The sequence below is a fragment of the Lepidochelys kempii genome, chromosome 6 (assembly GCF_965140265.1).
Source record: "Lepidochelys kempii isolate rLepKem1 chromosome 6, rLepKem1.hap2, whole genome shotgun sequence".
In the NCBI taxonomy this organism is placed as follows: Eukaryota; Metazoa; Chordata; order Testudines; family Cheloniidae; genus Lepidochelys; species Lepidochelys kempii.
This window is the reverse complement of record NC_133261.1, coordinates 13,640,411-13,701,358: the sequence shown is the minus strand read 5'-3', so window position 1 is coordinate 13,701,358 and position 60,948 is coordinate 13,640,411. Positions and strand designations below refer to the sequence as shown.

Genomic DNA, 60,948 nt, shown 5'->3' with positions numbered 1-60,948 from the left:
TTCCTTAGAAGTTTTTAAGATCAGGCTTGACAAAGCCCTGGCTGGGATGATTTAGTTGGGGATTGGTCCTGCTCTGGGCAGGGGGTTGGACTAGATGACCTCTAGAGGTCCCTTCCAACTCTGATATTCTATGATTCTATGAGTGGATAGAGGAGAGAGACTGGGAGAGAGCAGAGGGAGAAGGATGTGTGGAAGAACAGAGTGGAGATTTCCAAATGGGACAGAAGAGAAGAAAGTGAGGCAGGGAGAACAGAGGAAAAGACTAGGTTGGCTGGAGCATATATTGGGAGCACGCAGATCTCACCAGTGGGGGTCACCCTTGGGAAACACCAGCATCACATTTGTGCAGGGCGTGTCTCACCCTTTCCTTTATGTCTCCCACAGGTCTCTGGTGCAGTTGGAGCCCTTCCCCCTCCCAGTTTCTCATTGGCCAGCGACCAGCCTTTAGCTGCTGTGATGAGTCCAGTTGCGCTAACACAACCTACAACTCAACCTTTAACTCCCTGGGTGCCACCCACAGGTGCCCCCTCCCCTGGCCGGCCTATGTGTTTGTGCTGCATGTGCACATTCATATGTGTGTATAGTTGTGCCTGTGGTTGTGTGTACAGATGGTTGTGCATGAAGAGTGGGTGTACATATAGTTGTGCACAGTGGGTGGTTGTACATGGTGTAAACATGCATATGTGGCTGTGTGTGTGAGGTTGTGCATGTGCGGCTGTGCCTGGTGTGGTTATGATAGCATGTATGTAGCTGTGCAAGGTGTGTGTCTGTCCCTGTGTGGTTGTGCATGGGGTGATTATGGTTGTGTGTGACACTGCATGGTGTGTGATTGCATGTGTGGTTGTGCATGGTGTATGTTTGTCCCTGTGTCATTGTGTGACGTGGATCCACAAGATCAGTGCTACACCCCCAGCTTTGGAACAGTCTCTTGGAGGAATCCTTCAGTGTGCCAGACCCCCGAAGGGTCTCACCTTCCTTCAGGGCAGGCCGTCGGGCCTCACTGCCTCCTGTGACTGACCCTCCTGCCTCACCCCATGAGCTCAATTCAGTGGGCCCAGCTGGGACAGACTCCCGGCACAGCCTTATCTGCTCTTAATGCCCCTCAATAAGTATTTGCAGTGAGGCTCAGTGTTGTCCAAACAGCCAGGTTCAGTAGTCAGCTGTTGCAGAGCACAGGAGGACCGTAGGTGAGCACAGAGAAACAAAGGTTAAAGCATGGCCCAAGTCCATCCTGCTCAGCCCAGAGCCCAGCCAAACTGTGGTGAACCCCTTGTTCAGGCTCTGTTTCAGTCTGACCTCCGTGGCCAGTTCCCAGGTGAGAGCCCCGACCCCTTCCCACAGCCAACTCCTAACCCCACCTGCCGCCTTCCTGATCTTTTGTTCTCCAGCTGCGGGGTTTGCTCAGCCTCCAAGCTGAGAGGTGGGGAAATCCATCCCCCTCTGGGTCACAGGCTGCTAGGCATTCACGTCCTGGTGTGTGGATTTGTTGTCTTAGGGGGCCAACCTCAGCCAGTCCTTCCTTTTTAATGATCCGCTCAGGCAGCCACATAACATTCACACCGAGGTCTCCCAGCCTGCCCAGAAAGCAAACTGTCCTTTTTCCCCACTGTGGTAACAATACAACATAAAAGGGGGGGTTTGTGACATTCTATACCTAGGGGGAGCCTGCTGTAACCCCCATATTCCTCATTTTCATATAATCATGATCTTATGTATAAAGCATGCCTTGGAAGGTATCAGGGGAACAGTTATGATCTGCTGAAAGTCATTTCTCTGTCCATATATGTGTATAATTAATGCATATGAAGTTATGAGAATTATGTTGTATGGGGGTCACTAAAGCATGCTGTAACTTGGGGGAATCAGCCAGATATTAGCTCCCCAGAGGCAATGGCAAGGAAACCAATGCCCAGGCGGGATGTCAAACAACCCATCAACAGCCATTGTCAGCAAGGGGGCTACAATGCAGTGACTCACCTGCATTAGGCCACACCAGAAGAACTGCTCAACCAAGTAATACTCACCTGACTCTGAAGGGGGTGGCAAAGCCAAGAGGGAGGAAAGAACATGACAAAAGGAAGAGATGTTTGCGATTCTCTTCCTCTATCTTCCACCTAGATCTACAGCAGGGATCTCAAACTCAAATCACCACGAGGGCCACATGAGGACTAGTACACTGGCCCAAGGGCCACATCACTGACACCTTTTCATACAAAGATACAAAAGCCCCCCCTTCCTGCCCCTGGCTCCGCCCCCACTCCACCGCTTTAATGAGGCCCTGCCCCACCTCTTCCCACCCCTTCCCCAAAGTCCCCACCCCAACTCCGCCCCCTCCCTGCCCCTATTCCGACCCCTTCCCCAAATCCCTGCCATGGCCCCATCTCTTCTCTGCCTCCTCCCCTGAGCATGCTGCATCCCCGCTCCTCCCCCCTCCCTCCTGGAAAGTCCTATGCACCACCAAACACCTGTTTGGCGGCGGGAACCGCTGGGAGGTAGGTGGAGGAGTGGGGACGCAGTGCGCTCAGGGAGGCGGGGAGCTATGGCGGGCCGCAGGAAATAACTCTGCGGGCCACAAGCAGCCCGCGGGCCACGCGTTTGAGACCCCCTGATCTACAGACACCACCACCAAGCAACTGAAGCGCTGACCAAAGGGGAGAGCCTGGCTGAAGAGCAACCAGCCAGTCTGTGGTGAGACGCATCTAAGTTTGTAAGGACATTGAAAGTGTTAAGATCAGCTTAGAACGCATTTTGCTTTTATGTCATTTGACCAAATCTCACTTGTTATGTTTTGATTTATAATCACTTAAAATCTATCTTTATAGTTAATAAATTTGTTTGTTTATTCTACCTGAAGAACTGTGTTTGGTTTGAAGCATGTCAGAGACTCCCCTTGAGATAACAAGCCTGGTACATATCAATTTCTTTGTTAAACTGACAAACTCATATAAGCTTGCAGCGTCCAGCGGGAATTACTGGACACTGCAAAACTGAAGTTCCTAGAGTTGTGTCTGGAACCGGAGATACTGGCTAGTGTCATTCAGTTGTAAGTAGCTGGGAGCAGCTTACATGACAGAGGCTGTGCATGAACAGCCCAGGAGTGGGGGTTCTCACAGCAGAGCAGGGTAAGGCTGGCTCCCAGAGACAAGGATTGGGGTGACCTAGCAGATCACCAGTCCAGATAACACCAGAGGGGAATGTCACAATGCTAAAGGGGGCCGGTTCCCCAGTTCCATGACCAGAGACACTCAAGGGTATTAACTGCTAGGAAACAGGCAGCTGTCCTTCCCAGGACAGCCTGTGGATCTCCCCGCCACTGGATGTCTGTGGGTTAAACGCTGTGGTGGGGTTTGTGGAGGGGCTGGGGAACGCTGGGAGCAGAAAACTCCTGGCCTGTAGCCTCAGCTGATGGCTGGGTTCAAGTGGGAATGGCCCATGGGTGGCATAAAATAGCTGGCAAGGTGCTCAGCTCCCAGATGGCAGTCTCACCTGCAGGCATCAGCGTGATCCTGCAACAGTTCATGGCTCAGAGAGCACCTCAGGGGCCATGCTGGGAGACCGCTCCTCCCCAAAGCCCACTGCACTAGAGCCAGTTAGTTCTTCTTCCCCCTCTCAGGGTCTGTATGAAGTCACCCTGGGGCACAGCATCCCCAATGCACCAGGGAGACTCAGAGACTGTCCCCATTACTGGGGCTGGCTCCCACAGCCGCCCACTCCTGTTGGGGCCTGGCCCTCTGTCCCCTGTTCCCTACCCCCTCCACACACACACAGCCCCCCACCCTCCAAAGTAGACTTGTTTCCCTTGGGCTCCCCTCCCCACCACTGCAGCTTCAAAGCCCCGCCCTCCTCCCTCCTGGGTCTAATGCCAATGGCCTGAAGCCAAAGCAAAAGAGGCTGGAACTAAGGGGCTCGTTTTAGGCCATTAACCCTTGGGGCCCACTGTGGGACGGGGCAGATTCTCCATCACTCTGAGCTCTCTCTTTCTCTCTCTCCGAACGCTCCACTCGGGCTCCACCACGCAGGCCGCTCTGGCCTGGGCTAGCCAGGTCACACTCGCTGATCACACTGCTGGCCTGGGAATCTAGGAACTCTGCCCCTCCACCCATCCAGCTTCATGCTGCTCCCCTGCCCCCAAACTGCCAGCCGTTGGCATCATTCCTGCCGTGCCTCCTTCTCTGTCCCTCCCCACAGCTGTTGCCCTCCTAGGCCGGCTCCTATACGTCCCGGGATAGAATAACCACAGCCACATGGCTGCCAGTATTGTTAAACCAGCACTACCCTCAGAACAGAGAGGTGCCTTACACCTGTACAACTTAGCACCCTTCCTCTATAGCAGAGGTCCCTAAACTGTGTGGTGTGCCCCCTAGACATTGGGGGGGGGCACAGTGGGCTAGGCCAGCCCCCATCGGGGACAGCGAGGGAAGGTCACTCAGCCCTGCCCTCAGCTCTGCTCCAGCCCCGCCCCATCCCAGCTGCATGCCTGACCCCATCACCAGCGCAGCTCCGTACCTGGCTGGGGCCCAGCTGCTGCCCCGACTCCAGCCTCAGCCCCTAGCCACAGCTCCAGCCCTCTTATCCCGTCCATGCCCCACCCCCTCTGTCCGTGCACCCCCTGCTCCTGGCTGTGGCTCCAGGGGTGCACGGACAGAGGGAAGGGGAACATGACCCTCAAAAATTTGGAGACCACTGCTCTCCAGGAATCCTATCCCAGTCTAAGCATCTTTCCACCACTGTAACTGCGTCCACCCATCAGGGCTTTGCACCACTTGAAGCCTGGTCTACACTCAACGCTTGCACTGGCAAAGCTATGTCAGCAGGGGGGTGGGGCAAAATTTTACTGCCATCGATAAGCCTTGGTGTAGACACACACAGACTGGGGAAAACATCCTTTTGCCAGTACAGATTGAGGATGCAACCCTGTGTCATAGAGTACCTTGAGATCCGCTGATGGCAAGTGCTACAGACGAGTTAGATGTTAGGATTATGTTACACCAGCAAAAGAACGCTTTTGCTGGGAGAAGCTGGGTCTCAGCCAAAGCTCCACCGGTTTATCTATCCCAGCAAACCTTTTCTAGTGAAACAGGGATTCACTCTACGGGGAGAGCTGAAGGGGCAAACGGGGTGTGTGCAAACAAGACTGTTTCTGCTACCACTATGAATGCTCGGTTTGTCTGGCTGTCCTCCCACCTCAGGTGTGTCTGTCTATCTGCAGACTGTGATCAAAGTAGGGCAGGGACTATCCCTTCCTGAAGGTCTGCGAAGCCCCCAGAACACAGGGGTGTTTCCACAATCTAGCAGCCAAAGATCTAACAAGATGCAGTGACTGAAAGTTGAAGCTAGATAAATTCAGACTGGAAACAAATTACAAAATGTGAACGGTGAGGTAACCCCGGAAACAATCTACCAAGGGCTGCAGCAGATTCTCCATCACTGACAATTCTTCTGTCAAGATGGGATGTTTTTCTAACAGATCTGCTAGTTCAACCAGGAGCTAATTCAAGGAAGTCCTCAGGTCTGTGTTACGCAGGAGATCAGACTAGATAAGCACAGCGGTCCCTTCTGACTTTATAATCTATGACTCCTCATTATTACAGCCCATTCCTCTAGCATTTTCCCCACCAGAGAGGCCACCACCCAGCCAAGATGAACAAAACCTCAAATCAGTTAAAAATAACTCCCAGCTGGTGCCTTTTAATCCAATTCTGATCTCTAAGTAGCTGGGATGGGAGAATTCAGCCTCTGGCAAAACAGAGCTGCCATGTAATTAACCTGCAGTCAGAACTCTGAATGAGACAAAGGCAGGGAAACAACCCAATTAAAATCCTGGGTTGTTAAACATGTAGCACAGCCGGGAGCTGTTAGACCAACATGGTTATTAAGGGCAATGTGCTCTGCAGGGAGCAGCACGCCCCCTGGTGGGCACACAATGCATCATCAGTCCACTGTGCTTGCCAGGATGAGTTGACTGAAATAAGAGACAAACGCTTCACACATGCATGCATGGATCTGCAGCCACCTCCGGGGTGGGCGGTGATTAAAGGAGAAGAGTGACATCCCTCTACTAGGAGTTTGGGACAGGAAGTGAAAGGTTAACTGCAGGGGAGGGGAGGTTATCCAAACTTGATCAGGACCCTGCCATTCACACACCGATCCCAGTGACAGTACCAAGGATATTTAGTGTGCACAGCAGAAGAGGAGCTGAGCTTTACAGCGCACCAGGAAGATAGGCCCCTGCCCCAGCAGCACAGCGCCCCCTAGAGCTACACTGGGGTGCTAGCAGAGGAAAAAACAGCCAGATGTCAACCTGGCCTCCTGCAGAACTGCTCCCCATGCAGGAACTGACCTCCATTAACCCTTTTCTCCCATGAAGTAGTAAAAGGACAGAACAGGGCTCTTAGCCCCCGCCCCCGGACTGGCCTACTAAATGGGAGGATCAGCTGGACAGGGCAGAACTGGGATCCTATCCACTCAGGGATGGAGCAAGGTGGGGGTGGGAGGGGGAAGCGGAACATCCCATTGGTGTATCCCAGCCCCTGCTCTTTGAAATGTCCTTGCAGGAAAAGACCTAGCTTATACACAACTGCAGAGGTTTTATTGATGGGGGGACACAGGGTTGAGTCCAGGATACAATGCTGGGGCCACTGGGCCAATCATGCATGCTGTCCATGTTCAAGAGGAAGCCCCTACACTGGCCCTGCCCCCTGCTGCATCCTCTTCATCAGCTCCTCATCCTGCATGGAAAGCTCTGTCAGTTTCTTGCCCATGCGCTCGTGGATGTCCAAGTACTTGGAGACACAGCGGTCCAGGCACACAGACTCCCCCTTGGAGAGCTCTGCCTCCTTGTAGTGGGGAGGGACGCACTTCCGGTGACAGGCGTTGGTCATTCTGGGCCACAGAAGGGGAGAGCATGAGAATCCACAGGCGCCCCTGTGACCCCAGTCCTGCCTCCTCCCCACAGACCCCCTACTATCCCAGCCCTGAGATCCCTCCACACCCTGCCCACAGTTCTGCCGGTGCCCCTGAATCCCAATCCACAACCCCTGCTATTGCAGTTCTGGACTCTGCCAATTCCTCTCAATCCCAACCCATGGACCTTTGATGTTCCAGTCCTCAGCTCCAGCACACCCACAGCCCACCAGTTACCCTTCATTGTGACCCACATCCCATCTTGATTTAAAACTCATCACTGATGGAGAATACACCATGACGCTTGGTAAATTGTTCCAATGGTTAATTAATTTCACCATTAGAATCTGATGCCTTATTTCCAGTCTAAATTTATCTAGCTTCAACTTCCAGCCATTGAATCATATTAGACCTTTCTCTGCTAGACTGAACACCCCATTATTAAATATCTGTTTCCCATGTAGGTACTTACCAACTGACCAAGTCATCACCTAACCTGCTCTTGGTTATGCCAAATAGATAGACTCCAGAAGCTCAATCACTAGGCAAAAAGAAAAGGAGTACTTGTGGCACCTTAGAGACTAACCAATTTATTTGAGCATAAGCTTTCGTGAGCTACAGCTCACTTCATCGGATGCATACTGTGGAAACTGTAATGTCTGTAATTGCGTGACCAGAGAGATTGAAGTGATTGAACATTGAAGTGTTCAATCTCTTCAATCTCTCTGGTCACGCAATTACAGACATGAAGGTCGCTATCTTAAAACAAAAAAACTTCAAATCCAGACTCCAGCGAGAAACTGCTGAATTGGAATTCATTTGCAAATTGGATACTATTAATTTAGGCTTAAATAGAGACTGGGAGTGGCTAAGTCATTATGCAAGGTAGCCTATTTCCCCTTGTTTTTTCCTCCCCCCGACGTTCTGGTTAAACTTGGATTTATGCTGGAAATGGCCCGCCTTGATTATCATACACATTGTAGGGAGAGTGGTCACTTTGGATAAGCTATTACCGGCAGGAGAGTGAGTTTGTGTGTGTGTGTTTGGGGGGGGGGGGTGAGAAAACCTGGATTTGTGCTGGAAATGGCCCACCTTGATTTTCATACACATTGTAAGGAGAGTGATCACTTTGGATAGGCTATTACCAGCAGGAGAATGGGGTGGGAGGAGGTATTGTTTCATGGTCTCTGTGTATATAATGTCTTCTGCAGTTTCCACAGTATGCATCCGATGAAGTGAGCTGTAGCTCACGAAAGCTTATGCTCAAATAAATTGGTTAGTCTCTAAGGTGCCACAAGTCCTCCTTTTCTTTTTGCGAATACAGACTAACACGGCTGTTACTCTGAAACCTATCACTTGGCAGCATATTTTCTAATCCTTTAATCATTCTTGTGGCTCTTCCTTGGACTGTCTCTAATTCTGATGAAGACAATGATCCCTGCTGGCTTTCAAACCTAGGACACCCCAGCAAGCTGCACTCGGGCGGGGGGGGGGGGGGAGATGGGATGCAACCCTGCCCTTGACAAGGAGCTGCCGCGATGGGGTCATTACCTGTTGTACATGTCAGCCATCATCTCCACCTCCAGCTCAGCTGCCAGCTGCTGGGCCCTGAGCGGATCCATTGTGCCCCAAGTGACCAAGTCCCCAGCGTTGGGCTGGGAGGCAGCGACTTGCTCCTGGAAACACACAGAGCCTGTCAGAGCTGCCACTCCCGCCCCCTAGTGCAGCCCCCCCATGCCCCAGGGTCGCAACACCCCCTGCCAGGGCACCCTTGGCCCCCCACCACTACACAGTGCACTTCCCCCACCCCCCCAGGGCGGCACCCAGCCCCCCAGCACCACCCTGCGCAGTCCCCTCCATACCCCAGGGCGGCAGCACCCCCCGGGCAGTCCCCCCAGGGCGGCCACCCCGACACGCTCCCAGGGGAACACACCGCCCAGCCGGGCCAAGCGACCCCAGCCAGCGCACTGGGGGGCTCGCGGGGAGGGCACGCCCCACACCGCAGAGCTGCCCCCGGCGGGGACCCCTCACCCTCCGCGCCCCTCGGGGGATCACTGAGCCCCGGGGTCAGAGGTCAGGCCCAGGCCGGCCGCTTTCTCCCGGACGTAACGTGACTTTCCCCCGCCAACCGGAAACACGCGAGGAACAGGCGCTTCCGGCATAATGGGCCCCTCTCCCCTCCAAGGTACAATAGAGTCAGGTTTGGGGGAGAGAGCGGTCCACTTCCGGTATGTGGCGGACTCAGCTACCACAGAGTTACCTGCAAGAGAGCAGGAGGAAATAGGCAGGAGACTGGGGGGGCCAGTTCCAAACCATAGAGATGAGAAGGGACTGGAGCTAGAGCGGAAAGGCGCTGACTCCAGAGGAAGGCGGGGAACCCAATTAGAGCACAGAGCTGGGGAAGGACCTAGGCTAGAATATACCGGATGGGAAACGAAATGATGGACGCAGCCATGTTACCATAGAGATCTAGCTGTTGCTAGACAGGCTAGGAGGTCTAATGACCTTAGAGTAGACGGAGGGTCAGTGTCCCACCACGGGGGGAGGAGGGGGTGTAGGGGCTCAGACCCAGAGGGTGCAGGGGAGGGAGAGAGGCCCCTGGGTCACCTGCCTCAGGTTGGGATCCCGCAGGGCTTCGGGGACAGCAGGGATGAGAGCAGCTGGGAGAGTGTGGGGTTGGGGTGATCGCAGTGGGGCCTGTCAGGTAACAAGGGCTGTGGGAGACACGGGGTGGGGTCTGTCAGGCGGTGGGGTGACAAGGGCTGTGGAGGTTCCAGGGGTGGGGGCTGATCACAGTGGGGGCCAGCAGACAGTGGGGCTGTGCTGTTATTTGCAGTATGCCCCCAGAGTCCCCTGTACCTGGAGCAGGAACAGGACAGGAGCAGAGTTGCCAGAACCCAGGCACAGCCTGGCTCCGTCAACCACTCTCTCCATTTGACCCCAGGCAGCACCTCCCGCCATAAGCCCTTGGGAGAAGTAGCAGCACTGCAGTGTGGGACCTGGGACTGACCCCACAGCCAGTGGGGCTGGAGCGGGCCCTGCCCGATCGCTCCCCAAACACATCACAAAAACGTGCCCTACCCTGGCTGCCAGTCTTACCACCTGCCCGCCACTTACGAACGCCCTGGGCTCAGTGTCCCTGTGGCAGTGCCTGTCTCTGCTGCTGCCGATTTTACATGGAAAGGGGCGTCTGCCTCTGAGCCAGTGACGGTCTGAGCCTCCTGCTAAACAGAGTCAGGCAGCTCGTCCTAGGCAGGGTGTGTGCCCAGTTTGTCACACCCCACCACCATATTATACATGGGGAAATTGAGGCACAAAACGAGGCAGGGACTTGCCCAAGCTCAGAATCAGGACAGAACCCAGCTCTCCTGACTCCCAGTTCCTGGCTCTACCCACTAGAGCACGTAGCTTTTGCCTTTAGAAGGGAGGCAGCAGCACAGTTGAGCCTGAGATGCCAGGGGAGGCAAGGAACAGCTGCAGGGGAGCCACCCAGGGCCTGGATTAGGTGAGACCTACCCTGTCTTTTCCTTCTGCCCCATAGATGGTGCCCATGTGACTGCCTAGCTGGCTGGGTTGGCATGCCAGGCCCCAGAGGTGCCCTGGGGACTGAGACAGGTTGTATTACATGGAGTGGCCTAGATGCTCCACAGAGACATTCATGAGGATTGGGAGGTGGGGCAGTCTCCTTCCTGATTGGCTGCCTGTGCAGTGGGGAGTGACCCCCAAATCCCTGATGCTCCAGCAGCCAAGTGCCTGCATCTCACAGGCTCAGGAGGGGGACCCTGCCCAGTGTTTGAGCGCCCCCAGCAGTGCAGAGAGGAGGAGATGCCCTGTGGGCCCCCTTGCACTCCCCCATGGCTCTGTTAGCTCCAGCCCTGGGGTGCGAAGCTGAATGGCTGGTGCCCCCTGGAGCAGGGGCAGTACCCTGGGTTGGAGGAGGGAGAGGCTCCAGGAGCTGTCAGGGTGGGATCCCCTGTGGCTGTTTGTCCTTTTGATTCACTCCCCATTTGAGACCTCTCAGCACAAGAGTCCCCTGCCAGGGTTAGTGGCTGCACTTTCTGCCTGGTGAGGTCCCCCCTTAGCCCCTCAGGCTCATCCCAAGGGGTCTCACCAATGTGACCCTGGGAGAGTGGACCCCCCCCGCCCCGGAGGACCAGGGGAGCTGGCATTTTGGAGGAGTATAAATGAAAGTAACATCTGTTCCTCTCCTGGTAAAAATAGGCTGTGCTGCCCTGGGAGAGGGGCTGTGCCAAGGGCGGTGACACAAAGAGCGGGACAGACGGGGACTGAGCCCAGAACCAGCCTGCCCCAAGGAGCAGCCAGCAGGTGGGTGCAGCCCTAGCCAGCACCCCTATGCCAGGGAGGGCCCAGAGCGGGGGAGGGGGGGGACTGGGGCATTGAATGAACCCCTCTGGTAGGGGGAGCTGGGTCGGGCTGGAGACACCACCTACCCTGGCTTATGGTACTCAGGGTGCAGAGAGGGTCCACTGCCCATTGCCCCAGCTCAGGATCCCCCAGAATCACCCCAACCCCCTTTCCTCTCTCAGGCACTGGGGGAGCCCCTGGAATCACCCCAACCCCCTTTCCTCTCTCAGGCACTGGGAGAGACCATCTGAATTAAAGGCAGCTCATGGGAGCCCAGGTCTGGAATAACAGGGGCTGCAGGTTGGGATTGAGGGGCACTGGCAGAGCAGGGGGGAGCCCTGGGCTGGACTAGCAGGGGGAAAGGGGGTGGGACTGAGGGGCACTGGAAGAACTGGGGGGAAACTGGGGCTGGGTAGCAGACAGAGGTGGGTCAGGATAGAGGGGCACCGGAAGAACTGGGGGAACTGGGTAGCAGGGAGCATCTGGGTGGGATTGGGGGGCACTGGCAGAACGGGAGGAGCCCAGGGTGAGGTAGCAGGGGGCAATGGGGCTGGATAGAGAGGCCCTGGCAGAGCTGGGGTGGAAGCCCGTGGCTGCAGGCAGTTTACCATGAGGAGGGTGGCAGAGCCGTGATTGGCAAATCCCCCATTCTCTGGGTCTGGCAGAGCGGTAAATGTCAGGGGTATATTTAGCTGCTGAGGAGGGGGGTCACCTGCCCCATCTCCAAGGTGCCCTCCCCCCACTGCAGGTTTGGGGCCTGAGTCAGAGGCCTGTTCCAGCCCCTGGAGATTGTTTAGGAGGGGATGGGGGGTGGGGCATCTTGCTTTAAAGGGCCAGCATTCAGCCTGGCCTCCTATTCCACTTGAAAGGGTTGACAGCGCAGCCAGCCCAAAAGGGCTCTCTCCTTGGCTGCCTCCCCAGCTCTCTCAGGTTTAGGTAGGTCCTACAGTATTACTGCATAGTCATACCTCGCTGGTGTTCATTGCATGAACCAGGGGCTCCCGGCACCCCTCCATACCCTTCCACAAGGTCCCTGGGTGCAACCCTCCATTGGAGGGACACCCTGCAGCTCCCCCACACTGTGGGCTGTGTGCGCCCCCATTTCCTCTCCTCCCAGGTTTCCCCAATCTCTCCCCAACACCAGGGTGTCTGTGTACCCCACATTCTCCCTCCCCCGCTCAGTCTCTCCCCCAGGCTGCATTCCTTCCCCCCACCCCCGAGAAAAAGAACTGCATTGGAGCTGATGTAAGCTCCCTATTGCAGGCCCCACAATGCCATGGTATGGCCTGCAGAGGGTGAGCCGATGCCTCCTGCCCTCTCCCCCACCCCCAAACTTGGCAATGATGGGGCTCAGGGGTGGGGGTAGACAGAGCGCGGGGGGGGATCTGGTAGGCTGGTTCCTAGGCAGACCAGTCGGGGGGGGTCTCTCGCAGCCCCTATCCAGGTCTCTGCTGCCCCCATCTGACCCACATGCCTCTTGTCTCCTTCCAGAGATGGAGGCACAGGAAGGCACCCCTCGCCCCAAGCCAACAGCAGAGGTCCCCGGGGCCACGGCTAAGGAGACTGAAGGGGTGGCTGGGACTGGAGCCAAGGAGGTGGCTCGGGGTGGTGATGGGCTGGGGGAGAAGGGGAGAGCTGGTGATGCTGGGAGCGATGCTAAGGAGGGCGGTGAGGCCAGGGGAGCAGGGGATTCTGGGAGAGATGCTAAGGAGGGCGGTGAGACAGGGGGAGCAGGGGATTCTGGAAGAGATGCTAAGGAGGGAAATGAGGCCGGGGGAGCAGGGGATGCTGGGAGTGATGCCAAGGGGGATGGTGAGGCCGGGGCAGCAGGGGATTCTGGGAGTGATGCTAAGGGGGGCGGTGAGGCCGGGAGATCGGGGGATGCTGGGAGTGATGCTAAGGAGGGCGGTGAGGCTGGGAGAGTGGGGGATGCTGGGAGCGATGCTAAGGAGGGCGGTGAGGCTGGGGGAGCAGGGGATTCTGGGAGCGATGCTAAGGGGGGTGGTGAGACAGGGGGAGCAGGGGATTCTGGGAGAGATGCTAAGGAGGGAAATGAGGCCGGGGGAGCAGGGGATGCTGGGAGTGATGCCAAGGGGGATGGTGAGGCCGGGGGAGCAGGGGATGCTGGGAGTGATGCCAAGGGGGATGGTGAGGCCGGGGCAGCAGGGGATTCTGGGAGTGATGCTAAGGGGGGCGGTGAGGCCGGGGGATCGGGGGATGCTGGGAGTGATGCTAAGGAGGGCGGTGAGGCTGGGAGAGCGGGGGATGCTGGGAGCGATGCTAAGGAGGGCGGTGAGGCTGGGGGAGCAGAGGATTCTGGGAGCGATGCTAAGGGGGGTGGTGAGACAGGGGGAGCAGGGGATTCTGGGAGTGATGCTAAGGGGGGCGGTGAGACAGGGGGAGCAGAAGATTCTGGGAGCGATGCTAAGGAGGGTAGTGAGGCAGGGGGAGCAGAGGATTCTGGGGCTGGAGCACAGGAGAGGAAAGACAGAGGGCAGGGGGCTGGGGCAGAGGAAAGGGAGGCAGTAGGTGGGTCTAGGCCTGAGCCGCAGGATGGGGCTGGAGGGGCCGAGCCAGAGACGCAAGGGACTGAAGCCGAGGAGGCCAGCAGTGCCGTGGCCAGAGAGGTGAGTGTCCCCCTGGGTCAGATGGGGTAATGGGAGGGAGGAGGGAAACCCCCACACACACACCTCCCCACAGGGCCAGCTTGCCCAGAAGGTGCTGCGGGTGCCCATGTTCCCTCCCTGATGCTGTGGGGGCACAAGCATGCCCAGGCCATTGCAGGGAGCGGCCCAGGGCTCGGGATGGGCTGTGGGACTCAGCCCCAGTGGTAACCCCCAGGGGAGGTGGGTTCAAATCTCACCTGGGGGGGAGGGGGGGCAGGGAGGCCATGCGGGGGAGGACAGGAGCTGGGGCCAGCAGCAGGGGTCTGGGATTTGGGAGGCAGGGGCCTGTTAAAGGGCTTTGTTCCCTCCCAGGGGCATGGTGGGAGCACCTCAGAGGAGCCGCTGTCCCCAGAGATGGGGGGCGAGGAGGAGGCGTGGGGTGAGCCTGCACCCAGCTCCCCCGACGAGGGGCTGGCCAGCCCCACAGGGGACGCTGCCTTTGGGAAGGAGACTGGGGCCCCCCAGCCGGGTAAGGCCAATTGAATCGGGGAATGAGGGTGGGGGAAGAATACAGGGAGGGGACACCCCCTCACCATAGCCCCGCACAGCCCCCAGTCCCTCCTCCCACTCACACAGGGTCACCCCCCCCAGCACAGCCCCCCAATCTCAGATACCCAGTTGAGCTTGTGGTGACTGTTTTTAACATCAAAACTTCGTAAATTCCTTTCAGGAGGCACCTCCCAAGGCCGAGAAGCCACTCCAGGTGGCAGCACCAGGTGAGAACACCCACAGGGGTCCCCAATACCAGGATAAGGGACTCCTACCCCCAGCACAGTGCCCCCTAGTACCAGGCAGGGAGGTGGAGGCATACAGCCAAGGATGAGGAGAGCCTGCCTCCCCCCTCCCCCGCCCACCACAACATACCACCCCCTCTCTTCCTGGCCCGTTCTCTGATCCGCTTCCCACCTCTTCGCAGCACTGGAGGGACAGCCCACCAGGACAGTGCGCAGAGCCCTGCACCTGAAGGAGCTGCGCCCCCCAAGGAGAAGCCAAAGAGACCAGCGCTGGATCGGAGGGAGCTGACCCGACCCCGCCTGGCACCCAGGGCCCAGTCCCGCAAGGCCCTTGTGGAGAAATTTGGGGGGTGCGCAATCCCATATTAACCTCCCCCAGGGGCTACGAATGAGCTGGCCTACACACGAGAGGGCGGAGCTTGGAGGAAAGGCCCTGGTCGGTCAACCAATGGAGAGTGCCCAGTGCCATTAAAGAGAAACACGCCAAGAGAGGGTGTAGGGAGGGGCACCTAGTCACTTGTGGAACTCACAGCCACTGGACATTAGGGGCAAAGTGCTCGGGGCAGCTCTTGTGGCACCAAGGGTACCATGGGGGTTAACCCCTTCAGCTCCTGACCCACGCAGGCTCAGGGGCTGGTGGGACAGGGAGGAACGGCCGAGGGATGCGGGAGGGAGGGGACCTGGCCAGTCACTGCCCTAGCTCTGGGGCTCTGCAGCAGAATGCGCATTGTCCCTTCTCTCTGTGACACTGGCCCCTCCATCCCCCCTGCAGGGCAGCCAGCGGCCCTGCCCCCAACATCAAGAAGACTGGAGGTGCCAATGCCATCAAGAACATGCTGCTGGAGTGGTGTCGTGCCAAGACGCGTGGCTATGAGGTGAGAGGCTGGCAAGGGTGAGGTAGGTGCCTTCATGGGCGTGACTAGACCTGGCCCCGGCGGGAAAGATGGCAAGGGAAGGCAGCTGGGATAGCCCCTGGGAAGCATTGGGGTAGGTGGCTGGCCCAAGGGGTACAGCATGGGGGGTTCTACCATCCCCAGGTAAGCAGCTCTGCCCCAAGGCCCTGGGTCACCAGTGCTGACTACAACACGGAGAGGAGGAAAAGCAGGAGACCGCCTGCTGCACCAGGCAGGCCTCTGCCACGCTGGACACAGCGCTGCCACCCATCCACTGTGGAGATGGCCAGAGAACATAGCTGCCAGCTTTCTGCCCCAGCCTCTCTTCCTAGTGCATGGGAGGGGTGGGCAGCCCACAGGATCGGGCACCCCCAGACCCTGCAGTGTCCGCAAAGAGACGAGGTGGGAAGCCCACCCAGTGCTAGTGGGGCTGACTGGCTCTCCCTCTCTGTGTCCCTACTCTACTGCCCGGCTGCCAGCATGTGGACATCCAGAACTTCTCCTCCAGCTGGAGTAGTGGCTTGGCCTTCTGTGCCCTCATCCACAAGTTCTTCCCTGATGCCTTCGACTACACGGCCCTCGACCCAGCCAACCGCAGGGAGAACTTTGCCCTGGCTTTTGCCACTGCTGAGTGAGTGCACCCTACACCTCACCCCCCCCCCCCCATGGCCAGGGTAGCCAGCCCCACCCAGGGAAGGGCCCCTGCCACCCATCTGACATGGGGCTTGGAGGCAGAGTAGGAATCTGCAGTTGCCCAGTAGGGGTGCTGTGACACCAGAGATGGGGAGGAGCCTGCACTGCCCAGCCCCACCCTCCCCAGCAGCGGGCGTTGGGTGTAGCACCCCACCCTATGTCAGCTGGTGTAGGAGGCCCTGCCGGGTACTGCATCCAATAATTGAGGCTGTTAGCTAATTAGCGGTACTCCCTCTGCAGCTTGGCCACCCTGTGGCTCCTGGTAGCTCTGCCCTCTCCCCTAACCAACTCCCTGAGGCCAGAGCACAATGACCCTGACAGTGTGGGCCCAGCCAAATGCAATCAGGGCAGGGCATGACCCTGCTGGGACGGGGCTGGAAGCAGCTCCAGGGATGCACCCTCCAGCCTGGACTGGACACTGAGCCCTTCCCTAGGGCACCAGCTCCGCGGTCCCTTCCCATCCCCTGTCACAACAGGCACATCCCGGGCCACTTCCCCTTTGCCCACTGGCATCAAACACTGCCTGGTTTGCAGAGGGGCCATGGCTCAGGGTATGGGGTCTTTGGCCAGAGAGGTCAGTGGGACAGCCATGCTCAGGGGACACACAGAGCAAACCAAGGGCGCCGAGCCGAGTGGCCGAGGGCAGCACTGCTGTGCTGACCCCTTGCCTCTTGCCCCACAGGCAGCATGCTGACTGCGCCCCACTGCTGGAGGTGGAGGACATGGTGCGCATGAGCTTCCCGGATTCCAAGTGTGTCTACACCTACATCCAGGAGTTGTACCGCAGCCTTGTGGACAAGGGGCTGGTGAAGACCAAGAAATAGGTGGAGGGGGAAAGCAGCCGGCTGGGGAAGCAAAGATAGCGCCCGGTGGCATAGGTGAGGAGGGGCTACCCAGACATCCAGCCTGGCACAGGGGGGCATGGGTGAGGAACTGCAGGGGGTGCTACCCTCCCTCTCACTGCCCACATGGGAGCGAGGGGCTCCCCGGTGCCTGGACATCACCTCCCCTCAGAGGGGCAAATCAGGCTAGGTATGGGGGGGTGGGGTGCTGTGCCAACCCCAGCAGTCCAACCCCACCAGGACACCACTATGGGGTGTATGTGTTCTTCCTGCAGGCCCATGCAGGATGGGGCACCTCTCCCAGCCCATGGAGTCCTTGGCTGAGGATGCCCCAGCTGGTGGGAGAGAGAGTGAGCTTCCAACAGGTGCCACCAACGCCTCACTGGGGTGTGTGGTAGCTGGCAGGGACCCCTCCAAGGCAGAGTTCCTGAAACAAGGCCCCCGTCAGGCATTCTCCTCGGGCATTTGACCCCCACAATACCTGCTCCCACTCTCCCAACAGGTCTGTCCTGGAGCTCTCCTCAAATGTGGCATCTCTTCCACTGGTAACCCTCCACAGCCATCTCCTGCCTGCCCCCTTCCCAGTGCTGCAGGAGCCCCCGGCTCAAGCGTGCACGAGAGACCCTGGCAGATCCAGTAAAGCAGAACTGCTCCAAGCTCAGGCAGACCCGGGCAGTTTCTTGTGGTTCGCTCGGGTAGGTCAAGGGCTCCATCAGCGTGGGCCACATTCCTTGGCCAGGGCACGACAGCTGTGGCTGGGGCTGCAGCCCAGTCAGGAGCGATGCTCATCAGCAACAGGAAGTCACCTCTGCCCCCTGCCAACGCCAGATGAGCACATTTCACCAATAGGGCTGGGGCCAGCGCCCCTCATGGATCCCAGCTGGCAGCAGGTGTCTGGAATGTGTCTTTGGCTGACTGCAGTAGGGCTAGTTCTCCTGGCACTCCCAGGGTCCATTAGAACCAAGCGCCCCACAGGAGCTGCCTGGCTCCAAGTGACAGTGAACCAGGGCTGCCTTCCTGCTGGTGCCAGTGTGACACCCAGCTGGGTACCAATGATCTTCCAAGCTCTGAAGGGCCTTGTCCAAGTGCAGGCTTCTACTCTGGGCCTTGGCTCAGCTCTGCCAAATCGCACAGCAGATGCTCAGCAGAGGGCCTGGAAGTCTCATGCTTGTGCACAGACCCCTGCTCCCTTCCAGCCCATAACTACAGGCCCCATAGCTCTGTGCTGCCCTCTGGTGACAGAGTCTTGTTAGTGCTAGGTTGTGGATGGTCCAGACTGATGACAGCACCAACAGCAGCCACTTCTCCCAGCTCCAGGGCACGAGGCAGCAGCTGCTCAAGGGACATCAGAGATGGCCCTGGCCTCTGGAGGTGCAGGTCAGGGTGCTGAGGTGACCTGCATTTAGGACAATGTGGAGGAGTGGACCGTACCAAGGGAGGAGAGAGAGGGGTAGGGTGTGATCACCCGCCTGTGGGATTTTTAATGGGCACAAGCAGCCAAAGACCTCAGTTTTATGTCCCCTGGGGATGCAACCCCCCCCCATGCGCTGTCCGGAGCGGCCCTATAGGATCACACACATGGCATTGGCAGCTCTCAGCTGGGCAACTTCATGGTCTGAACCTCAAGCCAGCTCATGGTAACTGGGGAGGGACGGGCTGGGGAAAGCTGACTAGGAACAGCACCCAGCTCCATGGGAACATGCTGGCCCAGGGAGCTGGGACAGGACTCAAAGCCCTTCCCCTCCAGTGCGAAGCGGAGATCAGAATGATTCATCCTCAGGGCATCTGCTCCAATCCCACCTCAAAGGGGGAGGGTGGAAGTGGCTGGGGCAGGAACAGCAGGAAAGAGGAAGAGTCTAGAGATAGTCCAAGGTCCCCAGAGATTGGCCCCACACCAGGTTGGGGCAGGAAAGGCAGCTGCCTGGGAAATCATCCAAGGGGGGGATCTGCACATGGGAGTGGAGGGATCACGGTCCATTTTTATTGACCAGAAAAAGGAAGTTATTTCACACACACAACCCCCCACCAACAAAGGGTCTATTTTAAAAAAAACATTTCTCATCACACTATTCCAACCCAGAATCACCCTCCAGCCTGACACCCGCCCCCCACGCAGCCCCAGTTACCTGCCCAGCTGCAGGGCTCCTGGGGGGAATTCCTTCCCCCCCCATCGCTCCCTGTCTGCATAGGCTGGGTGCAGGGAAGGCATTTGGGGCCGCTCTCCCCACCCCCCCCCCTCCCCTCCAGTCTTTGCAGCTGAGGTTTTAAAGTGCCAGGCGACAAACCAAAATAAGATCAACAAAGGAAGTGGGGTTCGTGGCATAAAGCTCAGTGCCCAGGGAGCAGCCTTTGGCCCGGCCACTCCTGGCAGGCCTGGGGGCCACCCAGTGAAGACAGGGTGAGCAAAGGAGTCAATCAATGAAGGGAAGGGGAAAGCCCACGCACCCAACTTCAAAACCCCCTGGGGCTTCAGTGCCCCCTCACAGTTGAAGGGCTCCTACAAGTGACAACAGTGCTACCGTGAGGTGCTGGGTCCCCCCTTAGTCTGGGCAGAGGTGGGGCACATGCCCCAGAATTCCATGGGGTGCATCGCCATGACAGCATGCAATGGTGGGAGAGGCCATTTTGGCCCCACCCACCCACTAGATTTCACCCACTAAGTGCATAGGCACCACCCCTGCCTGGGACAGCGAGTCTTCCCCACCAGGAGTCGGCAGCAGGGTGCCAGAGCAGGAGCAGGGTCACTCGCAGGGCCGCTTCTCGCTGAATTTGCGGGTGTGATCCTCGGCGTTGCGCAGGAACCTCTTGTAGTCACGGGTGAACTCCTCGGCCAGGTCAGCGCGCAGCGGGTGGCCCGGCTCAGGCTCGTTCACCAGCGCAATCAGAGCCTGGATCACTGCACAGAGGGGCAGGGAGGGGGTGAGCATGGCATGGAGTGGGGCAGGGTGTGCCTGCTCCCACACACTGGCCCCGGCCCCCCAGACACCCCATACAGTAGCAGCCTCACCCACCCACGCTGCCGGCACCACCAACTGCCCCACAGGATACCAGCCTCGCCCACCTGCACTGGTCCTGGCACATAAACTGCCCCAGCCCACCATCCTCACTCACCCCTACAGCCACATCACTGCCACCCTTGTAACCCCCCAGACTCCACAGGCCCAGCGCTTCTGGGCACTGGCTCCCTGGAGGCATGTACATGTGGCAGGGGGGCATGTACCTTGATCCGTCTTGGTGGCGGGTTTCCAGTTCTCAGCACTGATGATGGGCAGGCAGACCTGCCCCTTCTCGTCCACATTGGGGTGGTAGATTTTAGTTTTGAAGGTGACCTTGGGGGGCTTGAAGGGGTACTCAGCTGGGAAGCTGATCTCGATTCGGAAAGCACCTTTGTTGTACGGAGGATTGTCCTGGTCATAGGGCAGGAGAGAGAGGGCAGAAAGCTACAGAGCCAGCAAACACTGATCCCTGGGAAGAACTGGGGGCTTGCCCCATCTGCCTTGGGCAGCACAGATCCCTCTGGGGCAAGCAGCCTGTGCTGAATCCCCGCCCCCACCCCTCTAATCTCCCAGTCCCCACACTCACCGGCACCAGGAGCCCTTTCCACAGGAGAACATTGGTGTCGTCCACCTCAATGTCCTTCAAGCAACGGGACCCAGACCTCTTCAAGTCATCCAGCTCCTGCAGTGGGAGAGAGCCGAGTCATCAGGGACCACACCCCACCCCCACCTCAGAACTGCCCCCCAATTGGCCCAGCCTTCTGCTCCCTAAAATTGCCACCCCAAAAGGCCTCAGACTCCCACTTCCCCATCTGCCCCCATGTAGCAGCACAAATCAAACCACCAGTGGCACCAATTCAGATCTTTTTGAGGGGAAGGGAGGGGTGAATTCCAGTTCCTGACACACATACACACCAGGAACCTGGTCTAGTCCCCACTTGTCACCCCCTCCACTGGATAAATTTATAAGTGCATTTGTATGACAAGGCTGCTTGTGATGGCAAGGACTGGGTTCAGCAGCACTGGGGCTCAGTTCCAGTTTATGTCTTGTGTTCCCGATGCTCATGCTTCAGGATTTCAGCCACAGCCACCCACAAGAGTAAGGAAGGGATTTCCCATCTCTCAACATACTCTGGAAGAGTTTTTTTCTCTCCTTTGAAGCATCAGGGATGGCCACAGCTGGAGATGGGATATTGGGCGGTCAGGCATCTACCATTCTCTCTCAGAGGTGCTTGGCAGGCTGGATCCTGCTCACATGCTCAGGGTGTAACTCAGGTGTGGGGAACTTCCGGCCCGCAGCAAGTCTCCACACTGCAGGCCAGAAGCCCCGAGCCTCAGCACGCCCCTGCGGGGCTGAAACCGTGAGCTTGCCCCGCTGCAGGGGAGAGGATCGCCAGGCTCTTAGAAGTCCGGCTGGCTCTGCGCAACAACCGGAAGCATGCCCCTGTGGCCCCTAGGCACAGGGGTGATCAGGGAAGCTCCCCGTGCTGCCCACGTGCCCAGCACTGACTCCGCAGCTCCCATTGTCCAGGAACCACAGCCAACGGGAACCACCGCCTTTGGATGGAAGGGCAGCTGGGCCAAATCCGACTGGTACTGTGACCCTATGTGCCAGGTTGCAACGTCACTCACTGAAACGTGACCTGGCCACTCTCCCGTGAGGACAGAGGGACAACCGGGGCAAATCTGAGCACTGCTGAGACCCTGGCAGCCAAAGCGACGCTCCGGCAGCAGCTGTACTGATTTGGTATGGGACCACTGCTTAAAAGTGGTTGGCCATGGCACTCCCTGGCTCTGGGAAGTATGGAGCATTGAGCAAACGCAAACACCCTGGGGCGGTGTTCACCCATCCCGTAAAGGCCACACAACTGGGACGGCTGCGAGCCACCCTCTCTCGCCCATAGTCTCCCCACACCAGGGCTGCAGCAACCAAGAGCTGGACTGAGCTCTGCCCAGGCACATTTCTCAGAAACTCATTGAAGGGGGAGGGGGGGTGCGGGAGACAAACTCACTTCCTGCTCCCAAAGGCAAACAAACAGAGCCTCCTGCTGCGAGCAACCCAGCTGCTCACCTCCCCCTAGTGGGGCATCCCAACTCCCAGGGACTGGAGGGAGCCTTGGGTTACCCAGTCCCCCCACCTCACCCTACTCTAGGGCTCCCCTCCCCATGCCCCTGAGAAACATCACTCCAGAGAAGAGAGTCCACTCCCTCAGCTCAGCCCGCACCCCCTGAGGCTCCCCATTCATCCTCACCCTGCGCTTTTGGTTTCCAAGAAACCAGAAACCAGCCAGGGACTTTCCGAGGCAGCAGCCATAGAAAGTGAAAGCACCTGCCTGGTCCTGACACTTACTTTTAGACATGCCTCCTAAAATTAAATGCCTCCTTTCCTCCTGCTTCATCCTCACTTCGACCTGAACCACCCCGCCCTCCCCTCCCCCACAGCTCCCCCTCCATGGCAATCTGGCCTGGATCCTTTATAAAGCTGGCACCACCAGGGTCAGCATGGTGCATTTGTCCGAAGTTGGCCAGGACACAAAGGGTGAACTTCTGTGTCAGCCCCCATCACCTCGCCCTAAGGGGGTCCAGAGCCCTACTTTTTTCTGTAGGTCACTCCAGCCACCCCACCAGCGTGATTTTGATACATTACGAGTCATTTTTTTCAATCTGGGTTTTATTCCCGTCTGGTCATGGGGTTGGGCAGCCAGATGCTGATCAGAGCTGGAGACAACCGCCCAACCCCCTTGCACAGGGGTCACAGCTTCACCTTTGATCCGGCTCCAGGCACATGACAAGCAAAGGGCAGGGGCAGGTGTGACGGGATGGGGGGGTGGAGGGAGAGACACAGGAAGGGGTTAACCTCATTGCAGGGGGCCTTTGGAGCCGCAATGGGACCGGGAGCCACAACAGAGACCTGGGGTGGGTCCAGCACCCCCCTGGCTAGCCACGGGCACCCAAACAAAAGTGAAAGTAATGCAAAGCTCCCACCGCAGCCTTACCTTGTGTCCCACAACCACCCCGCACCCGGCCTCTCCCCAGCCCCCCAACTCACCCGGCCCGGTCCCGCCATCATCCTCAGCCCCCCCGCACGCCCCGCCCCGCCCTCCCCCCGGGCCGGTGCCATCAGCCCGCGGGGGGCTGCGAGGGCCAGAGACCCGGCCCGGCCACCGCACCTTGCCCACTCTCCTGCTCGCCGCCATCTTCCCAGCCCGAGCCCAGCCCGGCCGGCTCAGCGCGGAGCAGCGACTCTGCGGGGCGGTGGCGAGAGAGGAGCCGCCCCCGCGGCCGCGCACCACCGCCCTCCCCCTTCCCGCCCCCCGACCAGGGCGAGGGGCGGGGCCAGAACGCTCCCTCTCCCCCGCCTCCTCAGGGATCACAGAGATAGGGTGTGGAGGGGCTAGAACTCCCCCACAAGGATCATAGAGAGGGGCTGGGGGCTAGAGTGCCCCCAGGCCTTCTCCGTAGGGCTGCCAACGTTCCAGTGTCACGAAACCGAACACTCTAGCCCCGCCCCTTCCCTGCCCCCCGCTCATTACATTCCCCTCCCTCCCTTTCACTGGGTGGGCAGGGGGTTGGGGTGCGGGAGGGGGTGAGGGCTCCGGCTGGGGGGGCCGGCTCTGGGGTGGGGCCAGAAATGAGGGGTTCAGGGTGCAGGAGGGGCTCCAGGCTGGGGCAGGGAGTTGAGATGCGGGAGGGGGTCTGGGCTCTGGGGTGGGGCTGGAGATGAGGGGTGCAAGAGGGGGCTCCCAGCTGGGGGGTGGCGCCTAGGGATTCAGAGTGCAGGAGGGGTTGAGGCAGGGGTTGGGGTGCAGGAGGGGATACAGGCTGTGGGTGTGGGCTCTGGGATGGAGCCAAGGATGAGGGGTTTGGGGTGCAGGAGGGAGCTCCAGGCTGTGGGGTGGGGCCGAGGGATTCAGAGTGCGGGAGGGGGCTGCAGGTTGAGGCAGGGGGTTGGGATGCAGGAGGGGATACAGGATTCAGGCGGGATCTGGGATGGGGCTAGGGATGAGGGGTTTGGGGTGCAGGAGTGTGCTCCAGATTTGAGGGAGGGCTCAGAGTTGGGGCAGGGGGTTGGAGCACGGGCTTACCTTGAGCAGCTCTCGGTCAATGGTGCAGCGGGAGGGGGGCTAAGGCAGACTGCCTGCCTGTCCTGGCACCGTGCTGCATGCGCCCTGGAAGCAGCCACCAGGGCCGGGTCCTAGGTGGGGAGAGGGGGCAGGAGGCTCCATGCACTGCTCTTGCCCACAGAAACCGTCTTCCCCAGCTCCCATTGGCTGGTTCCTGGCCAATGGGAGTTCAGAGCAGGTGCTTGGGGCAGGGGCAGTGGATGGAGCCCCGTGACCCCCGCACCTAGGACCCAGACCTCCTGGCCACTTCTGGGCACAGCATGGTGCCAGCCAGGACAGGTAGGGACTAGTCTGCCTTAGTGCCACAGCTCCACCGACCAGACTTTTAACGGCCCGGTTGGTGGTGCTTACCAGGGCCGCCAGGGTCCCTTTTTGACCGGGTGTTCTAGTCAAAAACCGGACACCTGGTCACCCTAGTTTCACTGGGAGTCTCCCGGAATCGTGCTCAATCTCCCGGAGGCTACTGAAGCCAAACCAGGAGATTTTAGGCCACTAATGGTCTGGCAACTCAGTGGGGCTAAAGCAGGCTCCCTGCCTGCTCTGGCCCTGCGCTGTTCCTGGAAGCAACTGGCACATCCCTGTGGCCCTGGGGAGGGGCAGGGGGTCTCCACACACTGCCCCCCCCCCCCCGAGCACCGACTCCGCAGCTCCCACTGGGGCCTTTAGGAGCTACCAGAATAGAAATAATGTACAACGGTGGAAAGTGAAGCCAAGAAGAAATGGGCTGTGTAGCAGAGGTTAGCTGGGGAGCCAGCAAGTGAAGGAGTTTATTGTAAGACATGTTGGTGGTGTAAGGATAAGGCCTTTGTCTGCAGCCAGATTAAAAGAGCAGCCAAGCAGCAGCCATTAGCTGAGAAGCAGAAAGTCACATCCTCACATTTCATCTAAATTACATTAAAACAATGTAATATCAGGCTGTTAAGAAGGAGACCCTGTCCTAATGGCCCCCACTATCACCAGGTAAAGAAACAGATCTTAAGATGGTTAACGAAAACTTAGTTTGATATCATTCTGTCTGTCAAGAAATCACTTACAAATAGTTATGGTTGTGAAATCCTCATTTTTTTATTGTTTTGTCATTATGGTCCTCACTTGCCTATTGTTTATCTGTATGAAGAACAGGAGTACTTGTGGCACCTAAGAGACTAACAAATTTATTAGAGTGTAAGCTTTCGTGGTCTACAGCCCACTTCATCAGATGCATAGCATGGAACATATAGTAAGAAGATATATATATATATATACATACAGAGAAGGTGGAAGTTGCCATACAAACTGTAAGAGGCTAATTAATTAAGATGAGCTATTATCAGCAGGAGAAAAAGACTTTTGTGGTGATAATCAAGATGGCCCATTTAGACAGTTGACAAGAAGGTGTGAGGATACTTAACTTAGGGAAATAGATTCAATAACTGTAATGACCCAGCCACTCCCAGTCTATATTTAAACCCAAGTTAATGGTATCTAGTTTGCACATACTAACCCACAGAATCCTTCCTACCAACACTACAAAAAGAAGGATTCTGCGTGGACTCCTCCTGAAGGTCGAAACAACAGACTGGACTTCTACATAGATTGCTCCCGTCGACGTGCATGGGCTGAAATTGTGGAAAAGCAGCATCACTTGCCCCATAATCGCAGCTGTACTGAACACAACGCCATCAACGTCTCAGGAACAACTCTGACATCATAATCAAAAAGGCTAACAAAGGAGGTGCTGTCATCATCATGAATAAGTTGGAATATGAACAAGAGGCTGCTAGACAGCTCTTGAAGGGTATGTCTACACTACGAAATTAGGTTGAATTTATAGAAGTCAATTTTTTAGAAATTGCTTTTATATATCGATTGTGTGTGTCCCCACACAAAATGCTCTAAGTGTATTAAGTGCATTAACCCGGTGGAGTGCTTCCACAGTACCGAGGCTAGCATCGACTTCCGGAGCGTTGCACTGTGGGTAGCTATCCCACAGTTCCCGCAGTCTCCACTGCCCATTGGAATTCTGGGTTGAGATCCCAATGCCTAATGGGGCAAAAATATTGTTGCGGGTGGCTCTGAGTACATGTCGTCAGGCCCCCCACTCCATGAAAGCAATGGCAGACAATCGTTTCGCACCCTTTTTCCTGGGTTACCTGTGCAGACACCATACCACGGCAAGCAAGGAGCCTGCTCAGCTCACTGTCACCGTATGTCTCCTGGGTGCTGGCAGACGCAGTACTGCATTGCTACACAGCAGCAGCTCATTGCCTTGTGACAGCGGACGGTGCAATAGGACTGATAACCATCGTCATCATGTCCAAGGTGCTCATGGCCGCCTCAGTAAGGTCAGTCAGGAGTGCCTGGGGAGACATGGGCGCAGGGATTGAAATAGGAGTGACTCGAGCAGGTCATTCTTTTTAGTCCTGCCGACAGTCGTATTGCACCGTCTTCTGGTGAACAGCCAGGAGATGAGGATGGCTAGCAGTCCTACTGCACCGTTTGCTGTCAGCCAAAGATGTAAAAGACAGATGGAGTGGATCAAAACAAGAAATAGACCAGATTTGTTTTATGTTCATTTGCTCCCCCCTCCCTCCCTCCATGAAATCAACGGCCAACAGTCATTTCGGTGAGGTCTGTCAGGGGCACCTTGAAAAGTTTAATGGAGATTCAGTCCTGCCTGGAATAGTGGCAGGAGGGATAGCTCCGTGAGTTGAGCATTGGCCTGCTAAACCCAGAGTTTTGAGTTCAGTCCTTGGGGGGGGGCCATTCTGTGTGACAGTTGTTTCTGTTTCTCCTTGATGTAAAGTCACCCCCTTTGTTGATTTTAATTCCCTGTAAGCCATGTTGTCAGTCATCCCTCCCTCCATCAGAGCAATGGCAGACAATCGTTCCGCGCCTTTTTTCCATGCAGACGCCATACCACGGCAAGCATGGAGCCCGCTCAGATCACTTTGGCAGTTAGGAGCACATTAAACACCACGCACATTATTCAGCAGTATATGCAGCACCAGAACCTGCCAAAGCGAAACCGGGCGCGTAGGCAACATCAGCACAGTGACAAGAGTGTTGAGGACATGGACACAGACTTCTCTCAAAGCACGGGCCCTGGCAATGTGGGCATCATGGTGCTAATGGGGCAGGTTCATGTGGTGGAATGCCAATTCTGGGCCTGGAAAACAAGCACATAGTGGTGGGACTACATAGTGTTGCAGGTCTGGGACGATTCCCAGTGACTGCGAAACTTTCGCATGCGTAAGGGCACTTTCGTGGAACTTTGTAACTTGCTTTCCCCTACCCTGAAGCACAAGAATACCAAGATGAGAGCAGCCCTCACAGTTGAGAAGCGAGTGGCAATAGCCCTGTGGAAGTTTGCAATGCCAGACAGCTACCGGTCAGTCGGGAATCAATTTGGAGTGGGCAAAACTATTGTGGGGGCTGCTGTGATGCAAGTAGCCAACACAATCAAAGATCTGCTGATATCAAGGGTAGTGACTCTGGGAAATGTGCAGGTCATAGTGGATGGCTTTGCTGCAATGGGATTCCCTAACTGTGGTGGGGCCAAAGATGGAACCCATATCCCTATCTTGGCACCGGAGCACCAAGCTGGCGAGTACATAAACTGCCTGGTGTACTTTTCAATAGTGCTGCAAGCACTGGTGGATCACAAGGGACGTTTCACCAACATCAACGTGGGATGGCCGGGAAAGGTACATGATGCTCGCATCTTCAAGAACTCTGGTCTGTTTCAAAAGCTGCAGGAAGTGACTTTATTCCCAGACCAGAAAATAACCATTGGGGATGTTGAAATGCCTATAGTTATCCTTGGGGATGCAGCCTACCCCTTAATGCCATGGCTCATGAAGCCATACACAGGCACCCTGGACAGTAGTAAGGAGCCGTTCAACTACAGGCTGAGCAAGTGCAGAATGGTAGTAGAATGTGCATTCGGACATTTAAAAGCGCGCTGGCGCAGTTTACTCTCTCACTTAGACCTCAGCGAAACCAATATTCCCATTGTTATTAGAATCATAGAATCATAGAATATCAGGGTTGGAAGGGACCCCAGAAGGTCATCTAGTCCAACCCCCTGCTTGAAGTAGGACCAATTCCCAGTTAAATCATCCCAGCCAGGGCTTTGTCAAGCCTGACCTTAAAAACCTCTAAGGAAGGAGATTCTACCACCTCCCTAGGTAACGCATTCCAGTGTTTCACCACCCTCTTAGTGAAAAAGTTTTTCCTAATATCCAATCTAAACCTCCCCCACTGCAACTTGAGACCATTACTCCTCGTTCTGTCATCTGCTACCATTGAGAACAGTCTAGAGCCATCCTCTTTGGAACCCCCTTTCAGGTAGTTGAAAGCAGCTATCAAATCCCCCCTCATTCTTCTCTTCTGCAGGCTAAACAATCCCAGCTCCCTCAGCCTCTCCTCATAACTCATGTGTTCCAGTCCCCTAATCATTTTTGTTGCCCTTCCCTGGACTCTCTCCAATTTATCCACATCCTTCTTGAAGTGTGGGGCCCAAAACTGGACACAGTACTCCAGATGAGGCCTCACCAATGTCGAATAGAGGGGAACGATCACGTCCCTCGATCTGCTCGCTATGCCCCTACTTATACATCCCAAAATGCCATTGGCCTTCTTGGCAACAAGGGCACACTGCTGACTCATATCCAGCTTCTCGTCCACTGTCACCCCTAGGTCCTTTTCCGCAGAACTGCTGCCTAGCCATTTGGTCCCTAGTCTGTAGCTGTGCATTATTACTGTTTGTTGTGCACTCCACAATATTTGTGAGAGTAAGGGGGAGACGTTTATGGTGGGGTGGGAGGTTGAAGCAAATCGCCTGGCTGCTGGTTACACACAGCCAGACACCAGGGCGGTTAGAAGAGGACAGGAGGGTGCGGTGCACATCAGAGAAACTTTGAAAACCAGTTTCATAACTGGACAGGCTATGGTGTGAAAGTTCTGTTTGTTTCTCCTTGATGAAACCCCCCGCCCCTTGGTTCACTCTACTTCCCTTTAAGCTAACTACCCTCCCCTCCCCACTTCGATCACCACTTGCAGAGGCAATAAAGTCATTGTTGCTTTACATTCATGCATTCTTTATTAATTCATCACACAAATAGGGGGATAACTGCCAAGGTAGCCTGGGAGGGGTGGTGGAGGAGGGAAGCACCGGGTGGTTGGTGGAGGAGGGAAGGACAAGGCCACACAGCACTTTAAAACTTTAAAAATTATTGAATGCCAGCCTTCTGTTGCTTGGGCAATCCTCTGGGGTGGAGTGGCTGGGTGGCCGGAGGCCCCCTCACCGCATTCTTGGGTGTCTGGGTGTGGAGGGTATGGAACTTGGGGAGGAGGATGGTTGGTTACACAGGGGCTGTAGCGATGGTTTATGCTCCAGCTGCCTTTCCTCAGCTCAACCATATGCTGGAGCAAATTAGTTTGATCCTCCAGCAGCCTCAGCATTGAATCCTGCCTCCTCTCATGACGCTGCTGACACCTTTCAGCTTCAGCCCTCTCTTCAGCCCGCCACCTCTCCTCGCGTTTATTTTGTGCTTTCCTGCACTCTGACATTGTCTGCCTCCACACATTCGTCTGTGCTCTGTCAGTGTGGGAGGACAGCATGAGCTCAGAGAACATTTCATCGCAAGTGCATTTTTTTCACCTTCTAATCTTCACTAGCCTCTGGGAAGGAGAAGATCCTGTGATCCTTGAAACACATGCAGCTGGTGGAGAAAAAGAATGCGACAGTGGTATTTAAAAAGACACATTTTATAGAACAATGGGTACACTCTTTCACGGTAAACCTTGCTGTTAACATTACATACATAGCACATGTGCTTTCGTTACAAGGTCGCAATTTGCCTCCCCCACCGCTTGGCTAATCCCTTCCCCCTCCCTCCTCTCCCCACCGCGTGGCTAACAGCAGGAACATTTCTGTTCAGCCACAGGCAAACAGCCCAGCAGAAACTTGTGGCGAATGGGGGAAGTCCCAGATGACTGGAAAAAGGCTAATGTAGTGCCAATCTTTAAAAAAGGGAAGAAGGAGGATCCTGGGAACTACAGGCCAGTCAGCCTCACCTCAGTCCCCGGAAAAATCATGGAGCAGGTCCTCAAGGAATCAATCCTGAAGCACCTACATGAGAGGAAAGTGATCAGGAACAGTCAGCATGGATTCACCAAGGGAAGGTCATGCCTGACTAATCTAATCGCCTTCTATGATGAGATTACTGGTCCTGTGGATGAAGGGAAAGCAGTGGATGTATTGTTTCTTGACTTTAGCAAAGCTTTTGACACGGTCTCCCACAGTATTCTTGTCAGCAAGTTAAAGAAGTATGGGCTGGATGAATGCACTATAAGGTGGGTAGAAAGTTGGCTAGATTGTCGGGCTCAATGGGTAGTGATCAATGGCTCCATGTCTAGTTGGCAGCCGGTGTCAAGTGGAGTGCCCCAGGGGTCGGTCCTGGGGCCGGTTTTGTTCAATATCTTCATAAATGATCTGGAGGATGGTGTGGATTGCACTCTCAGCAAATTTGCAGATGATACTAAACTGGGAGGAGTGGTAGATACGCTGGAGGGCAGGGATAGGATACAGAGGAACCTAGACAAATTTGGAGGATTGGGCCAAAAGAAATCTGATGAGGTTCAATAAGGATAAGTGCAGGGTCCTCCACTTAGGACGGAAGAACCCAATGCACAGCTACAGACTAGGGACTGAATGGCTAGGCAGCAGTTCTGCGGAAAAGGACCTAGGGGTGACAGTGGACAAGAAGCTGGATATGAGTCAGCAGTGTGCCCTTGTTGCCAAGAAGGCCAATGGCATTTTGGGATGTATAAGTAGGGGCATAGCGAGCAGATCGAGGGACGTGATCATTCCCCTCTATTCGACATTGGTGAGGCCTCATCTGGAGTACTGTGTCCAGTTTTGGGCCCCACACTACAAGAAGGATGTGGATAAATTGGAGAGAGTCCAGCGAAGGGCAACAAAACTTATTAGGGGTCTGGAACACATGACTTATGAGGAGAGGCTGAGGGAACTGGGATTGTTTAGTCTGCAGAAGAGAAGAATGAGGGGGGATTTGATAGCTGCTTTCAACTACCTGAGAGGTGGTTCCAGAGAGGATGGTTCTAGACTATTCTCAGTGGTAGAAGAGAACAGGACAAGGAGTAATGGTCTCAAGTTGCAGTGGGGGAGGTTCAGGTTGGATATTAGGAAAAACTTTTTCACTAGGAGGGTGGTGAAACACTGGAATGCGTTACCTAGGGAGGTGGTAGAATCTCCTTCCTGAGAAGTTTTTAAGGTCAGGCTTGACAAAGCCCTGGCTGGGATGAGTTAATTGGGGATTGGTCCTGCTTTGGGCAGGGGGTTGGACTAGATGACCTCCTGAGGTCCCTTCCAACCCTGATATTCTATGATTCTATGAATGGGAACCTCTGAATGTCCCCTTAAGAAAAGCACACTATTTCAACCGGGTGACCATGAATGATATCACTCTCCTGATATCCTAATGATATCACAGAGAGATAAAGAACGGATGTTGTTTGAACGCCAGCAAACATACACTGCAATGCTTTGTTCTGCAATGATTCCCGACTACATGCTACTGGCCTGGTGTGGTAAAGTGTCCTACCATGGTGGACAGAATAAGGCTGCCCTCCCCAGAAACCTTTTGCAAAGGCTTTGGGAGTACATCCAGGAGACCTTTATGGAGATGTCCCTGGAGGATTTCCGCTCCATCCCCAGATACGTTAACAGACTTTTCCAATAGTTGTACTGGCCGTGAATGCCACTGCAAATTAGTCATTAAACACGCTTGCTTTTAAACCATGTATACTGTTGAAAAAGGTACACTCACCAGAGGTCTCTTCTCTGCCTGGCGGGTCCAGGAGGCAGCCTTGGGTGGGTTTGGGGGGTACTGGCTCTAGGTCCAGCGTGAGAAACAGTTCCTGGCTGTCGGGAAAATCAGTTTCTCCGCTTGCTTGCTGTGAGCTATCTACAACCTCGTCATCATTATCTTCCTCGTCCCCAAAACCTGCTTCTGTGTTGCCTCCATCTCCATTGAAGGAGTCAAACAACACGGTTGGGATAGTGGTGGCTGAACCCCCTAAAATGGCATGCAGCTCATCATAGAAGCGGCATGTTTGGAGCTCTGACCCAGAGCGGCCATTTGCCTCTCTGGTTTTCTGATAGGCTTGCCTCAGCTCCTTAAGTTTCACGCGGCACTGCTTCGGGTCCCTGTTATGGCCTCTGTTCTTCATGCCCTGGGAGATTTTGACAAATGTTTTGGCATTTCGAAACTGGAACGGAGTTCTGGTAGCACGGATTCCTCTCTGTCAAGGTTCCTTCCCCACTCTGAACTCTCGGGTACAGATGTGGGGACCTGCATGAAAACCTCCTAAGCTTATTTTTACCAGCTTAGATTAAAACTTCCCCAAAGTACAAACTATTTTACCTTTTGCCCTTGGACTTTATTGCTGCCACCACCAAGCATCTAACAGATATATAACCGGGAAAGAGCCCGCTTAGAAACATCTTTCCCCCCAAAATCCTCCCCAAACCCTACACCCCCTTTCCTGGGGAAGGCTTGATAAAAATCCTCACCAATTTGCATAGGTGAACACAGACCCAAACCCTTGGATCTTAAGAACAATGAAAAAGTAATCAGGTTCTTAAAAGAACAATTTTAATAGAAGAAAAAGTAAAAGAATCACCTCTGTAAAATCAGGATGGTAAATACCTTACAGGGTAATTAGATTCAAAACACAGAGAATCCCTCTAGGCAAAACCTTAAGTTACAAAAAGACACAAAAGCAGGAATATCCATTCCATTCAGCACAGCTTATTTTCTCAGCCATTTAAATAAACAGAATCTAACGCATATCTAGCTAGATTACTTACTAAGTTCTAAGACTCCATTCCTTTCTGTTCCCGGCAAAAGCATCACACAGACAGAGAGAGCCTTTGTTTCTCCCCCGCTACAGCTTTTGAAAGTCTCCTCATTGGTCATTTTGGTCAGGTGCCAGCGAGGTTATCCTAGCTTCTTAACCCTTTACAGATGAAAGGGTTTTTCCTCTGGCCAGGAGAGATTTTAAAGGTGTTTATCCTTCCCTTTATATTTTTGACAGTCTCCCCATACAGTGATCAGATCCCATACCTCCCGTTCGGTCCATGCTGGAGCTCTTTTGCGATTCTGGGACTCCATCATGGTCACCTTTGCTGATGAGCGCTGCACTCACCTGCAGCTTGCCACACTGGCCAAACAGGAAATGAGATTCAAAAGTTTGTGGGCCTTTTCCTGTCTACCTGGCCAGTGCATCTGAGTTGAGAATGCTGTCCAGAGAAGTCACAATGGGGCACTCTGGGATAGCTCCCGGAGGCCAATACCATCAAATTGCATCCACACTACCCCAAATTCGACCCAGCAAGGCCGATTTCAGCACTAATCCCCTTGTCGGAGGTGGAGTAAAGAAATCGATTTTAAGAGCTCTTTACGTGGAAAAAAAGAGCTTCATCATGTGGACAGGTGCAGGGTTAAATCGATTTAACGCTGCTAAATTTGACCTCAACTCCTAGTGTAGACCAGGGCTAACTACATATTCTACAGGCCATTATCCTCTGATCCCACTGAGGATTACCAAAAGAAACTACACCATCTGCTCAAGAAACTCCCTGAAAAAGCACAGGAACAGATCTCTGCAGACACATGTCTAGAACCCCGACCAGGGGTATTCTATTTGTTACTCAAGATCCATGACGCCCCATCATCTAAGGCATTGGCACCCTAGCAGCAGGATTGTCTGGCTATGTGGTCTCTCTCCTCAGGCCCTACTCCCAGCTATCTTCGAGACACCACTGACTTCCTGAGGAAACTACAATCCATCAGTGATCTTCCGGAAAACACCATCCTGGCCACTATGGATGTAGAAGCCCTCTACACCAACATTCCACACAAAGATGGACTACAAGCTATCAGGAACAGTATCCCTGATAATGTCATGGCAAACCTGGTGGCTGACCTTTGTGACTTTGTCCTCACCCACACTTATTTCACATTGGGGACAATATATACCTTCAAGTCAGCAGCACTGCTATGGGTACCCACATGGCCCCACAGTATGCCAGCATTTTTATGGCTAACTTAGAACAATGCTTCCTTAACTCTCTTCCCCTAACGCCCCTACTCTACTTGCGCTACATTGATGACATCTTCATCATCTGGACCCATGGAAAAGAAGCCCTTGAGGAATTCCACCATGATTTCAACAATTTCCATCCCACCATCAACCTTAGCCTAGACCAATCCACACAAACGGTCCATTTCCTGGACACTACTGTGCTAATAAGCGATGGTCACATAAACACCACCCTATACTGGAAACCTACTGACTGCTATACTTACTTACATGCCTTCAGCTTCCATCCAGGACACACCACACGATCCATTGTCTACAGCCAAGCTCTATGGTACAACCACATTTGCTCCAATCCCTCAGACAGAGACAAACACCTACAAGATCTCTATCAAGCATTCTTAAAACTACAATACCCACCTGCTGAAGTGAAAAAACAGATTGACAGAGCCAGAAGAGTACCCAAAAGTCACCTACTACAGGACAGGCCCAACAAAGAAAATAACAGAATGCTACTAGCCGTCACCTTCAGCCCCCAACTAAAATCTCTCCAGCACATCATCAAGGATCTACAACCTATCCTGAAGGATGACCCATCACTCTCACAGATCTTGGGAGACAGACCAGTCTCGCTTACAGACAGCCCCCCAACCTGAAGCAAATACTCACCAGCAACCACACACCACACAACAAAAACACTAACCCAGGAACCTATCCTTGCAACAAAGCCCAATGCCAAGTCTGTCCACATATTTATTCAAGTGACACCATCATAGGACCTAATCATATTAGCCACACCATCAGGGGCTTGTTCACCTGCACATCTACCAATGTGATAGATGCCATCATGTGCCAGGAATGCCCCTCTGCCATGTACATTGGCCAAACTGGACAGTCTATACGCAAAAGAATAAATGGACACAAATCTGACATCAGGAATCATAACATTCAAAAACCGGTAGGAGAACACTTCAACCTCTCTGGCCACTCAGTAAAAGATTTAAGGGTGGCAATTTTGCAACAGAAAATCTTCAAAAACATACTCCAACGAGAAACTGCTGAGCTTGTGTTAGGGGCTTATTCCTTCACCCACTTACTTCCCTGGTCCTTCTCGCATGAACAGAGAGCAACAATACCTGAAGTCCAAAGGTGCAAACAATTCAATGTTTATTGGGGTGAACTTCCAGCAAGCATAAATTCAGTTTCCTTCCTTAGTGTCCCCCTTCCCAGCTCTGACACCACAGAGCCTTACCTGTGTCCCTGTTCCCATTCCACCACTTAGCAAAACATGATTCCAATTTTCCCATCCCCATTCCCTGATCCCATTCCCTCCCTTTCTTCCTGATTGACTGCAGACTATACAGTAAAACTTAAGTTCTGCTTAGCTATACCTTAACCAATCATTTTCCTGAAATTTAACTAGCCAATCCTAACATATTGTAACATGATTATTTAACCAATTATATCCCACCACCGTAATTAGTTTACACCCAGCAAACTTAATTATACAGCAGACAGAAACAATCACAGAACCAGACAGAGATTATGCAAATAAACAATAGCAAAGTGGGAACTATAATGACAAAACAATACAGAAGTGAGGATTTCACATCCCAGCTATTGATTAGTGAGTTCTTGCCAGACAGGATGCTATTGAACTAAGTTTCCTTTTACATGGAATCACAGAATATCAGGGTTGGAAGGGACCTCAGGAGGTCATCTAGTGCAACCCCCTGCTCAAAGCAGGACCAATCCCCAACTAAATCATCCCAGCCAGGGCTTTGTCAAGCCTGACCTTAAAAACCTCTAAGGAAGGAGATTCCACCACCTCCCGACGTAACCCATCCCAGTGCTTCACCACCCTCCTAGTGAAAAGTTTTTCCTAATATCCAACCTAAATCGCCCCCACTGCAACTTGAGACCATTACTCCTTGTTCTGTCATCAGCTACCACTGAGAACAATCTAGATCCATCCTCTTTGGAACCCCCTTTCAGGTAGTTGAAAGCAGCTATCAAATCCCCCCTCATTCTTCTCTTCTGCAGACTAAACAATCCCAGTTCCCTCAGCCTCTCCTCATAAGTCATGTGTTCCAGTCCCTTAATCATTTTTGTTGCCCTCCGCTGGACTCTTTCCAATTTTTCCACATCCTTCTTGTAGTGTGGGACCCAAAACTGGACACAGTACTCCAGATGAGGCCTCACCAATGTCGAATAGAGGGGAACAATCACGTCCCTCGATCTGCTGTCAATGCCCCTACTTATACATCCCAAAATGCCATTAGCCTTCTTGGCAACAAGGACACACGGTTGACTCATATCCAGCTTCTCGTCCACTGTAACCCCTAGGTCCTTTTCTGCAGAACTGGTGCCTAGCCATTCGGTCCATAGTCTGTAGCGGTGCATGGGATTCTTCTGTCGTAAGTGCAGGACTGTGCACTTGTCCTTGTTGAACCTCATCAGATTTCTTTTGGCCCAATCCTCTAATCTGTCTAGGTCCCTCTGTAACCTATCCCTGCCCTCCAGCATATCTACCTCTCTTCCCAGTTTAGTGTCATCTGCAAACTTACTGGGGGTGCAATTCACACCATCCTCCAGATCATTTATGAAGATATTGAATAAAACCAGCCCCAGGATGAACCCGTGGGGCACTCCACTTCATACCAGATGCCAACTAGACATGGAGCCATTGATCACTACCCGTTGAGCCCGACAATCTAGCCAACTTTCTATCCACCTTATAGTCCATTCATCCAGACCATACTTCTTTAACTTGCTGACAAGAATACTGTGGGAGACCATGTCAAAAGCTTTGCTCAAGTCAAGGAACAACACGTCCACTGCTTTCCCCTCATCCACAGAGCCAGTTATCTCGTCACAGAAGGCAATTAGATTAGTCAGGCATGACTTGCCCTTGGTGAATCCATGCTGACTGTTCCGGATCACTTTCCTCTCCTCTAAGTGCTTGAGAATTGATTCCTTGAGGACCTGCTCCATCATTTTTCCAGGGACTGAGGTGAGGCTGACTGGCCTGTAGTTCCCAGGATCCTCCTTCTTCCCTTTTTTAAAGATTGGCACTACATTAGCCTTTTTCCAGTTGTCCAGGATCTCCCCCGATCACCATGAGTTTTCAAAGACAATGGCCAATGGCTCTGCAATCACATCCGCCAACTCCTTTAGCACTCTCGGATGCAGCGGATCCCGCCCCATGGACTTGTGCTCGTCCAGCTTTTCTAAATAGTCCCAAACCATTTCTTTCTTCACAGAGGGCTGGTCACCTCCTCCCCATGCTGTGCTGCCCAGTGCAGTAGTCTGGGAGCTGACCTTGTTCGTGAAGACAGAAGCAAAAAAAGCATTGAGTACATTAGCTTTTTCCACATCCTCTCTCACTAGGTTGCCTCCCTTATTCAGTAAGGGGCCCACACTTTCCTTGACTTTCTTCTTGTTGCTAACATACCTGAAGAAACTCTTCTTGTTACTTTTAACATCTCTTGCTAGCTGCACCTCCAGGTGTGATTTGGCCTTCCTGATTTCACTCCTGCATGCCCGAGCAATATTTTTATACTCTTCCCTGGTCATTTGTCCAGTCTTCCACTTCTTGGAAGCTTCTTTTTTGTGTTTAAGATCAGCAAGGATTTCACAGTTAAGCCAAGCTGGTCGCCTGCCATATTTACTATTCTTTCTACACATCAGGATGGTTTGTCCCTGTAACCTCAACAGGGATTCCTTGAAATACAGCCAGCTCTCCTGGACTCCTTTCCCCCTCATGTTATTCTCCCAGGGGATCCTGCCTATCAGTTCCCTGAGGGAGTCAGAGTCCGCCTTTCTGAAGTCCAGGGTCCATATTCTGCTACTCTCCTTTCTTCCTTGTGTCAGGATCCTGAACTCGACCATCTCATGGTCACTGCCTCCCAGGTTTCCATCCACTTTTGCTTCCCCTACTGATTCTTCCCAGTTTGTGAGCAGCAGGTCAAGTTGGTTCCTCCAGCATTTGCACCAGGAAATTGTCCCCTACACTTTCCAAAAACTTCCTGGATTGTCTGTGCACCGCTGTGTTGCTCTCCCAACAGATATCAGGGTGATTGAAGTCTCCCATGAGAACCAGGGCCTGTGATATAGTAACTTCTGTTAGTTGCTAGAAGAAAGCCTCATCCACCTCATCCCCCTGGTCCGGTGGTCTATAGCAGACTCCCACCACAACATCACCCTTGTTGCTCACGCTTCTAAACTTAATCCAGAGACACTCAGGTTTTTCTTCAGTTTCCTACCGGAGCTCTGAGCAGTCATACTGCTCTCTTACATACAATGCAACTCCCCCAACTTTTCTGCCCTGCCTGTCCTTCCTGAACAGTTTATACCCACCCATGACAGTACTCCAGTCATCTGAGTTATCCCACCAAGTCTCTGTTATTCCAATCACATCATAATTCCTTGACTGTGCCAGGACTTCCAGTTCTCCCTGCTTGTTTCCCAGCTTTATGCATTTTTGTATAGGCACTTGAGATAACTTGCTGTTTGTCCTGCTTTCTTAGTATGAGGCAGGAGCCCTCCCCTTTCGTGTTCTCCTGCTCGTGCTTCCTCCCGGATTCCACATCCCCACTTACCTCAGGGCTTTGGTCTCCTTCCCCCGGTGAACCTAGTTTAAAGCCCTCCTCACTAGGTTAGCCAGCCTGCTTGAGAAGATGCTTTTTCCTCCCTTCGTTAGGTGGAGCCCGTCTCTGCCTAGCACTCCTCCTTCTTGGAACACCATCCCATGGTCAAAGAATCCAAAGCCTTCTCTCTGACACCACCTGCGTAGCCATTCGTTGACTTCCACGATTCGACGGTCTCTACCCGAGCCTTTTCCTTCCACGGGGAGGATGGACAACACCACCACTTGCGCCTCAGACTCCTTCTTCCCAGAGCCACGTAGTCTGCAGTGATCCACTGAAGGTCATTCTTGGCAGTATCATTGGTGCCCACATGGAGAAGCAGGAAGGGGTAGCAATCCGAGGGCTTGATGAGTCTCGGCAGTCTCTCTGTCACATCGTGAATCCTAGCTCCTGGCAAGCAGCAGACTTCAGTTTTCCCGGCCGGGGCGGCAGAGTTCCCTGAGGAGAGAGTCCCCGAGTCCTTCTCTTGGGAGCAGTGGTCGTGGAACCCCTATTCCTCTTCTAGGCACTTCCCTTTCTCTGGAGGTGATAGGCATTATCAGGGCAGGATTGTATTCCTAACAGCCCAATAGCACCTTATTTCTAAGGTCAGGCTTGACAAAGCCCTGGCTGGGATGAGTTAGTTGGGGATCGGTCCTGCTTTGAGCAGGGGGTTGGACTAGATGACCTCCTGAGGTCCCTTCCAACCCTGATATTCTATGATTCTATGATTCTATGACTGGTTTCGAATGCAAGGATGTGACCATTGGCTTCCCAGCTTATGGCTGCCTCTGCTGCTTAGCCAAAGGCCCTAGCCTAAGAACAGGGCCTCAGACTGTCACAGTGAGAGAAGGCCCTTACACCGGCAGACAGTGATTTTGATTCTTTCTTTTATACCTCTATAACTAGAAAAGGAGTACTTGTGGCACCTTAGAGACTAACCAATTTATCTGAGCATAAGCTTTGTGAGCTGTAGCTCACGAAAGCTTATGCTCAAATAAATTGGTTAGTCCCTATGGTGCCGCAAGTACTCCTTTTCTTTTTGCGAATACAGACTAACACGGCTGTTACTCTGAAACCTCTATAACTAGCTAAGTGATAAGAATACACCTAAATTCTTAGAGTATAGGCCTTTTCAGACAGGTCTGAATATCTATATCCTAACAGCTTGAATTAATATGCAAACTAAATACCATTAACTTGGGTTTGAATAGAGACTGGGAGTGGCTGGGTCATTACACATATTGAATCTATTTCCCCATGTTAAGTATCCTCACACCTTCTTGTCAACTGTCTAAATGGGCCATCTTGATTAGCACTACAGAAGTTTTTTTCTCCTGCTGATAATAGCTCATCTTAATTAATTAGCCTCTTACAGTTTTTATGGCAACTTCCACCTTCTCTGAATGTATATATATATATATATCTTCTTACTATATGTTCCATGCTATGCATCCAATGAAGTGGGCTGTAGACCACGAAAGCTTATGCTCTAATAAATTTGTTAGTCTCTATAGGGTGCCACAAGTACTCCTGTTCTTTTTGTGAATACAGACTAACACAGCTGCTACTCTGAAATTTATCTCTATGGTCTCTGTCTGGTTCTTTTCTGTCTGTTACATAATTAATTTTGCTAGGTGTAAATTAATTAAGGTGGTGGGGTAGAATTGGTTAAAGAATTTTGTTACATTATGTTAGGATTGGTTAGTAAAATTTTAGTATAATGATTGGTTAAGGTATAGCTAAAAAGGACTCAAATTTCACTACATAAACTGGGGTCCAAAAGGAAATTCTTTGGGAATCAACTCCAGGACACAGCCCCAAAAATCAGAGCTGCCAGACCTCAACACTCTGCCAATGATGTTGGATCATATTAAAGAAGTTCTGTATTAAAATCACAAATGAGTTTGATTCCCCAGAGTTTCAATTCCAGGGTATTACTAATTAAGAGGTCTCTTGGTTTTTGGTACTGTTTCTCTCCCTCTATGTGTGAAACTTGCAAGCTGCTAATTGTGTTAGTACATTCTAAGACAGAGTCTGTTCTCTAAGCAATTCACAGAGAGAGAGACTCAAAGCAATACTCTAACAACAGAAACAGCACCCAGAGACTCCCCGCCCTTTTGTTGTATTAACAATTGTGATTAAAATAGAGAGAGAGGATGTATGTGGATGGATGCTTGGTGTGGATAATAACTGAATGATCAGGGAGGTGCCAGCCTAAGAATCCAGTGTCCATCGGCTGAAGAAGGCGTCAAGTGGAAATAACCAGAGGACCCCCCGGAGGGCAGACTGGAATCCACCCAACAGCCTCAAGAATGGGAGAACCAAAGAACAAGATAACATCTTGGAGCCGTCAGGAATGTGCCATCTGCTGATTGATTCAGCAACAGCATGATGAAGCAATTCCCATAGACTGGCATAGGAAGAAATTCCTATAAAAATAGACTCTAAAAAGTGAGAACTTTGGGGTCTGATTCTGCAAACCAACTTCCAGGAGCATCAGATGAGCATCTGACAAGGCCCTGCTCCCTCCTCATGTCCAGGCCACCTGGCCAGTGGCTTGGCATGAGCAACTCTAAGGCTGGTAACTATGATAACAACCTTGCAGAACCTGTGTGTGTGTGTTTGTATGAATGAATGTGTGAATAAATATGAGATTGAATGGAATGTTATAGCTATAACTAACTGCTTACTATGGTTCTTTCTGTATACACAATAAATGTGGTATTTTGCCTTTTTCACTTTAATAAGATCCTGCTGGTTTTTATTTTATTGGTATAACAATGACACCATGCAGAAACTGGAGTCCCCCAGATGGACCTGGTCCTGACTGGCCATCAAGCAAAGTTCATCTGTCTTATTGGGAGTGGTGTAGCATGTGCAGTCTGGTTTTGGTGATTGTTAATAAATAGAGGTTATGTAGTATATTACTATGTACGGCTCTTTCACTAGTAAAAGACCCCGTAAAGCCACAAAAGATTAAGCTCTGAGTCCACAGGGAAAGGGTGTTTGCCCGGAGCCCACGGAGGATTAGAGCCTGGAGCCCATGGAGGGGTAAAGTTAGGTGCTTTTTACCTGGAGCCCTAGGAACTGGGAAAGGGTGGGGGTGCCTAAATTAAGAGGGCTACACCTTGAGCACTAGGACCTGGGTAAAGGTGGGTGCCCTAGAGTTTGTGAGTAACAGAGAATTTTGTGCGGGTAACAGTGGATTTTCAGCAACTGTTGCTGATCTCACATGGGTAGCACGTTTCTCAGTTGTAATACACACACCAGTGGGGGCCAAAACCATAACATCATGTGACTTAGATATCCAATCAAACTACTCAGATATTAACCCTTGGCAAACTGCTCCTGAAGTAGCCTCCTTGCCTGGGAACCGTTTTCAGGGGGATTCTAATGTATTTGAGAAAACTCCAACCTCCTCTGAGAAATTCGCAGAAATTTAGAGAAAAGCTAGAAAAGGGGACCTGACTGCAACCTAAGACCAAGACAGCTCCATCTCTTTCACAGACCAGCCTTCCCCAGGTGGCAGAAAGCTCCAACTGTGACTTGCTTCCAATTCTGGGCCCTACCGGCATGTCATTTATTCGATGTAGATTGGTAGATTGATACATGATGATGAGGCTCTCTGAGTTTCACCAGAAGAAACAGACGTCAGGCAGATGTAAAGATAAAACTCTGAACATGAGAGGACTTACACTTCAACTGCTCACAAACTATCTCAAGATGCAAAGAAAAATGTCTGGTAGTTCTCTTTGTAACCTTTGAGCTCAAGGGTTACTGTGTCAGTGTATCGCTCCCGAGCAAGATCTGCTATACATACAGTGTTGGCTTTGCACAGGTATAACTACGTCAGTTAGGGGCGTGATTTTCTTCTGATATGGTTATACTAGTACAGCTACTAGTGTAAATGACATCATTCTGGTATAAAGGTATCTTATACTAATGACCGGTTTCAGAGGAGCAGCCGTGTCAGTCTGTATTCGCAAAAAGAAAAGGAGGACGTGTGGCACCTTAGAGACTAACCAACTTATGCTCAGATAAATTGGTTAGTCTCTAAGGTGCCACAAGTCCTCCTTTTCTTGTACTAATGTAGTTTATTCCTCTTCCTGCACAGGAATAGCTATCCCAGTGTAAGCACCTTTATCCCAGTGTATAATGGTATAAGCACCTTCATAGAGTGGATATAAACTGTATATACCGATATAACTCCATCCACTCCTTTAACTATCCAGGATGGCTAACCCACTGCAGCTTTTGTGTCTAGATAAAGCCTGAGTCCTTACTGCACTCATGTGTGCTTTCATGCTGTTCTTACATTGTTGAACTGTTTTCCCCCCTGTAAGCTCCAGAGGCTGTCACAATGGCCCTGTTTTCAGAAAGGAGGGTCATCAAATCAGGGCATTTCCATTAGGGTCAAAGTAGCAGGTGCACAAGGAGAGGCCCAGAGACAGGATCCAGCCTCAGATTAGGAATTGGGCCCCTTGCACAGAAATACTCATAAGTGGCTGTGGCTTGCTGACCTAACCAGAAAAATGGAGCTCTGATCCCAGCAGCAACAAACAGGGACAGTAAACAAGGACAGGAGTTTTACGCCATCAGTTACTGTCCAGGGGCATAGCCTCTGGAGATGGGACCCCAGCAGGGGCTCTGGGACAATTTGTATAATGGGGGTGCTGAGACTCATTGAACCAAACTGCAAACCCTGTATATGATTGAAACCACTTCAAGCCAGTACCTTTGGCCTCCGGTTGGCGCCCCAGGGAGCTATAGTCATGGGGGGGCCAAGGTCCCAGTTTCCAGCTGGCACCTTTGACAGAGTTGGAGAATCCACCCGGTGCCTCCCCTGCGTCAGCTGCTGCCCACCCCTCTTCCCCCCCGATTTACGGGAAATCACACAGGAATCAATCATCCTTAATTTTTAACAGGCTGGGGCCAGAGCCAGCCAATGGCTGCATCCCCTCCACCCCATGCTCCACCCTCAACTGCCCTCTGTGCCCTGAGTGCTGGGCTCGGGTTTGGACACTGATCACTCTGGAACACAGGGAGCAGGTGGGTCTCTGGGTCTGGGGTCAGATATGAGGCAGACTGCAGCCCTTTTCCACCTCTGTCAGCCCTTCTTCTGTCTCTCTTCTGCATCTGGTGTCTCTTCCTCCTTCTCCCTGGCTCAGGCTCTCAGCCCCTGGCTTTCAGCGAGAGGGGTGGGGAGCTGCTGGGAGTGAACCTAGCATCCACACTGGCCATGTGATGAGACATTGCGAAAGAGACAGAATGGGAAGACCCAGAGTCACACAGAGAGAGGGGGAGGCAGACAGACGTACGCACAGAAAGAGGTGCATAGACAGACACAGGGACAAGTGGGGAGGGTGGGGGACAGACAGACAGACACAGAAGGGTGAGAAAGACAGACTGAAAGAGTCACAGAGTGGGGAGACAGACACAGAAGGGATGGACAGACAGAAAAGCAAGGAGATGGGGGAACAAAAGACAAAGGGTGTGGAAGGACAGACAGGCAGGGAGATGAGGGGGACAGACAGTCAGAGGGGGAGGATGGACAGACAGACATAGAGATGTGGGGAACAGACAGGCCCTAAGATGAAGAAACAGATAGGCACAAAGGAAGTAGACAGATAGACAGACACAGAGATGGGGGACATACAGACAGGCATAGAGAGAGTGGATGGACAGACTGAGGGAGTGGACAAACAGGTAGATATAGAGATTGGGGGGCAAACAGGCACAGAGGGGGTGAGCAGACAGACATGTGGAGATTGGGGGACAGAGAAACAGGACAGACTGGCACAGAGGGGGTGGCCAGACAGACAGAAGCCTAGGGAGTGCAATGGAAAGGGCATTGGGTAGAGCAGGCTGAGGAGGGGGCACTGTGCTTCATTGGGGTGGGGGTGCACCTGGGGGTCCCAGCCTGCCCCAGCCAGGCCCAGCACTGTGGGCAGCTGGGCCAGGAGAGGGCAAAGGTGGGAAGGGTTTTCACTGACTTCTGGGCATTGCTTTGGCAGGATTCGTTGCCATGAAGAGCTGGCTGATCCTAGTGTGGCTGGTGACTTTCGCAGGCGTGAGTCCATCCTCCGTGCTGCGGGAGCCTTGTCCTTCCTGGGGAGGGGGGAGTTTAACCCATTGAGTGCTGGAGATGAATGCTCCAAGGACCCTAGGGCTGGAGATACAGAGGTGCTGAGCACCAGGGACAAGCACTGATGTCAGTGGCAGTTGTGGGTGACCCACAGCCCTGAAAGTCAGCTCCCGAGTGGAGAGTCAGTGCCTCTCGAGTGGGCAGAGCTGGGACCCCAAACAGTGGAAGTAGCCAGAACCAGGGACTGATCTGAATCATGGGGTGCCACCACATGCCCACATGCACCTGCTTTGCCCGGGTCGTAGGGTAGGGCTCAGGCCAGGAAGCCCATAGCAGAGCCCAGGACCAGCTCCATTGCCTGAAATCCCACTCTTCAGACTACAGGGCCAGAGCCAGTGGGCACAGCATAGCATGCTGTGTCTTTGCTCAACTCTGCCCCAATCCTGGCACATACTGGAGTCACCTGGGGGTTGCTCTGAGCTATGCCAACTGGTAAGTGCCCATCTGGGGATGGTCAGCGCTCTGGATGTGGAGGATGTTTGGTTGATTAAACCTGCAAAACAATTGGCAAAAACAACCATTTTCTTTCATTTTTGCCTATATTTTTCTGCAGAACCTTTTGGGTTTTTATTAACAAAAAACGGAAAATAAATTCCATGTTTGGCCACCAAAACTACTTTTCCCCAAATTTGGGGGTTCAAGGCGCTGGAAACCCAAAAATTTTCACCTGCTTCGGCAAAAATTTGGGGGTTCATGGAAAATTTTCCAACTGAGATGTTACTTGTTTTCATTGCTGAAAACTGTAACATTTTCTGAAATTTCATTTATTTCAGCAAAAACCTAAAACTGGAAAAATGATGGGTTTTAGTGACTGAAAATGTTTTGGTTTCTGATAACTGGAAAGCAAAAAACTTTAGCCAGTTGGACAGAAATATTTGCTTTCACTGAACATTTTCACCTAAGCCCTGAAATTTTTCTGTTTTTGGAGACTGAAAAAATGGGTTTTTAACTGAGCCATGTCATCCAAAAATGGAGATTCCCCCCGCCCCTGAAATGCCATTTTTATTAAAAAGCCATTTTTTGTTGAAAAAACATTTTGCACAAAGAATATTTACCAGAGTGGTGTACTCTGGCCACACCCACTGCCCCAGAGCTCCACCTTCCGGAAACTCCACCTCCTGGGAACTTCCCCCACTTCTGCCTCCTGAAAACTCCTCCTCCAAGGAACTTCCCTGTAGCTCCACCCATTGGGGATTTCCCCACTTAGCTGAATCTCCAGCTGGGGAGATTCAGGAAGTTCCTGAGGGGCAAGGGGCAGTGAATCGCCCCTTAGTTGGTACCAGATCCAATTCCTCTTGATGCTGCCCTGCGTGTTGGTGCCCAGGAGCCCATCACACGCCTTGGATCTCACTTATCTGATGGATCCTTCTCCTTTCCCCTATGGTGTTGGCACAGCAGGATTGGCTGGATGGCGCAGAAGGGGACAAACAGCACTCTGCTTCCAAGTTCCCCTTACAAGCTACTGACCATGACTCCACAGGAGGTGAGGAAGCCAACAATGGGACCCACCTTCTGTTCCATCCCTGCCAAGAGGACGGGGGGAGGCTCAGTGGTTTGAGCATTGGCCTGCTAAACCCAGGGTTGTGAGTTCAATCCTTGAGGGGGCCATTTAGGGATCGGGGGCAAAAATTGGGGATTGGTCCCGCTTTGAGCAGGGGGTTGGACTAGATGACCTCCTGAGGTCCCTTCCAACCCTGTTATTCTATGATTCTATGTGATTTGGCAGGAAGAAGCTCTGCAGACCCGGGAAGGGAGTAGAGGATGGGGGAGAGATGGAGGGGCAGGAGATCTAGGAGGGGTCAGGGAAAGAGGAGTCTGCAGGTTGCAGAACTGCCTCCAGTGTGACAGAGAGAGAAGGGGAGGCCGATTGTGCTACTGGCATGTGTGGCCCAGGAGGGGTCCCTGAGAGATATGTACCACCATGCTGGGCAAGGGGCAGCGGGGGGGAGGTGCACATGTGATGGCAATCCCCCCGGCACCCACCACAGGGGAGGCAAGGGGGCTTCCTGGATCTGAGAGGGGCCCTAGGAGCATGTGCAGTGACGGTGGTGCAACGTGAGTGTGGGGTGGGGTGGAAGAGAGGGGCTCTGCCCCTGGAGCTCCCTGCTGCCAGCTGGGAGAGGGCTGGGAGGAGTCCTTCTCTCCTGCCTCCTCAACCCCTGTCCCGCCCCCAGCCCCAGCCAGAGCCCTCACTCCCCACACCCCAACCCTCTGCCTCAGCCCTGAGCCCCTCCCAAACCTCCCAGCCCCACCCCATAGCCCTCATCCCTGCACCCCAACCCTCTGCCTCAGCCCCTCCCACACCCCAAAACCTTCATCACTAGCCTCACCCCAGAGCCCTCACATTTTTACATTATTTAAAAAAATGTACAGTAACTCCTCACTTAACATTATAGTTATATTCCTGAAAAATGCTACTTGAAGCTAAACAATGTTAAGCGAATCCAATTTCCCCATAAGAATTAATGTAAATACGGGGGTTCGGTTCCAGTGAATTTTTTTTCCAGACAAAAGACTATATATATATATATAGACACACAGCATAAGTTTTAAACAAACAAATACTGTACACAGCAATGATGATTGTGAAACTTGGTTGAGGTGGTGAAGTCAGGGAGTGGGATATTTCCCAGGGGATGCCTTACTGCTAAATGATGAATTAGCACTCAGCTGAGCCCTCAGGGGTTAACACATTGTTGCTAATGTAGCCTCACACTCTACAAGACAGCACGAATGGAGGGAGGGGAGACAGCATGGCAGAGAGAGACAGAGACACACAACCTGTGTGTGTGTGTGTGAGAGATAGAGACGTGCATTGCCCCTTTAAGTACGCTGACCCCACTCTAAGTCCATTGCCATTTTAAGAAAAAAGAAAAGGAGGACTTGTGGCACCTTAGAGACTAACCAATTTATTTGAGCATGAGCTTTCGTGAGCTACAGCTCACTTCATCGGATGCATACCGTGGAAACTGCAGTAGACATTATATACACACAGAGACGATGAAACAATACCTCCTCCCACCCCACTGTCCTGCTGGTAATAACTTATCTAAAGTGATCATCAAGTTGGGCCATTTCCAGCACAAACCCAGGTTTTCTCACCCTCCACCCCCCCCACACACAAACCCACTGTCCTGCTGGTAATAGCTTAGATCTGCAAGTTGAGACCGCAGCTGCTGCCAGCATCCTGAGCCCTGTCGTGTCTGCCCTGACTCCCCCCCCGCCCGCCGCTCTGTGGATGGGGTAAAGGAACAGGGGGCAGGAGCAGGGGGGACACACCATGACATTAGCACCCCTCTTCCCACCCCATGCACAGCAAGCAGGAGGCTACTGGGAGCAGCTCCAAGGCAGAGGGCAGGAGCAGCACAGGGCAGTGGGGAGAGGGACAGCTGAACTTCCTAGCAATTGCTAGCCTGCTGCCGCACAGGAAACTCAGTGGAGCTGCCGGTCCACCCTGGTTCCAAGCCCCCTCCAGCTAGCGCCAACGGGCTGCTCTTCCTGCAAGCAGTGGTTAAAGCAGGCGGCTGCCAAGCAACGTTATAAGGGAGCATTGCGCAACTTTAAATGAGCATGTTCCCGAATTCAGAGGTTCTCAAACTGTGGGCCGCGAGCTCCGTTCAGGTGGTCCGTGGATAGTTCCTTCTACCTGGGTGGCCGCACATGAAACAATGAAGGGCACCCACCTAATTAGTGGAGCTGTGCAGGCCTGGCTCCACTAATTAAGTGCCTGGACGCTGGAGAAAATGCACTTGTAAGGTCAGGTGGTGGTCTTGGGGGAACTAAGGGGTAGGTGGGAGAGGACAGTCGTGTGAGAAAAGAGGGTGGGGGGAATTGGTGTCGTGAGGGGCTGCGGCGGCCAGAGAAAGAGGCGACTTTCCCCAGCTCCAGGGCTGCGTCTGCCGGGGAGAGACAGCCCTCCTTCCCAGCCCCAGCTCAGGGGCTGCTGCGGTAGGGGAGAGAGGGTACATCCATCTCATTAGAAAGGTTAAGACTACTGTGTGACAAAGCGGGACTGTTCTTAATGTTTCCTCTGAATATTGGGGGGGTGCCTCAGTTTCCCCTATGCAGTTCTTAAGTATCTAGGTGGTGGGATAAGTGTGTATGATTGTTGCAGAGCCCTAGAGAGCAGGTGTGTGCAGGGGTCTGGACACAGAGAATGGCCAACACCCTGTTTCCTGGCAACTGATGGCCTGGCCCTTCCCCCCTGCAAGGTGAGAGCTAAAGGTGTTGGAGAACAAAGGAATCAGGTGACCTCCTGGCCCGGGAAAGGGACAAAGCCCAGAGGAGGAGGGGTTGGAGAGAGTTTCAGTTTGGGGCTGGCTGGGGACATAGAGTGAAGTGCAGACGGGGTTGTGTGGCTCACTGCCCCCCCAAAATGGACCCAGCTGAGGGGTCCTGTTCTCTGCACCTACAAGCTCTGTTTTAGATCATGTTCCTGTCGTCTAATAAACCTCTGTTTTACTGGCTGGCTAAGAGTCATGTCTGACTGCAAAGTTGGGGTGCAGGACCCTCTGGCTTCCCCAGGAGCCCGCCTGGGCGGACTCGCTGTGGGAAGCGCACGGAGGGGCAGAGGATGCTGAATGCTCCCAGGTCAGACCCAGCAAGGTGGAAGTTGTGTGAGCTGTGTGTCCTGCAGACAGGCTGCTCACAGAAAGGAGACTTCCCCAGAGTCCTGACTGGCTTTGTGGGGAGCAGTCCCAGAGCATCGCCCGGGGGCTCCGTGACATACTGATATTAAAATATGAGTTGGTGCTTTTATGTGTAGAACAAAAAAATGTTAAGGGTTTTTTATCCAAAGCGCTTTACAATAGTCAGCTAACGGTACAAACAACATTTGGAAAGATCATTAAGTGTCCACCGAGACCCTCAACAATTTTCAAGTGGTCCGTGAAAAAAAAAGTTTGAGAACCACTGCTCTAATTGATGAGCAATGTAACAACAAAACAACGTTAACTAGGACGACTTTAAGTGAGGAGTTACTGTATATTGGCTTACAAGGCAGGTGTTGCGGGCAGTGGGGGGGTGGGACTGTTCTGGGCCCCACCAAAAATTATGCAAACCTGTCTCCCCTGTGTACCAGAGATCCAGAATACCACAGAGCTGGCCAAGGAGCTAGATGAGCCACACAACAAACCAGACAACGAGCCAGTCAAGGAGCCAGCCAAGAAGCTAGACAAGGAATCAGTCGAGGAGCTAGCCAAGGGGCTAGATAAGAAGCTGTCCGAGAAGCAGACCAACGGGCTAGACAAGGAGCCAGCCAAGGAGCTAGAAAAGGAGCCAGCCAAGGAGCCCACTGCTGCACCGACCACTGAAACCACTACAGCACCCATCACAACACCTCAGCGGTGCCCACCCAGTGACCCCTGGGGAACCTGTGGGGACGACTCCAAGGAGGAGAGCCCCAGGGTTGCAACGGCGCTGACTGATTTTGCACTTAAGTTCTATTCGAAATTGGCCGAGGTGGAAGGCACTGGTTCCAACGTGGTCTTCTCGCCCTTCAGCGTGGCCCTGGCGCTCTCGCACCTCTTGCTGGGTAAGGGCAGTGCACACATACACAGCAGTTGCACACACAGTCAACGCACACGCAGATGCAGCTGTCTCACACACACACACCTGTCACACATACACCCATCACGCATATCCACAGCTGTCACACACACACACCTGTCACACATACACCCATCACATATACTCAGAGTTGTCACACACACCTGTCATACATACACCTATCATTCATACCCACACCTGTTGCACACACACCAGCCACACATACACATACCACATGTACCCACAGCTGTCACACACACACACCTGTTACACATATACCCAGCCTTCACACACACACACATGTCACACATACACCCATAACACCCACAGCTGTCTCACACAAACACACACACACACACGCATCATACATATACCTCTCACGCATATCTACAGGTATCTCACACACACCTGTCACACATACACCCATCGTGCATACCCACATCCATCACACACACGCACACACACACACACCCCTGTTACATATACACCCATCACACAGTCACCAGACATGTCCACACAAACATCACAGGACCAAACAGCCATCATGCATGCACACACTACCATCGCATGCACAACCATTGTGCACACAGCCATTGCATGCGCAAACACAACCATTTCACACATGCACAACCACTGTGTACGTGCACACACACAACCGTTACACAAATCCAGTCAGCACACACAGAGCCATCTGACACATACACACACAATCATTGCACACACAAAACCACCACACACACAGAGCTGGTCACACAACTATTGTACACACATTCAAACTCACAAACACAGCCATCGCTCACACCCACCTCTCTCTCACAAACACCCATTACACATACCCCTTCACTCACCCCCCACAATCCCCCATACTCACTCCCATCTTGACAGGGCCATGCCCAGCTCTGCCTCCCTCAGGGATGGTGCACTGAGAGCCTTCTGCCATTGGCCATGGGCCAACGCAACACTGCTGGGTGGCTGGGATGGGATGGTGTTACCAATGGTACTGGGAGCCCCTGCTGAGAAGGGGAGGCCCAGCCAACCAAGGAAACCCTAGAGACCAAGCTATCCCATGGGGATGAGTCTCCAGCCCAGCTCCCAGTGCTACCCACACATGGAATTGTCTGAGGCCAGTCCCCCTGCAGGAGTGGTTTTTGCCCCTTTCCCCAGCCCTGTCAATCTTCATCCTCCCATCTGAGAACTTGTTCTTCTCATGCAGGGGCCCGGGGCGAAACCAAAGAACGGCTGGAGTCCATCCTCTCCTACCCCTCAGATCTCATCTGCGTCCACACTCCACTGCAGCGGCTCCTCAAATCCCAGGCCTTGATCTCGGCCTCAAAGTTCTTCCTCCGCCAAGGTGAGTGTGTGTGAGGGCTTCACATCGGCACTCAGGTCAGCAGAGAAATGCCAGTGCTTTGCTTTTCCCTCTGAGGATCTCAAAGCACTTTCCAACTCCCCCTCTCCAGCATGCCTTCAGGGAAGGAGGTATTGTCATGGCAGGGGTCCCAAGGCAGTACTGTTGCAAAGAGCCTCACAAGTTCTTTTTTTTTTTTTTAGCATGCGAGCAAGTGTTCAGGCTTTGGAGACATGCTGTGTTGCTGTTAGTTTTGTAATGCAGTTTCTTTTTGGGAGGAGCTGTTACAAACAGCAGAAGGCTTTGCTCTCTGCCTTCATGTCTGTAACTAGAGTCAATTCTGGTGACAGACTTGCTTCCTGGGAAGTGGGCATTGAAGTCCGGACTGGGATCTATGAAAAAGGGGATTAGCCTGAATGCTCTTTGTGACCACCCCGTTCCAGGACAGGTGGAGATGGTGTAAATAAACAAGTTATCCCCTTGCGATTTCCCCTACAGGGCCCCGACATCTAATGCTGCTCAGCAGAGAGGTGATCTTACAGATGGGGAAACTGAGGCACTGGAAGGGGCAAGGGGTTGTATAACTTCCTATGGTCAGGAAGAGGGTTTGCGATGTTGTTAGGGGAGTGAGGGGAGGTTGGTGTTGCCCAGGTGGCAGAGGGGAGTTTGAGGGCTTCACAGGGCAGCAATGGCATTCGGTTCCTCATCCCCTTGCCTTCCCGGCTTGCAGGCCTGCCCCTGAACGAAGCCTTCCTCAACCAGTCGCTGCGCTTCTACAACAGCCGGCCCCAGGAGCTGAGTGGCAACAAGACCCAGGACTTGCAACTCATCAACAAGTGGGTGAGAGACGTGACCAAGAACAAGATCAAGAGGCTGCTGAAGGAGCTGGAGCCTGACGTCCAGCTGGTGCTGCTCAACGCTGTCTATTTCCAATGTAAGGGAGGGGGGCACTGCACCGTGCCATGCCCAGGACCTGCTCCCCTGCCCCCCTACATCCCATCCAGAAACCCAGGTCCCTTGGACGCTTCCCCCCTCCCCCGTCAATATCCGAATCTCCAGGGACACGCTCCCTCTGCCACTCCTGATAGACCCACCCCTGCGATACTTGCACCCACTGAGACCTGTCCCCTGAGATATCCGAGCCCCCAGGGAGCCCACCTGGAGCTCCCTGCCACAAGGGACTCCTCCAGGCTGCTCATCCCCTCAAGCCCCCTGCCCTCGAGGGACTCCTCTGGGATACCCCTTGTGGCATGCACTGAGGGTGCTCCCCGGCTACATCTCCCTGTCCTTTTGCCCTCAAGCCAAATGGAAGACGACCTTTAAAGTGAAGAACACAGTGAATGAGACATTCTACCGCCCGGGCCAGGCCCCAATCAGGGTGCCCATGATGACCAGCAAGAAGTACCCACTGGCATTCTTCAATGACCCCAGCTTGCAGGCCAAGGTGAGCCCCCGCAGGTGATCTGTGCCACACCCCTCTCCTCTTGGCCCCTGCCTTGCCTACCTTCCAATGGCAACTCCATTTTCCCCTCCTTCTCCTCTCCACTTTCTCCTTCTTGTTTTCCACCCCATCACACCTCCTCCATAATGTCACTTAGTGATGTCCCCTGTGCCCCCTTCTCCACACTCCTCTCCCCTCCCCACCTCCCATCTCATCTGAGTGAAGCCAGCTTCTCAGAATAGCATGCTCAAGGTGCAGGTGGGGTGTGGGGATCTCAAGCTGAGGACTCTCAACTCATGGCATCCAATATCCATGGCTCCACAGAGCGTGGATCCAGTAATTGCCCGGGAAGCTTTTTCTCCAGCACAGCATTGGTTCTACATGAAAGACACCCAGATATTCTGGTGCTGGGTGCTGGGATAAGACCCTAAGAGAGATGGTCAGCATTGACAACTGCAAGTCCTTATTGTCCCACATTTCCCACTGACCCTAGCATTATTTGCTGAGCTGGTCACAAAACACCAAGATTTTTTGTTGGAAAAGTCCAAAAACGTTTGTTTCCTTCATGATTTCCAGGCAACACATATTTCAGAGATATTTTGGGTGGGGGGAGGGTTGGTTGGTTTGTTTGGCCGTGACTTTTTTAAACGAGAAACTAACACAGTTCAATTTGTCAGCAAATCAATTTTTTTGTTAGAAAGCAAATCAGTTGTTAGCAGGGAAAACACTGAGTTTAGTGCTCTAAAACCACTGTGTTTTGTTTCGAAAGAAAATTGATTTCTGGCAAGAATTTTTTTTTTTAATTGGTTTTCTTTAAGAATTTTTTTTATCCTTTCTAGTGGTTTTTGGGTAGAAAGTAAACATGGGTTTGGTAAGAGCAACAATCTAATGCTTTTTGGTTAAAAAAATCAGTTTTCTGTTAAAAAGGAAATCCGTTTTTTATGGGGTGAAAATTTTCAGTAAGAAACCAAATTGGTCTTTTGTTTGAACAAAACAGGATTTGGTTAAAAAAACAGGTTTACATAAAGAAGAAAAGTGTTCTTTGGTTTCAAACACATTTTTTAATTTGATTTTGGCAAAAAATATTTGTTTTCAGTTTTTTTTAAAAAGTCAGTGAGCAACATTTCTGGCTTTTGAAACCTGAAGCCATTTAATGGAAAATATTCATTTTCCACTGTTTTGTCCCAAAATATGTTTGGTGGGAAGTTTTGGAGGAAATGTGGTTGAAAAAAAATGGTTTGATGAAAAAGTGTCACTCAGCCCTAATTGCCCAGGCGTGGGAGTGGACAGAATGAAGAACGGGAAGGGGGCGGGACTTGGGGACACAAAAGCATGTGGGAGAAATGGATGCTGTCCCAGGGATGGGGAGTGGGGCAGCAAAGGCTCCATGTACCCATTCCCTGGCTCTCAGGGGTTGCAGTTGGTGGAGCAGGGTAGGTGTAGGCCCAAAGGGCCTGATCCCCAGCTGACCAAGACTGCAATCAGTGACATGCTGCTTGTTCACGCCCGCAGGTGTCTTGGAGGTCCCATTGAAAGGACTCCAGGAATAGGGGGATGGGGTGATGGGGGCCCAGCTGTGGCACAGGAAGGGATGGACGGGAGAAGGGGACGTTTGATCGGGGCTGAGGACAGGCCCTCAGCACAGAGAGGCCTTTGTGTCATCTTCCCCCAAGGTTGGCCGGCTGCAGCTGTCCCACAACATGAGCCTCATAGTCATCGTGCCCCAGCATGTGTCCCAGATGCTCGCTGAGGTGGAGCGGAAGCTGACCAAAGAGACCTTCACTGCGGTGATGAAGAAGCTGATGGACTCCCCCTTCAAGTCCACTGTGGTGAGCCTGCCCAAGTTGAAGCTGGACAGCTCCCACAACCTCATGGACATCTTGGGGGAGATGGGTAAGGATGGTGCTGAACGGGTGGTGGATGGTGGCAGCAGGGGCTGGGCTGGGGGGGTACTAGGGGTGGGAGGGGAAGAGGCAAGAGAGCCCACTCCCCTGCTGGGCAGGAAGGGACATCAGAGCAGGGGTGTTGTGACATCACTTCCTGGAGGGGAATGGATGAGCAATTATGTCATTTCCTGAGGGATGGAGTCAGACCACTGCTTCTGAGGGACCCATTCCCATGGCTAATCCACCACACCAGTGTCTACTGGGTCTGTGAGACCAGTGGACAGACCATGGACCGACCCTACAGCTCCCTGGTTCTGAGTGACCCATTTCCTTGATTGATCTATCCCATGTCTGATGGATATGTGACACTGCTGGATGGATCATGGACGCCTGGTTTCGAGTGATCCATCTCCATGGCCAATCCAACACACCAATGTCTATTGGCTCCATTTGACTTTTGGACACATCACAGGCTCCCTTGGTTTTGAATGACCCATTCCCATAGCTGATCAGTCCCATGTCTCTTGGTCCCATGAGGCCACTGGATGTATCATGGGCTCCCCTGGTTCAGAGTGGTCCATCTCCATGGCTGATCTCTGGCACTGGTCTCTACCCGGGGTGAGGGTGGGGTCTCCAGGACTGGGACAGACTCCTGGGGACTGAGGTGTGGCTTCTACATCCTCCCATCTCTGCCTGTTCTCCAGACTACGGCATTTTCTATGACTCCAACCTGTGCGGCATCTCAGAGGCAGAGGATCTGTTGGTGACAAGCGCCCAGCAGCGGGCCATGCTGGAACTGAATGAGGAAGGGGTGGAGGCCGTGGCTGCCACGGCCTTTTCGGTGGCCCGCACCGCCTGGGTTTTCGATGTGCAGCAGCCCTTCTTCTTCGTGCTGTGGAATGACAACCACAGCTTCCCCATGTTCATGGGCCATGTCAACGACCCCAGAGTCTGACCCAGCCCCCTCCATGCCCAGTTCCACTTGCATGGTATGCCCTGGTGCCACAGGCACTGAACAGTGTTGCTTGGCTGTGACGCTTTGGTGTGGGGGGTATCTGTCTGTCTCTCTCTCTCTCTTTCTTCCTCCGTACATAACCATCCATGCATCCCCATGCACTCCGTTCTACCTCGCTATCAATCTCACACACAGCATCTATCAAGGGACTGACCTGGGAGACAGTGTAGCCTAGTGGTTAGCACAGTGGACTGGGACTCACAGAGACCTATGTTCTACTGCTAGGCGACCTTGGTCAAGGGACGGTCTAGCTCTATGCCTCAGTTTCCCCATCCACAAAATGGGGATAATGATCCTGACCTGCTTTGTAAAACACTTTGAGATCTGCTGATGGAAAGGACTGTAGATGAGCTAGGGATTATTATTATCTATCCATGCATCCCCAATACGTAGCCTCTATCTAGCTATCTCCCAATACACCCCATTCATCACCACAGTCTGTTCTCTCTGGATTTTCCTTCCATCTCCCTCTCTCTTCTCCCCTCATCCCCTTTGTTCCTCCCTCTCCCCATTTGACTGTCTGTAGCCTGTGACCATCCCAGGCTCGGACCTTCTGAAATGTACAGGGAAGAGCTGATCTGTGGGGGGTCCCTTTTCCCCACTCCCTTGACTCTGTCCCCCTCACAGCAGCCGCTGCCTCTTTCAGCAGTAAATAAAGTCTGAAAACTTTGGCTTCCTGGCATCTCCTTCCCACCTCCCAGAGAGCCTGCAGCCAGAAGGGCTGCGTGAGGGCAAACGCTATGGAGTGGAGGGGGTGAGGCTAATTTCACTGGTCCGGTTAACTCCCTGGGTGGTAAATGTAGGGGCACAAGGGTAAATAACGCCTTGAGGGGTCATTATCCAGATCTACTTACTCCCCACGCAAGTTGTTGTCACATTGAATTCCCCTGGAAGGACCTGGCTCAAGGATTTCCTAGGCCAAGATCCTAATATGATCTACATACATGTACATGAGAGATCCCATAACACCAGCAGATGCCTCCCTCTGCCCCCCACTCCATCTCTTTTCTTGCCCTAAGGAATCCCCATATTTAGCACCATATCCAATGGGGCAGCCCCACTCCACTCTCCAGGTGGTATAGTCCACTCAACAATAGCTTGACGGCTGGGGGCGGCACACATTGGAGGCAAGCGGAAATTAGCATGCAGCGCTTGGATTGGCCGAGTTGAGGACTGAGCATATTCTGCTGCGGTATAGCCAGCCAGCCAGCATGTTGTATACAAATGAGCCAAAGAGCTGAGATGCGGTATACAGTGGTCGCAGGACTAGAAAAGTTGTGTGTTTTATTTAAAAATATACTTGCCACCAAAGCCTCTGAGGGGGGCCACACCCCGGTGGGAAGGTGAGAGAGGCAATAGATATGAAATATAATTATTAGTAGCATGGATGAAGAGATGCACAGTCATGCGCCAAGGGGCGCAGGAAAGGGTATTCCTCTTGTTCTCGTGAGCTACATTCCTCACTACAAAGGTGCTTTTGGTTTCCAGCTGGGCTTGGAGCGCTGGGTGCATTTTCCAAAGCATCCAAGTGACCCAGGCTCCTAAATCCTATCTTCAAAAGTGATTCAGGCCCTCGGGAGCCAGAGTCTCAGTGGGACTGCGCGCCTGTGTCTGTCTCTTTCGGAGACGGGACTTAGGCCCAGAGCCACAAAGGGGGCGTCTCACTTCTGTTGAAATCAATGGAAGTCTGGAGCCAAAATGCTTTCGTCCCATAGGCATGTTGGAAAATTCGACCCACGGTCTTAACTGTTCCACCACACACATGCACACACATACACAGAGCAATGCACAAACACACCACCCTCAACACACTCGCCCCTACGCCCACCTTTTGCATACACTCACACACACCAGCTGCACACAAGTGTGTCTTCAGCCACAGGGGAACTGCAGTTGCTTCAAATACTCAAGAAGCTCCTTAGAGAGCTGAGGCCCAGTGGTGATCTCCCTCCACCCGGTGCCAGCAAAGGGCCAGGCCACTTCGCAGAAGGATGGGTACGGTGCTGCTGATGGCTGCTGGGCAGAACAAAGAGAGAGAGAGGGGGAGAATGAAATGTCAGGAAGTCGCCCCTCCAAAAGCTGCCAAACTACAGAACACCTGGATTTTGCTGCAGGTCACCCCCTATTCCTGAGAGATCACAACATTCCCCAGCCATCAAACTGCTTGGAAAGTCTGTGTCATGCAAATGAAATAAGCCAGGCTTATAAAGCAGGGAAAGAGCTAAACAGAAAAGCCTATGAAGGCTCCCAGCATGGAGGTTTGAACCTTTGGTCCTTAGGTCTTCACCACAGATCCCTTTCTCAGGTGTTAAAGCAATAACATTAAATCAGTGACTCTGGAGGCTTGACTAGAACTAGGTGATATTTTTCAGCCAAAACCTTCGTCTGGAGCAAGTTCAGTGAGCTGGAAATATTTCATGAATTTGTGTTGATTTCACCAAATTGTTCATTTAGGGAAAAAAAACTCAAAAAAGGCTCAAAAACTCAAAACATTTTGATTTTTTCAGTTTTAAAAGACTTTTCATTAAAAAATGCCCTTTCATTTTATTTTGTAAATATTCAAAAATGGTCAAAATCAAAACTGTTTCAACATTGTCATAACAAAACGTATGATTTGACCCAAAAGAAACCTTTTCTTTTTTATTTTTTCAGGCCACCACAAATTTTGGAAATGTTTAGCTTGGGGCCGACCTGACACGGATTTTTTCCCCAACTTTTCCGAGTGACCAATGAACCAAAAAAATCTATCATCTTCCCAGCTCTCGTCACAGCATAGCCTTCATGGTAGGTCACAGCAGAAGAATGTTAGGTGATCTCAACTCCTGGCTTCTGTTCTTGACTCTAGCAGAGGCGTGTGGTCTAGTGGTTAGAGCAGCACTTGCAAGGGGGCTGGACTTTGTGCCTGTGAAAATCCACCTAAATTTGACCTACTTATACATCTCGCATATGCTCAGTAGAGACTAAGAGTTAGGCAGCTAAAAGTTTCAGTGATTCTGTCTGCACTGAGCGTGCTCCAACCAGCCCTGGGAAGCAGGTGCTCAGCAGCACTTTCCCTACAATTTCTGCTCTTGGCTGCCAGGAGCCACTGCCTTGCTGGAACTGAGAGCAGGGAACCCATTTCTCCTGCACTCCCTGTGCTCCCCTGTTGGTCCCCAGGCATCGTGGAGGGGAAGATAGAAGCCATCTGAGAGTGGATAGGGTGAAGGAGTTGCAGTAGGCAGAGGGTGCAAAGCGGGGACAGGGCAGTAGGGTCTATAACCACTAGGGTCTATCCCCTCCAGAGCCTGCAATGGAACCCAGGCATCCTGAGTCTCACTATTCCTCTGCTGCCATCCAATAGCTGTAAAACCCACTGGCCAAATGTCCCAACCCCCTCTTCACACAACACACAGTCAAGCTGTGGAACTTGTTGCCAGGGGAGGTTGTGAAGGCCAGAAGTATAACGGGGTTCAGAAAATAATTATATAAGTTCATGGAGGTTAGGTCCATTGATGACTATTAGCCAAGGTGGTCAGATATACAACCCCATGCCCTGGGTGTCCCTAACCCTCTGATTGCCAGAAGCTGGGACTGGGCGACCGGGATGGATCAGTTGACAAGCGCCCTATTCTGTTCATTCCCTTTGAAGCATACTAGGCTAGATGGACCATTGGTCTGGCCAAGTATGGCTGTTCTTATGTTCTTAGTGTCTGATTCTCTTGGAAGATAACAGCCTACCACTGCGCCCACCTATTCCACTACCTCCAGAGGCAGAGCTCTGTGTGGTGGATCTAAACGTTCCAACCCTGCTGATGACTGAGGCTAGAGTCGAAATGGTTCCACTGGGGGAGACCTGGTTTTTCCCCCAGTAATCTTTAAAGTTCCTAGGAAATTACATCTATAAAAGTTACATTAAAAGAATGTGAAGGTCACAAAGTCAATCATTCAACAGTTAGGACGTAGCAGAATTAAAGCTGCCCCTGCTACCTTAATTCATCTTCCTTAGCCATGTGCATCATGATACAGGCTTGGATGACACGATTACAGACTATTTTTACCCATGTTCCACATTTCCCAAGGAGAGTGACCCCACTGGCTAGGGGGGACTCCACCACCTCTCAAGAGAGGCTCTTATCACCACCACATCACAGGGAGGGGTGGCAGGGATTGCTCAGTGGTTTGAGCCCTGGCCTGCTAAACCCAGGGTTGTGAGTTCAGTCTTTGAGGGGGCCATTTAGGGATGTGGGGAAAAAATTGCGGATTGGTCCTGCTTTGAGCAGGGGGTTGGACTAGATGACCTCCTGAGGTCCCTTCCAATCCTGATATTCTAGGATTCAGGGCTGCATTAATCCAGCCCTGAGATCAAGGTCACACAGGGAGTCTGTGGTAGAGCCAAAAATTGAACCCCTGTCTCCTGGATCCCAGACTAGGGCTTTATCCACAAAGCATCAGTGCTCTGCATACCAATGCGCAGTAATAATTACATGCAGAATAAACCATCTGCAGAGACATGTCAGCTCTGCTTCCCCCCACAGCTAAAGGCAGCAATGGTTTCTCCCATGGTTTATCTGCAGGCTACAGCACTGTCCCAGGAAAGGGGTATGGGCTCCTTTACCTTCATCTTGCTGAT

At 52.8% G+C, this 60,948-nt stretch overlaps 4 protein-coding genes and 1 long non-coding RNA gene across 11 annotated transcripts; 3 read left to right on the top strand and 2 right to left on the bottom strand.

Annotated features, from left to right (window-relative positions):
- Nucleotides 1-6,567: 6,567 nt before the first annotated feature.
- On the bottom strand, nt 6,568-9,080 carry TIMM10 (translocase of inner mitochondrial membrane 10). 4 transcript variants are annotated; one of them, XM_073346779.1, is made up of 3 exons: nt 8,964-9,080; nt 8,455-8,579; nt 6,568-6,882 (listed from the first exon to the last, which is right to left on the bottom strand). In XM_073346779.1, exons 1-3 carry the CDS (start codon nt 9,063-9,065, stop codon nt 6,681-6,683), a joined length of 429 nt encoding a protein of 142 aa, XP_073202880.1. In that variant the 5' UTR covers nt 9,066-9,080; the 3' UTR covers nt 6,568-6,680. The 4 variants fall into 4 exon arrangements, with proteins under 4 accessions (XP_073202880.1, XP_073202877.1, XP_073202879.1 ...); XM_073346776.1 differs by having other exon boundaries at nt 8,935-9,025; XM_073346778.1 differs by lacking the exon at nt 8,964-9,080 and adding an exon at nt 8,766-8,928.
- Nucleotides 9,081-9,690: 610 nt separating this feature from the next.
- On the top strand, nt 9,691-12,981 carry LOC140912422 (uncharacterized). The gene is made up of 3 exons (XR_012159285.1): nt 9,691-10,408; nt 11,125-11,229; nt 12,760-12,981. It is a non-coding gene; the product is annotated as an uncharacterized lncRNA (long non-coding RNA).
- A 593-nt stretch (nt 12,982-13,574) lies between these two features.
- Nucleotides 13,575-17,752, top strand: SMTNL1 (smoothelin like 1). Its single transcript, XM_073346773.1, has 8 exons — nt 13,575-13,895; nt 14,247-14,403; nt 14,605-14,650; nt 14,851-15,018; nt 15,441-15,543; nt 16,041-16,192; nt 16,937-17,132; nt 17,599-17,752. Exons 2-7 carry the CDS (start codon nt 14,289-14,291, stop codon nt 17,076-17,078), a joined length of 726 nt encoding a protein of 241 aa, XP_073202874.1. The 5' UTR covers nt 13,575-13,895; nt 14,247-14,288; the 3' UTR covers nt 17,079-17,132; nt 17,599-17,752.
- Nucleotides 17,753-19,049: 1,297 nt separating this feature from the next.
- UBE2L6 (ubiquitin conjugating enzyme E2 L6) lies at nt 19,050-23,415 on the bottom strand. Its single transcript, XM_073346775.1, has 4 exons — nt 23,263-23,415; nt 20,679-20,774; nt 20,317-20,503; nt 19,050-19,992 (listed from the first exon to the last, which is right to left on the bottom strand). Exons 1-4 carry the CDS (start codon nt 23,287-23,289, stop codon nt 19,838-19,840), a joined length of 465 nt encoding a protein of 154 aa, XP_073202876.1. The 5' UTR covers nt 23,290-23,415; the 3' UTR covers nt 19,050-19,837.
- Nucleotides 23,416-43,947: 20,532 nt separating this feature from the next.
- Nucleotides 43,948-57,010, top strand: SERPING1 (serpin family G member 1). Of its 4 annotated transcripts, none has more exons than XM_073346770.1 (9): nt 43,948-44,006; nt 44,972-45,027; nt 46,501-46,585; nt 50,183-50,635; nt 51,863-52,000; nt 52,728-52,931; nt 53,299-53,441; nt 55,112-55,331; nt 56,029-57,010. In XM_073346770.1, the coding sequence occupies exons 2-9, from the start codon at nt 44,983-44,985 to the stop codon at nt 56,277-56,279; spliced, it is 1,539 nt and encodes a 512-aa protein (XP_073202871.1). In that variant the 5' UTR covers nt 43,948-44,006; nt 44,972-44,982; the 3' UTR covers nt 56,280-57,010. The 4 variants fall into 4 exon arrangements, with proteins under 4 accessions (XP_073202871.1, XP_073202869.1, XP_073202870.1 ...); XM_073346768.1 differs by having other exon boundaries at nt 46,498-46,585; XM_073346769.1 differs by lacking the exon at nt 43,948-44,006 and adding an exon at nt 44,097-44,287 and having other exon boundaries at nt 46,498-46,585.
- The last annotated feature ends 3,938 nt before the right edge of the window (nt 57,011-60,948 follow it).

Coding starts and splice junctions, on each gene's coding strand:
- SMTNL1 (XM_073346773.1), top strand. CDS start 14,289: ATGGGGGGCGAGGAGGAGGCGTGGGGTGAGCCTGCACCCAGCTCCCCC. Junction 14,651..14,850: donor ACTCCAGGTGGCAGCACCAG/GTGAGAACACCC, acceptor ACCTCTTCGCAG/CACTGGAGGGACAGCCCACC. Junction 15,019..15,440: donor CTTGTGGAGAAATTTGGGGG/GTGCGCAATCCC, acceptor TCCCCCCTGCAG/GGCAGCCAGCGGCCCTGCCC.
- TIMM10 (XM_073346779.1), bottom strand. CDS start 9,065: ATGCCGGAAGCGCCTGTTCCTCGCGTGTTTCCGGTTGGCGGGGGAAAG. Junction 8,580..8,963: donor GCCTGACCTCTGACCCCGGG/GCTCAGTGATCC, acceptor GTGTGTTTCCAG/GAGCAAGTCGCTGCCTCCCA. Junction 6,883..8,454: donor ATGGCTGACATGTACAACAG/GTAATGACCCCA, acceptor TCTGTGGCCCAG/AATGACCAACGCCTGTCACC.
- SERPING1 (XM_073346768.1), top strand. CDS start 44,983: ATGAAGAGCTGGCTGATCCTAGTGTGGCTGGTGACTTTCGCAGGC. Junction 46,586..50,182: donor TGACCATGACTCCACAGGAG/GTGAGGAAGCCA, acceptor CCTGTGTACCAG/AGATCCAGAATACCACAGAG. Junction 55,332..56,028: donor GGACATCTTGGGGGAGATGG/GTAAGGATGGTG, acceptor CCTGTTCTCCAG/ACTACGGCATTTTCTATGAC.
- UBE2L6 (XM_073346775.1), bottom strand. CDS start 23,289: ATGGCGGCGAGCAGGAGAGTGGGCAAG. Junction 20,775..23,262: donor CGAGCAGGAGAGTGGGCAAG/GTGCGGTGGCCG, acceptor CTCCCACTGCAG/GAGCTGGATGACTTGAAGAG. Junction 20,504..20,678: donor GGAAAGGGCTCCTGGTGCCG/GTGAGTGTGGGG, acceptor CCCTATGACCAG/GACAATCCTCCGTACAACAA.